Here is a 67313-nt window from a genome sequence, read left to right as displayed (position 1 = left end):
ATGATCCCAATCTCTTAGTACCATCTGAGATATGATTTGTGACCCAGGATGTGGTCTATTCTGGAGAATGTTCCATGTGCACTAGAGAAGAATGTGTTTTCTGTTGCTTTGGGATGAAATGTTCTAAATAGATCTGTGATGTCCGTCAGGTCCAGTGTGTCATATAAAGCCTTTATTTCCTTATTGATCTTTTGCTTAGATGATCTGTCCATTTCAGTGAGGGGAGTGTTAAAGTCCGCTACTATTATTGTATTATTGTTGATGTGTTTCTTTGATTTTGTTATTAATTAGTTTATATAGTTTTCTGTCATTTGCTGACTTTCCTCGTGTGTTTTCTAGATCCCAGCGCTCTTTTTCTGGGGGATGTAACTGTTCCCTGTGAGTAACTGATTTATAACCCTGAGTTCAAAGGGCTCTAACAGAAGATCTTTGCCTGACCCATTTCAAAACTTTTCCCGAGTAGCACAAGCCAGTCCTTTAAAATCTTCACAGTCCAATAAAACATTCGCACATACAGAGACCTCGTGGTGGCCATGGTGGTGGGGGGACCAGTGGTTTAGTCCAGCAGCCGCTGGGCTGTGTCAAGTCTTCTTCTGTTTTCTTCAAAGTGTGGCCTGAGAAGAAGAGCAGGTCAAATCTACGTGGCCTCCTACCTTGGTCTGTTTCTGCTCCCATCTCCCAAGGCACAGTTTAGACAAGTTCACACACCCTTGTACACTCACACGCACTCACCCACATGCTTATTCATGTACATGTGCCTTCCAAAAAAAACAACCCGTACCTTTCAAAGACTGCCAAATGCACATTTAGAAAACAAGTTCTAACCATCGTCCTCTCTCCACTCATACGCTACTTCACATTAATTATAATATTATAATGACCACTGGTTTATGTTGATTCCTCCTTACTACAACTGTGAAATTCCTGAGAAATTGAAGTCCTAGAATAAGGTGAAAAGATGTGCATAGTTTACCCAAAACGCATAGCTAATGTATTCCCAATTAAGATCTCTGTTGGAAACATCTTCATTTGGGTTACTTTGCAGTTGCAAAGCTTCCCCAAGAACAAACTGCAGTTTCCCCAGGCAGAGCTATTTTAAGTGTTACATTACATGGAAAAAACAGAGTTCCTAATCTCAGGAGCTTCATTCATGGTTTATGAGCAGAGTGGACAAAGGAGTGCAAACTTATGGCCATCAGTATAATATCACAGTTAGCACTCTAGCGGTGCTATGATGAGCATTTGTAGAAACAAGGAGGGTTTCATTCTGCCTGAGCAAGGCACAGTTCACAGGGAAATTGTCTTTTAAGCTGTGTTGTGAAGAGTGAGTCGGACTTTACCAGGCAAGGGAGGCAGAGGCGGTGGACGTCGTCAGGAATGGTAGGAGTTAGGATCAGGCATCAGGAGGGTATTGCTTCCAGAAAGAGCCCTAAAGAACCCAGAGGCCTAGAGTGCAGTGAGCTTCATAGCCACAGCTGCTCATTTGCCAGAAGGATTTTGGTTTCTTTCCCAGGGTACGTGTCACCAGATTTTTAAAAGTTTAATTTAATTTTTTTTCAGTGTTCTAAGATTCATTGTTTATGCATCATACTCAGTGCTCCACACAATACATGTCCTCCTTAATACCCACCAGCAGGCTCACCCAACCTGCCATACCCCTCCCCTCCAAAACCTTCAGTTTGTTCCTCAGAGTCCACAGTCTCTCATGGTTTGTCTGCCCCTCCAATTTCCCCCAAGTCCCTTCTCCTCTCCTCCTAATGTCAGTGTTATTCCTTATGCTCCACAAGTAAGTGAAACCATATGATGATTGACTCTCTCTGCTTGACTTATTTCACTCAGCATCATCTCTTCCAGTCCCGTCCATGTTGATACAAAAGTTGGGTATTCATCCTTTCTGATGGAGGCGTAATATTCCATAGTGTATATGGACCACACCTTCCTTACCATTCGTCTGTTGAAGGGCATCTTGGCTCTTTCAATAGTTTGGTGACTGTGGCTATTGCTTTTATCAACATTGGGGTACTGATGGCCCTTCTGTTCCTTATGTCTGTATCTTTGTGGTAAATACCCAGTCGTGCAATTGCAGGGTCATAGGGTAGCACTATTCTTAATTTCTTGAGGAATCTCCACACTGTTTCCACAGTGGCTGCACCAACTTGCATTCCCACCAACAGTGTAAGAGGGCTCCCCTTTCTCCACAAGCTCTCCAACATTTATTGTTTCTTGTCTTATTCTAACCATTCTAACTGGTATAAGGTGGTATCTCAGTGTGGTTTTGATTTGAGTCTCCCTGATGGCTAGTGATGATGAACATTTTTTCATGTGTCTGTTAGCCATTTGTACGTCTTCTTTGGAGAAGTGTCTATTCATGTCTTCTGCCCATTTTTTTTGACGTGATTATCTGTTTTTTGGGTGTTGAGTTTGAGGAGTTCTTTATAGAACTTGGATATCAGCCCCTTGTCTGTAGTGTCATTTGCAAATATCTTCTCCCATTCCATGGGTTGCTTCTTCATTTTGTTGACTGTTTCCTTTGCTGGGTCACTAGATTTTTGTATCTCCTCTTGGCTTTCTCTTGTCATATGATGATGCCATGACTAATCACCATCATAAGCTTTCTGCTCTTGGAGGTTAATTAGTAGGTGTGGGGCTTCCAAAGTATCATTCTAGCCCTTGTTGTGACTGTAGACTTATGTTTGAGAGGATGGTTGACCGGGATGAGGGAAGGAGACCTGGGCTGTGATTGTGGATCCCTGTGGGTCCTTATTGGTTCTCTTCTGGGCAAATCAATGAATTAACTTGTCTTTCTAAAATTTTTGAGCACTGTAGGAATTTTAAATCCTTTTTAGGCAAGGGATGGAGGAAAGTGAGTAATTTCTCATTTTCCTCATTGCCTTTCTCCATAGAGCACAGAAAAAAAATTCCAAAGTAAATATAAGAGAAAAACTTAGTTTTTAAATAGTGATCAGCATGTGAGAAACTAAGGGCACAAATGACCAAGGAGTTTGAGTTCAGAAGTCTGGGTCAAGGACAGCCTCAATCCCGATAAGGTAAATTTGTCTCGGGGAAATTTCCATCTTCTATAATGTCTCTCCTTTATAGAAAAAAGATTTCACATAGAAGAGCTAAACCACCTGAAGGAATTATTTTCCTTGAATAATGCTAGACTGAGGACACAGGTGGGATCTATTTCTTGTTATTCAAAATGTTTTCAGTTGGTGGTGCTGGGTGTGTGTCTCAGGGTGGGAAGGAGTGTGGTGCAGAACTTGAACCTCGCTGCCCAAAGATTGGAGGGACCTCCCAGGGCCCAGCCTTTGAGAATCACTGGTCAGGATGGAAGTTCCTAATCTGGGCCTGGCAGAGGGTATCTGAGAAATGTGAAAAAAGCCTGAGAGTGTATGCAAAATGCTGGGTTTGTTCTTCTCTGTCTAGGTGTCTTTGACTTTTGTCATTTCACAGAAGGCTCTGGGATTCCCAAAACCTTGAGTGTGATACAGTGTGTTTGAAGTCCTTCCATCTTAGGGGGCAAGCGGGGTTGGGGGAGGGGAAGAGAGGGGTGAAGCCTTCCTTTGATGCTCTGTCATGTCTCTGTCAAGAGGGATCCGAAGGACACATCAGAACCCTTTCCTTCTGACGATTTAAAAAATTCTGGCACTAAATCACAGAATACTTGTGAGGAAGAAATGGGAAGGCAACATCTGCAGAGATCCATCCTGCCCCACCGGCTCAGATACGAAGAGAGCCTGTGAGGCAGGAAGCTCTGCGCAGGGACAGAGAAGAATGGCACCGACAAGGATGCTGATTAAAAGCAAGACCAACAGGGGCGCCTGGGTGGCTCAGTGGGTTAAAGCCTCTGCCTTCAGCTCGGGTCATGATCCCAGGGTTCTGGGATCAAGCCCCGCATCCGGCTCTCTGCTCAGCGGGGAGCCTGCTTCCTCCTCTCTCTCTGCCTGCCTCTCTGCGTACGTGAGATCCCTGTCTGTCAAATAAATAAGTAAAATTAAAAAAAAAAAAAAAGCGAGACCAACAGAAAGAGGAAACCATGAGGCTGAGCTTGTAAAATTGCAACCCGGAATTACAAGGACCTCTTTTTCCCCCTAAAGGAAGACAAATAAAAGATAAGGACGTCAGCCACCTCGTTGACTGATGCAAGGGAGCAGGCAGGATAATCCCCCCTTGTCTCAGTCTGGGGGCAGGGAGGGAGTAAGAAAAGACATCCCGCTACAAGGGGGGGAGTTCTTGCTCCCAAACTGGTTCAACAGGCATAGCACCTGGATGGTTTTATCAGCAGGACAGGTGACAATCTAGGTCACCATTTCTGATTCAAGTCCTGGGGGCCGAATATGCTTCAAAATTCTTATATGTTTCCATTTCACAAAGATAACACAGTACATGTCTTGCTATGATGTGATACGCCAATCGGGATCAGCTTTCCATGGTCAAACTAATGTGAAAGGTGAAACGAAACGGGGTCACTTATGTCAAGGGGTTTTACAACAGAGCCTTCTACACATCCTTACAGGGTGGAACCATGAACTTTTGAACTGGGCCAAACCTCAAAAATTACCAGGACTCAACCCAGGTGCTTGCAACTTGCTACAATAAGAGACTTTGCTTACCGATAGCCTTAGCAACCAATTATATTCAAAGTTAGCTTTCTGCTGCCAACACCAATCAAAAATTCCTTGTAAATAATGTATGCAAGCATTCCCTTTTTGCTTTAAAAAGCCTTGACTTTGACTCCCTTATGGGACACTATTGGGGTGCTTCCCAAATCTGTGTACCCCAAATTACAATGTTTTGATGCAAAATAAATACTTTTGCTTAATTATTGCTTCCCGACAATTTTAGGCTGACATGATCAAAATTCACATTTTGACAGTTCTATGAATATTCACACTAGTAGAGGAAAAAAAAAAACTCTCTGTAAAGACTCTTAAATAGCCTCATGTCCCTTTAGGTCAAATATTGTCACCAAATGAATTCAATTTAGGGCTCACTGCCAAATGAGTTTTGAAAAATTTCCAGTTTGGAAGAAGGACTACAGGTCTGTATTATATATACATATACAAATCTGCACAAATCACCGAATGAAATATTTCATAGAAACCATGAACACACATTTGGGCACCTGGGTGGTTCAGTCCGTTAAGCATCTGCCTTTGGCTCAGGTCATGATTCCAGAGTCCTGGGATTGAGCCTTGCATCGGGTTCCCTGCTCAGCAGGAAGACTGCTTCTCCCTCTCCCTCTGCCTGCCACCCTGCCTACTTGTGATCTCTGTCAAATAAATAAATAAAATCTTAAAAAAAAAAAGAGAGAGAAAGAAAGAAACCGTGCGCACACTGTGGAGGTCACTCTTAGGCAACAGGCTTGAGCCGTGGAATCCCAAGCAAGGCAAAAGGCCCCCCAGTAGCCATCAAGCTGAATGCAGACAAACTCATTAAGCAGCCGACCTCCAGTAGCCACAGGCCCTCGCTGACCCACAGGCTACTTATGACCAGGCACAGTTACCAAAAAAAGGGAGAATTCTCTGCTGCCATAACCTCCTCAACTTCCCCCTTTAAAAACAGCAGCCACCCGCTGCCTCCCAGCAGATGGCCTCCTTGGCTGTCCTCCTGCAGCCCCTTAAGTGCATTCAGTAAACTCTAATCTCTTTCATTCTGATTCTGCTTTCGGTGAATTCTCCCCCCCACACACACACTTTTTTTTAGCTCTATTGCTGGCTTTTTATTTTTTATTTTTTAAGTTAAATTAAATTAAACTTTTTCGGTAAATTCTTTTACCCTCTGTACCGCTAGAACCCCATCCGACTGGGGCACCCCAAGACACACCACCTATTAAAAAAAATCATTGACGTTTTCCAGGTGTTAATGTCCAATTACTATAATTTCCAGTAAAATCCATTCCACTGAACTTTTTTTTTTAAAAGTTATATTTATTTGAGAGAGAGCATGAGTGGGGGGAGGGGGAGGGAGAAAGCATCTCAAGGAGACTCTGCATTGAGCACAGAGCCCAATGAGGGACTTGATCTCACGACCCTGAGATCAGCACCTGAGCCAAAATCGAGAATCGGATGCTTACCTGATTGTAACACCTGATTGCACCCGATAGGGTGCCCCTAAAAATTGAACAATTTTTAAAAATTTGTTTCTCTCAGACATTTCCCACTACTAGTATTCATTTCTGGAAAGTTATAAATTGTCTCCACATTCAAAGCAGCAAGTTTGGGATATTTTGGAATGAAATTATTCTAAGCATGGTGAATGTAGCATGATTAAAAAAAATACAGATCTTTCTCAAATTTTTTTAAGTTTTTATTTATTTATTAGACACAGAGAGAGAGGCAGGCAGAGAGAGGGAGAAGCAGGCTCCCCGCTGAGTAGAGAGCCCCATGTGGGGCTCGATCCCAGGACCCTGACCCATGAACTGAGCCGAAGGCAGAGGCTTAACCCCCTGAGCCATCCAGGCACCCCAGATCTTTCTCAGTTTATAAAGAGGTCACAGCCTGGTCAACCCATTGTAAATTGAAAATAATTGGAAAATGCGTTTCATTCACTAACCTACCGAACTCATAGCTTAGCTTAGCCTACTTTAAACATGCTCAGAACACTCAGATTAGCCTACGTTGGGCAAATCATCTAACACAAAGCGTCTTGCATAATAAAGTGTTGAATATCTCATGTAATTGATTGCTCACTGTTCTGGAAGTGGTAAATGGCACAGTTGTACGGGTACAGAATGGCTATGAGGATATCCATGGTTATCCCTGTGACCTTTTGGCTTACTGGGAGCTGGTCTTGCTACCACCCCACGTCTTGAGCGAGGATTTTACTGCATATCAATAGGCTGGGAAAAGGTCAAAATTCAAAATTCCAAGTACACTTTCTACTAAATGCATGTCACTTTTATACCATTGTAAAGTCAAAAAATAGCAAGTTGAACCATCACAAGTTGGGGATGGATGGTCTGTAAATGTCTGGCCCCATCCCGGGCTCCTGGCGTGTAGCTTTTTTTTTTTTTTTTTTTTTTTTTTAAATTTATTTGACAGAGAGAGACACAGTGAGAAGGGAACAGAAGTTGGGGAAGTGGGAGAGGGAGAAGCAGGCTTCCCGCCGAGCAGGGAGCCCGATGCAGGGCTCGATGCCAGGACCCTGAGACCATGACCAGAGCTGAAGGCAGAGGCCCAACCCACTGAGCCACCCAGGCGCCCCTGGCTTGTAGCTTTTAACCCTTTGGAATCTCCAGAGTGATAAGAATATCTCCTGTATGCTCATGAGGTGACTAATTAGAGGGCTGAACTTTTGGCCCCCACCCCAATCTCCCTCCTGTGGGAGGAGAAGGGCTGGGAGATTGAGTCACCACTGGCCCAGTGATTTATTTCATCATATCATAAAATGTTCATAAAACCCCTAAACCACAGAGTTGTGGGAGGCTCCCGGTGGTAAACACTTGAGAGTGTTAGGCGGGTGACGTGCCTCAACAAGTCACGGGAGCTTGAACCCCTGCCCGACAGCCAGTCCGGAGAACGGGAATCCCAGGCTTTGCGCCGGCTCCTGAAGTGGGGGCAGGGCTGTGCGCACCAGCTCCGGAGACTTGGTGTCCGGCCTGAACTCACTTGCGCAGCTGTGTCTGGAGAACTCGAGAATTGGTTGTTGGTTTTGGGAAAATACTCTAGAGTGAGACTTTCATCTTAGTGATTCTCAAACTCTGATCCCACGGAACAGTAGTGTTCGCTGAGCTGACAGATCCTTTGTGGTGATAGCCGAATAACAATAGCTTTTAAAATTTGCTGGAAAAAGAGCGGAGGTTCTCAAATTGTGCTTCATGGAAACCAAATTCAGAGAGAAACTCAACCCCAGGCAGAAAGGCACAGTCACTTGCTCACACCTGACAGGATATCAGAGAACTCTGTTCAGTGCCGTAGACTCCGAGCAGCCTCCCTGGGACCGGTGTGAAATTCAAACGAATCTGGGTTCTGATCTTGACTTGGCTATTTCCAGAGCTGCTTGACCTTAGGCAAATCGCTGAGCATTTCTGACTCAGTTTCCTTTTATTTACTTTATCTCTCTCTTTCTCTATGATTTATCATTGCTATTATCTAACATTTCTATCTGTTCACGTATCCATCTATGATAGATATTAAAGTATTCATTCATATCTATTTCCTTGTACTTCTAATCATTTAGGATACACGCACGTGTGCGCACACACACACACACACACACACAGCTACACAGGACCTGCTCTGGTCAATGAAATAGGAGAGTAGTGACTTGTGTCTCCCAGCATTTAAGAGCGGGTGTTAATTTTCCACCTTCCCTCCTCCCTGCTGCAGTGATTGGCAACGTGGCCGCTGTGCCTCGGTGGGGAGGGTGAGGGTTCCTGAATGAAGGCCTTGTGCAGTCCAGCCGCTAAGGGCTTTCATGACCGAGAAATAGACTATTATTGTGTTAAGCTAATGTGATTTGGGGATTGTTACTTAACCTAACTTAACCTGACTAATACATCATCCTCCCCTGTTCCAAAAAGAAGTTAAGGTAGCTTAAAGAGACATACAGCTCGGGGCGCCGGTGTGGCTCAGATGGTTAAGTGTCTGCCTTTGGCTCAGGTCATGATCTCTGGGTCTTGGGATCGAGTCCTGTGTTGGGCTCCCTGCTCAGCAGGAGCCTGCTTCCCCCTTCCCTCTGCCTCTCCCCCTGCTTGTGCTCTCTTGCTCTCTCTGTCTCTGTACTTCTCTCAAATGAATAAATAAGATCTTTAAAAAAGATAGGTACAGTGCAATGGCATAAAAAAGTGACTGATTCAGGATGACACTTACCGTACGGAATCGTTGCGAGGAAAGTCGTATATCTGTCAGTGTGACTGATGAACAATATGAGCCTCTAACTTTTTAATTTTTTTAACCTTTGGGTCCTTCTGTGTGACAGTCCTTCCCCATCCCAGCGTTGTCTCTCACCTTCCATGCTCAGCGAGGCCGACTTCGACTTTCTTACATGCTACTACAACCCAGTTTCCTCCAGGCCACACTCGTTATCACTCTTACCTATTTTTTCCTTTGTGTTTAACACCAGTCACCATACTACACAGTATGCTTCTTGTTGGTTTGGTACTTGTTCCTCGACACTAGAGTGGAAGTTCCCTGAGGACAGGGGTCTTTACCTGCTCCCCCAGATCACCTGGAGCAGTGCCTGACATAAAGTCAGTGCTCAGTCAGCATTTCTGAGAGGGTTTTGAATCAATCCATTGTGATTTGATAGGAGTTCCCAGAATCCTTAGTATAGACGCAAAAATGAAGTAAATAGCCAACTGCCTGGTGTTTCGGAATTTGGGATGTCAAGATACATGCCCCACGCTGTCTTCGGCAAGGGCACTGTCCTTGCCCCGGTCTGTCCCTTAGCACCCTCCCTGCCCCTGCTCCCTCTGGGGCAGGCTGGTTTTGAGAGATAACGACCCATGCAGACACTTCAACAACAACAATAAAGACAACTACAGCACAATAATGGTCAGCATTTCTCAAGCTGAGGCGTGCCAGCTTTAAAGTGGATGCGTTCTACTCATGATCTAATTTGAATTTCGAAACCTCTGATGTCAGTATTATTATCACCATTATTTTTTTTTAAGATTTTATTTATTTAACACACAGACAGAGATCACAAGCAGGCAGAGAGGCAGGCAGAGAGAGAGAAAGAAGCAGGCTCCCCGCTGAGCAGAGAGCCCGATGCGGGGCTTGATCCCAGGACCCTGGGATCATGACCTGAGCCGAAGGTAGAGACTTTAACCCTCTGAGCCACCCAGGCACCTCATCACCATTATTTTAAAGGTGAAGAAATTGGGGACGCCTGCGTGGCTCAGTCCGTGAAGTGTCTGCCTTCGGCTCAGGTCAGGATCCCAAGGTCCTGGGATGGAGCCCCGCATCGGGCTCTCTGCTGCGTGGAGAGTCTGCTTCTCTCTCTGCCTCTGCCTGCCTCTCTGCCTGCTTGTGCTCTCTTTCTCTCTCTCCCTTTCTGACAAATAAACAAATAAAATCTTAAAAAAAAACTTGAAGAAATTGAGGCTCAATGGTGCTAAGTAACGTGCACATTCCACATTCCAAAGAAGGGCTCATGTGGGTGTTTGGCTGTCTGTTGCTGTGTAACAAGCCATCCCATACACGGTGGCTTTAAATGACCCGTTATTGTTCATCATGATCCTGTGGCTTCAATGGGCTCCGCTGGATGGCTCTCTTGGAGTCTCTCATGCGGCTGTCGATGGTTGCAGGGGGGTGGTGGCTGGCCTGGGCGTCCCAGATGGCTTTCACAGGTCTGGCATCTCAGCAGGGAGGGGCTTCTTTTTTAAACTTGGCGATGGTCCCGCCATCTCTCGGTCTATACGGCCTCTCCACATCCTTAGTGTAGGGTTCCTCACAGCGTGGAGGCCTCGGGGTGGTCAGACGTCTTATGTGGTGACTGGCTTCTTGTGAAGTGGCCTTGGAGGTCACCCTTGTCATGGCCCTTACACTGGCTACACATGACCGGCTCAGATTCACCGTGGAGGGCGTAAATACGCGAATAAGGTTGGGGGGTTCTTTTGGAGACTGGCTGTCACGGTGGGATTTTTAACCAGACGTCCTGAACCTGGGCTAGTAGTTGCAAACCCACATACGTAAACGGAGCCGGCCGGTGACGTGTGGGGGAGGAAGGCCTGATGCCAGACACGAGCCACTGGAGGAGACTGAGGGCAGCTGGAGAGCACGGGCTTGACTTTTGATTTTTATTTTCATTTTTTGAAAATTAGTTTCATAGGTGGGATTTAGTCGTTCATCAGTTGCACAGAACACCCAGGGCTCATGACATCACGTGCCCTCCTTAATGCCCGTCACCATTACCCTGTCCCCCTTCTCCCCTCCCCTCCAGAAACCCTCAGTTTGTTTCCTGTAGTTAAGAGTCCCTTCTGGTTTGCCGCCCTCTCTGTTTGCATCTTATTTTTTTTCCCTTCCCTTCCCCTACATTCATCTGTTTTGTTTCTTACATTCCACATAAGAGTGAAATCATATGATAATTGTCTTTCTCTGATTGACTTATTTTGCTTAACATAACGCCTTCTAGTTCCATCCATGACATTGCAAATGGCAAGATTTCATTCTTTTTTTTTTTTGACAGACAGAATTTTTTTTATTTGTTTATTTACAGCATAACAGTGTTCATTGTTTTGGCATCACACCCAGTGCTCCATGCAGTACGTGCCCTCCCTATTATCCACCACCTGGTTCCTCAACCTCCCACCCCCCTGCCCCTTCAAAACCCTCTGGTTGTTTTTCAGAGTCCATAGTCTCTCATGGTTCATCTCCCCTTCCAGTTTCCCTCAACTCCCTCTCCTCTCCATCTCCCCATGTCCTCCCTGTTATTCGTTATGCTCCACAAATAAGTGAGACCATATGATACTTGACTCTCTCTGCTTGACTGATTTCACTCAGCATAATCTCCTCCAGTCCTGTCCATGTTGCTACAAAAGTTGGGTATTCATCCTTTCTGATGGAGGCATAATACTCCATCGTGTATATGGACCACATCTTCCTTATCCATTCGTCCATTCTTTTTGATGACTGAGTAATATCCCATTGTATATATGGACCAAATCTTCTTTATCTTTCCATCTCTTGTTGGACACCTGGACTCTTTCCATAATTTGGCTATTGTGGATATTGTTGCTACAACACTCGGGTCAGGTGCCTCTTCGAATCATGTTTGTGTCCTTTGGAGCATAAGCCCTGCTATCAGCAGCAGCAACTTTGTCTCGTAAGACTTCAGGCCCCAAATTATTGCATTTTAAGGGAAGCCATATATATATTGTTTATATATATATATGTAATATATATATTATCTTAATTTTAAAAACACACTATAGGTCAAGCAAAAAGCTCATGAGTTTGGCCTGTGGAGTTCCAGGTTGATCCCATGCTGGATCTGCAGGGTAAGTTTCATACTCACAAGCACAACACACAAGGCCCTTGTGATTGTGGGGGCAACCCCACCTGACTTCCCAGCTCCGTTTCTCACTTCTCTCTGGCATCCGTGCATCAGCCAAGATCTATCAATTCCTACTAAATACTAAGCAAGTTCTAGATACAGCAGAGGATGAAACGAAGTCCCCACCCTCAGGGGACTGATAGCCCAGTTGGCAGAGAAAGCCAATCCACGTGTAAAGGTATGAAATGTCAGACAGCGTGTTAGTGAGTGTCAGCAAGAAAAATAGAGCCGCTGAGCCTAGCCTGGCAGGTTACTGGACGCGCCGCCTCCCTCGTGCTCTTCGGTCTGCCTCGAGTGACTCTCCCTCCCTTGCAGCCCAGCTGCTTCCTGCCTGCCTACCCCTGGAGGCCTAGCTTGAGCATCACAATTTTTCAATATTTTCTCTGGCCCCACGTTCTGCCCCATAAGGTTGGGGACCCTCCCCCTGGCTCCCCCTGGACCCTCCCCCTATTATATATATTATATATAAACAATATATATATGGCTTCCCTTAAAATGCAATAATTTGTGCCTACCCTTGCTGTGAGGTTGTAACTGTTTGTTAAGCTTGCATTTACTTTTTGGTATCTCCCACCAGATAGTAATAAATTGAGGGCTTCTGCATTTCCTTAAATTTTCTATAAATCTTTGTCGGTTCGATGGAGGATCCTCTTTGTGAAGGTCTTTAGGGAGGAAGCTGCTGGGTGGGAGAGAAGTGCTCCCCACCGGTTTTCTGCTTTCCCTTTCCAGGAAGAACAGTGCTTCCCTCTGCTGCCCAAGCACAGAACTGTGCCTGTGGTTACTTGGGAAATGAAGGTAAAGGTCATCATTTATGTCCTTTGGTTTAGGGAAAGGTTATTAATGAGTGAGCAATGTGGTCTTATGTTATCAGTGAGTCATGGAGCCGAAGCTAACATTACTGGGTCGTGAGGATGCCGATGTACTCATTCTATTTGCATACTCAGAGATTTATAGCTGCAATTAGTGTTTGCATAGTCATGCACACGCTCGTACACGTACGATGAAAAACACATCCCCTGTGTGTGCAGACAGGACCGTAGGTGCTCACTGAGGCAAACAGGATGCAGGTTTACGACTGGCAAGCTTCAGCCCCAGAAGCTGCTCCTGGCACAGCCCGTCTCACACCGCATCTGCCTTGATGCTCGCAGTGCTTCCTCCATCTGGCTCCTGCTGCCTGAGTTTCCGGGGGTAAAAGCCTCCTTTGGCTCTGATTCTGAGGATGGCAGCGAGTGTGCCTTGACGCGGGCTCGATTTTCTGAAAGACAACAGGGGCCGGGGCTCCCTCCGCACCCCCGTGGCCGCCCCGCGGAACAAGGTGAGGCTGGCTGGCTTTCGCCGGCGGGCGCAGCACACATGTTCCACGGCGCTCGGAACCCGCGAGCTCTCGGCCCAGCCCGCGCAGGGCCGTGGGCACGGCAGCCTCTGATGTGTCTCATCTCTGGAAATCCTGACTTTCAGGCTGTGTCAGAGCCGCCCCAAACGAAAGGGCCCGGGCTTGGAGCCAGGTAGGCAGAGGAAGGCCCGGGGAACCAGGCAGCTGCCGGGGAGCGTGTGTCCCGAGGGGCGGCTATGGGGAAGGGCTCCCAGGAGCAGCCCCGTGTTGACCTGGAGGAGGAGGACCACGGGGCTGTGGCTCAGGGACGGTTCCCGGGGCCCGAGCACACTGAGCAGTGGAGATGCAGCCACAGACCCGCTGACGACTTCTCACGAGTTGTGTGTTTTTTAAACAAAGCTAAGATGAACAAGGGGAGCTGGTTCTTCAAGCCCCTCTGTCCCTCCCCCACACTCACTCCAAATAGACTTTCCCCCCAGAGCGCTTGTCACCCTTGGTCTTGCAATGCAGTGCCTGTCACATGGAGAGCCTTCCCCTTGAGGGCCGTCTTTCTGACCGGGCCACCTGCATAAGGACTGGTCTGCTCTCTGCTCCCCTGATGAGGGCAGCGCCGAGCTTGGTGCCAGGAGTTCAAGGATGGAGCGTACAACCAAGGACACCTAGGTGGCCTCTGTGCCTTGCCCGCTCCCGGTGACCGACAGCCCGCGTTGGTCACACTATGGGAAGGGGATGGTCAGACGCTGTGCCTGAGAAGATCAGGTCAGGTTGGCGGAGCACACAGCACAATGTGGGCTTTAGAAATGAGTTGTCTTGAGGCTGCGCATGATTTTACAGCCATTTTGTCATCTAGGAGCCGCAAATAAGACCCCCTACGGATGGAGTACCAATCCTCAAGGATTGGGGGGCATCTAGTGCTCCAGGGTCTCCTCACAGTGGCTCGCACGGCTTGATGCTCAGGGGAAATTGGGAGAATGCCTGGTAACACCCGGCTTGGCCGTGGCCCACACGTCTGTAACTTGCCCCCTCTCTCCAGCTTCAGACGGGAAGGGCGGACTGAGGGTTAGCCGGAAATGAACCGGGGAAGGCAGCGAGAAATCAAAGCATGCACCCAAAAAGTAGGACCTGCGGTAAGTCATGGAGCTCTAATCCCGTGCGTTTGTTAGAGAACGGACGTCCTCCCTGTGCGGGCCGGGGCAGCACAGGGAGGCACAGCCCTCGTGGAGAAAGAAGGGCTTTAGGTCAGGTGTCTACTGTAGAGGGAGGAAGCTGGGGTTTCAGCAACAGAAAAAATGTGGCTGGTGGTGAACCCTAATTCGGGTGTCTTTGGGTGCCTTTAAAAATGTTCTGAGGGCCTGGAGAGCACTGTGGGAGTCAGAGAGGGCCAAACCTCATCAAAAGCAGCTTCATATTCTCACCCTGAGTCTCACTGGAAAGTTGGGTGGGCGGAAGACTTGATGTCGGCTCAGGGTGAGTTCTGTGGTCTTGACGAGCTCTTCTCTGGCACCAGCGCACCTCCTGAGGGCCTGCACCCCCGTCTGGGTGGGGCTGACCTTTCTTCTTCTCAGGAGCTGCAGGACGCAGGCCAGGCGCCCCAAATATCGCCACTGCCTTTTACTGAGGCTCTCATTCTCCTTGAGCACCGACTCAGTGTCCTTACAGTGGGTTCATTAGTCTCTTTGGTTTGAAAGTGACAGAAATCCAACTCAGATAGGCTTATACTCAAGAGAAGGAAAGAAAGAAAGAGAGAGAGAGAGAAAGAAAAACAAAGAAAAGGGAAGGAAGGTAGAAAGGAAGAAAGGAATAGAGAAAAGAGACAAAAGGAAAAGAAGACAAGGAAAAGGAAGGAAGGAAAAGAAAAGGTTATGGCTTCCACAACTTGTAAAACGTGGGGTAGAGCTCCATGATCAAGGTCCTGCTGGGCTCAGAGGATGCACCAATATCTGTGTCTGCCCATCACTCAGCTCCAACCCTTGGGCCAGCAGGCCTCGTGGTTTTCATGACTGAGCAGGAGGGGATCCAGGTGGGATTGGCTGTGACCGAACCACAGAGGCAGAGAAAGAGGGCAGGTGATCCATCGGAGAAAGTCGGACTGTTGTTACCCTGTACAGGGCAGGGGTGATAGGGCACATTTCCACTTCAGGGGACAAGTGGTCACTGAGGGGGATTTCGGCGCCCTCCCCGCGTATAAGTGTCATACACAAACACTCATGTCTCCCTCAGCTGTAAGTGCTGGGCTCCTAAATTGCGTCCCCGTCCCCACTCCCCTCCAGTTCCGTATAGGAGCTGGGTTTTGGGTGGGGGGGGTTGTTTTTTTAGAAAGTTGGCTATTTTCTTGTGAGGGCAAACACCACTTCACTATTTCTAGTCCAGTGAAGCCATCAAGAAGCACCATTTCTGCTCTTCCATGGGGACAAATGTTTGCTGAAACCAATGATCTCGGGGACAGAAGAGCATTATAGACTTGTCTGAACGGAACTAAAATGTCATGTGGTTTGTGCCCCCACTCCAGGGAGGTCAGGGTGTTCCCCACCGGCTGCGGGGCACAGCTGGCCTTGACTGATGCCGGGAGAATGGGGGTTGGGGCCCTGGTTCTGCCCCTTGCAACCTGAGGGAGCCTGACTCATTCGTTTTTTTCCCTGGGTCTGGGTTTTCTCATCTTTAGTGTTAGGTTTTGGGCACGACACTTTCTCTCTATCAGTCCATCTCCTCTGTAGCTGCTGGTTGTTAGCCGATACTTCAAGTCCGTAATTATGGGGGCGAGACCTTCCCCGTGTTTGGTGGTGGCAGGACTCGGGCACTGTAAGGACTGAATGACAGAAAGAGTCTTTGCGTCTGATTCAGGAAGAGGAGTGTGAGTGACAAGAGCGTCTCTCAGGATGAGAGATGTCACCCAGGACACGGATGTTTTCAGTGTGGACCAGACTTCGTTTCTTGGGAGGCGGCCATCCAGCTGTCAGGTGTGCGCGGACCTCGCACCACAAGCCGACGCCCCGTGCGCGCCTGACGCCTGAACCGAGGCAGGGCAGGAGACATCCACGCCCGAGAAACCTCTGCATGTAACACTTTTAATGTTTAACTGCTCCGAGAGCGTTTCTTTTCTTTTTGGAACCGCTATGCCGCCAGCCAAGACGCTCCAGGCACCTGGGAAGGTCTGTCCCCTCAGAGGTCTGGCTGGACAGACGGACGACGGGGAGCGTATACTGGATGGCCACGCTGGGTGGAGGCCAAGGGTGGGATCCCTGCTGGGCGACAGGTGCAGCGTGAGCGCGTGAACAGACACGCAGCCGAGGGCCAGGAGGCGTCCCAGCTCCCAGTGCCCCGACCGTGAGCGCAGGGACCCCCGGCAGGATGGCAGCCCGCACGCCGTGGGCTTTGAGAATGTGAAAAAATCAGGGACACCAACAATGGGCCCGTAAACTAGAGAAAAGGGATGCGGGGAGGAGAGATGTTTGGAAGGAGACGTGATGACGCTTTGCGCCGGGCCCTGAGGTCCGGAGTGAAAGGAAGTGCTTTCTGCCACGCTCTGGCCACTTCGCCAGCGGCCCCGGCGCTCCGGAGCTGCAGCTGGCAGAGAGCCAGCCCCGGGAGCGCCGGGGGGACACAGCTGCCTCGGCGACCACAGTCGTCTCTGGGCCTGTCCTCCACGCCTGTCCTCGCCAGCCTCCCCCGCCCCCCGCCCTGCATGGTGGGGGGGATAACAGGGCACAGGGAGAGGAGCAGATCTGTGCAAGGCGGTCACACACACGCGTGTGCACATGTCGGGATGCTGGTGCGAGGAGCACTCGGCCTGCAGCAACGAGGAGGGCGCGGAGCCTCGCGGCAGGTGAACCCAGGGCTGCGAGGTGAAGGACCTTTGCTCCCTTGGCTGGATCCACCCTCCCAAGCCCCCCACTCTGCTTAGAGGATCAGAGCCCAGGGAGCGCAAGGCCAGGGCTGACATCTCCCTTTCTTTGCTGTCAAGTAACCTTGATAGGTGCACAGTGAGACGTGCAAGGATAAGGGCAGCGTAGGATGAAGGTTACCCGCGGGTTGGATTGCAGCGAAGCCGCCGATTCCGCCGTTCTCAGTCGCCGTGCGGAGATGCTTCAGGTCCCGGTGTGTGTGCAAACTGGTTCTCTCAGTCGCCGTGCGGAGATGCTTCAGGTCCCGGTGTGTGTGCAAACTGGTTCTCTCAGTCGCCGTGCAGAGATGCTTCAGGTCCCGGTGTGTGTGCAAACTGTTCTGTTGGGGAAGGACACACTAGATGTGGACAGCAAGACACAAAGTTCAGCCTCTGTAGTGGTGATGGGGGCGGGTTTCTGAGGCTGGTGATAAAAGGGCAGGCAGGTTGGCCCCGAGCAGTGAGGCGTGGGACAGGAGGTGGCTGGGAGGCACCCGGGTAGGCTGGCAGGACACCTGTCATGGGCTGCCTCGATGGGGCCGTGGGCTCAAGTACGCAGGCCAGGGGCACGGCGCAGGGAGGAGAGCCTGGGGCAGGGCAGCAGGCCTCGGGAGACAGCAGGGTGCAAAGCGGGGCCCGAGTATTCGAGGAAAGGACATGTGGGCAGGGACTCTGGGATCGGGGAACGAGGCTCCGTTCCTGGATGACCCTGTGTCGTGAGCCCTGGAACTGGTTTAAATCCAGGCTCTGTCCCTTAGTAGTTGTGTGTGTGATTATGGAAAACCTTTTCTGAGCTTTAGTCTCCTGACCTGCCAAGGAGACTGTTTACCCTTTTGACTTATCTGGGGGACTCGACATGAGAATGCACACAGAGGATCCGATTCGGTGTCTGAGCGCAGTGGGAACCCCATAAACGTGAGCACTCGCGGCACTTTGCAGACAGCCCTGGAGGCAGCAGGAGGCTGGTGGGAGCCGGAACCGGGCCACGAAGTCAGCGCCGGAGGCTGGTGGGAGCCGGAACCGGGCCACGAAGTCAGCGCCGGACCTGCAGCAAAAGCAACGCGTGTGCAGGTCTCCTGTTCTCGCCCCGGAAACTGGACAGTCCCAGAGCTCGGGGCGGTAACGTGCAGTATGTTTTGGAAAAAGGGGATGGATGGGGTCCGGAGCCAGTGGGTGACCAGAGCTGGAGGTGGGCTGGCCTCTGTGAGTTCCGTGGCTTGAGGACCGAGGCTCAGGCGTGTTGGCTCGGGGCTGGCCAGGCTGCCACACAGCAGGAAGGGCCAGATGGCACGGGCAGTCAGCGAGTTTCCGTGTTCCTGTGGGGCTTGGGTTCTGTTCACTGCGGCTGATTTTCTAGGATCTAGGTTCCTGCCCAGGTGGAATGGGCATTGAGTCCATTGCTGGCTGGTTTCCAGGAGCAGCGGCTTTCAGCACGTCAGCTTTAATATTCTCTACACCTCTGGCCTCCGCGCTAGCAGGGTCTCGGGATTTGGCCGCGCCGGTGCGTGAGCACTTCCCTGCAGTCAAGGAGCCCCGCTCTCCCGCACTCTTCTTCTTGCCAGTCCTTCCGATCTCCCTTTCTCCGGTGTTCAGCCTCCCTTTCCTCACTGACCCTTTATTTGCCACCTTGTGCCTCTTACATCCATTCTTCTGTCCCCCACTTTTCCCGTTCGTCTTCTGAGCTGTTAACCCACCTCTTGCTCACCACAGAACCACGCTCTTTGGAGCTACAAGGGAGCTCAGGGTGGTCTAGGGCAGCCCCTGCCCCTAATCTCCGCCAAGGCATCATCCATCCGCCGGTTAGATATTTCCTGGAACCGGGAACTGACGGTAGCCCGGGGTGGCTCCTTCTGTGTTTGTAGCCCGTCGTTGGCACAGCAGGAATCACCGAGGGAAGAAGGTTCCCCCCCACCTCTGCAGGACTCAGAGTCTAGTGGAGCAGAACCTTCCACAGTTTGGTTCTAGTTTTAACCCAGAGGGTCTCTCCAGGCAAGCAATACTCGGAAATATTTACTGGGCAGTTCCCAGGTGCCAGCCTCCAGGCTAGAGAATGCGACTGCAAAAGGGACACAAAAGTGTCCCTGTGGTGATGTTTGGCTCTAGGAAAGAAGAGAGACTTCCAGTGACTTGGTGGGTGAATGCTGCAGCCAAGGCCCAGGAACCTTGAGGAAGGAGGCTTTCACTGTACCTGCGGAAGGTTTCCACAAACGGGTGTTGTCTGAACTGACTTTGGAAGGAAGAGTTCGTCAGGAAGACCCAAAGACACTGTGGGCAGAGGCTATTCCCAAGTGTAATTTGGGGATATTGGGCTAAGCTAATCGGTAGAATAAGATAAAGAGGATTAACCATGAGTGAAGGGCACAAACCAAGCAATGGGAGGGAATGATGGCGAGATCCCCAGGAAAAGGGACTGAAAATCACATGTAACATGACCAGGGGACACCACACACACACATCGTGAGGCGCCATGAGGTCTAAGAGCAGGACCTCTGAGGGGCAGAGGTGTGGGCTGGGCTGGGCTGGGGATTCCCGGTGGAAGGAAGCCCTGCTGGGCTCTCGGGTCCTCTTCTGGCAAGAGGAGGTGGCAAGGCCTGGGCTGCCTGTCCTGAGGTGAGGGTGAGGAGGGGGAGGGCTGGGGCTGGAAAGCCTCAGTGCCTGGAACGCAGCGCCTTTAGAGAGGTGCGGAGAGTTCGTGGTTGAGAGGGTGGCTGGCAGGTGTTGTACAAACAGCAGGGGCATGGAGGGGTGAGGGGGGCAGGGTGGGGATTGGAAAGTCGAATGAAGACCTTCGACTAGAGCTCAGGTTCCCTAAAATGACAAGAAGGATTTTGATGTCATTTGTTGGGGGAAGGGAACTTACTTGTCAAAGGTTCTCAAGGTGCCTGAGCCTCGGCAGGACAAGAGGGTGGCTGTGGGAAGAAGAGAGAGCTGGAGCGTGACGGTGTGGTCTGGTGCAAAGACCTGAGTTCACATCCGAGCTCGGCTACCTCGTGAGGTCTTCAACTTTTCTGAATCATTTCAAAATGCAGATAATACTGACCTTAGAAGACTGAGAGTCAAGTAAGAGAATGTATGGCGCGCCTGGCATATAGCGGTCATGAAGTAAGTGTTTCTGCCCCTCTCCTCCCCACTCGTCCCAATGGAACGCTGAGTCAGCATTTTGACTACGAGGGACGGGAAAGGCTGGTGGATTTGAGGGATGTGAAGACAGCAGGGACATCGCATCCAACTGGGAGCTCCTTAAGGACTCGGGCATGGCCAAGGGCATGTCTTTGCGCCCTCTGTGGTGCTTTGCACGGGTTGGCACTCGAGAACGTAGAGACGGAATTGGATAGAAATAAGTGGTGTGTTTTCCTGTCCAGAGGTTTATGAAAGCACTGGGAGACCAGACAGGTCTTCTTCCCAACTCTTTAACACTCTGGCTGCGGCCTTGGGGGCGTCTTCTCAGCTGTCTGGGGCTCAGGTCCACATCTGTGAAACCAGGGGCATGGCAGGATGATCTCCAGATTCTTCTAGTGTTGAGGTTCGAGAGCCCGGAAGGTTTGGGGTTGGTACGACAATATTGCAGCTGGTTTGCAAACAAGCCTCAGAGGTGAGAAACTCCTTTGTAGACTGACAAACGGGTACAGAACTCAGGACTCTTCACTCCCGGGGTTGAGGCTATCCTTTTCCTGTTGCCCCACAGCTCTGACAGCAAACCATATCCCAGACTCAGAGGCTGTGCACCCAAAAGGTGATTCTTGTGAGACCCCGAGGATGGAAGGCTCTCGAGGCATCCAGATCCTCAGCCCTCACCAACATCTGCTAGACGCTCAAAGGAAACAGTGGGAGACAAAAACAACGACTTTGACATTTGAGTCAGTCTTTGGTGCTTCTGATTTTCCCACAAACCCACCATGACATGTGTTTTTGCGATGAAACATTTCAAACATCAATAAGGGGCTCATAAAAGAGCCCACAAGACTCAGGCATTTCCACTCTTAAAAGATGCTGTTTACGGGTGTGGCCTACACCCTGTTGCATCTCCTCACCACCCTGGAGGCAGGGAGCTCCCCGTCTTGTGCCCCTGGGGGTGCTGCTCTCGGGGTAGTCTGAAGCACTCTTGTTTCCTAATCATTTTCACATCGTACCCTTTTGGGTTAGAATTTTGGCTCAAACACCAACAGACTTTGTGACCGTGGGCGAGTCATTTCACTTACTTGAGTGTTCGCTGCCTCACTTATGTTCATCTCATCGATAGATATTTATGGTGTCTCTAATAGCAGGAGCCATTCTAGATTTGGAATTCACAGTCAGTTATTTCTCTAACGGGCAGAAATCCAGAAGACGTTCATACAACTGAGTAACCAGTGTATGGCCTCAGCACTTCTAATGTATGATTATGCTCGCATACGAGGGCTCAGAAAAAAAGATGACCGAAGCTGCTTATGCCACGAAGCTGTGGTAATCAAAACGCCAGGGCACGAGCACAAAATAGACACGTAGATCAATGAAACAGAACAGGGAGTCCAGAAATAAACTCATACTTGTACAGTCAATCTCCAACAAAGAAGGTGAGAATATAAGTAGGGAAAAGACAGCCTCTTGCATAAATGGGGAAACTGGACAGCTATACGCAACAGAATGAAACCAGTCACCACTCTCTCATGCCATACACAAAGGTCGCTCAAGATGTCAGACACCTAGCTGTGACACTGGAAAGTAAATAACCCAATTAAAAATGGGCAGAGGACCTGAACAGACACTTTCCAAAGAAGACCTACAGATGGCCAACAGTCAGATGAAAAGGTGTTCAATATCACGAGTCATCATGGAAATGCAAATCCGAGCCACAGTGGGACATCTCCTCACACATCCGAACGGCTAGACTCAAAAAGACAAGAAGTAATCGGTGTTGCTGAGGGGATGGAGAAAAAGGAACCCTCGTGCACTGTTGATGGTGATGCAAACTGGTGCAGCCTCTGTGGAAAACAGTCCTGGACGTCCCTCAAAAAATTAAAAATAGAAATACCATAGGATCCAGTAATTCCACTACTGGGTATTTACCCAAAGAAAATAAAAACACTAATTTGAAAAGATATATGCACCCCTGTGTGTGTGTGTATGTGTGTACATACATACATAGACACATACATGTATAAATGGAGTATTACTCAGGCATGAAAAGGATGAGATCTTCCATTTAAAACATGGATGAACCTAGGGGATGTGATCCTAAGTAAATTAGAGAAAAGCAAATACTATATGATTTCCCTTCCATGGGAAATTTAAAATACAAAACAAAGAGCAGGAAAAGACCCTTAAACACAGGGACCCAACCAGTGCTGGTCCCAGAGGAGAGGGGATGGGTGGTGGGCACAGTGGACGAAGGAAAGTGGGAAGCACAGGTGAGGGAATGAAGAGGTCACGGGAATGAAAGGTCGGCAGCCCAGGAAGCATCGTCAAGGGTATTGTGATAGTGTTCACGGTGACAGACGGTAGCTACAACTGCGAGCACACCACGACACAGAGAGGTGAAATCACTCTGTTGCACCCCTGAGAACGCCGCAACCCCAGGCTGTACTTCAATAAAAACATCAAAACGTGGGGGTGCCTGGGTGGCTCAGTCGGGTAAGCATCCAGCTCTTGATGTTGGCTCAGGCCTTGATCTCAGGGTTGTGAGTTCAAGCCCCACACTGGGCTCCACACTGGCCGTGGAGCCACTTAAAAAAGAATCAGATAAAAAATGCTTATTCTGCTGAGCCGCCGCCTAACTGTATCACGTCAGAGCCGGCCACCAGGGTTCTGACTGCAAGAAAAGTTGGTAAGCCTCTTGAGAGAAACAGTGACTGCACATGAATGGTACCAAAACTTTTGAGCTGGGAGGACAGTCTCTCCCTGGCCCCTTGGGACGTGCTTTGGGTGGCAAGGAGGTCATCTGGAGGCAAGAAAGACCGACCTGGCACCCGACTGGATTATTAATGGGGCGGACGCCTTTGGCTGTAAGCCTGTGCCGTTCCTCCCAGATGTCTTCTGACTTGTCTGAGGGTTTAAGAGCTAAAATCTGAGGAGAAACTGAGAAAGGGATGGAGTGACTTGAGGGTGCTGTAAAACTACCGTACGGGGAGGGGAGTCTGGTAAGAATCGTTTCAGGATTTATGGTCAGGCACCATGCTAGGCTGTGTGCACGAGGGAGCGCGGAAGACAGACGTGATTCTGTATCTGTCTGTATCTGTCCGTATCTCGTTTTGAAAATGTGGTAAGAACCAGAAAAGGAAAAAACACAACAGTCTGACGAGAGACTAACTGGGATGATCTCATCTGGGGGGAGTGCCCTGTGAAAACCTCTTTGAGGACGTGATGTTTGGTTTAGAACTGAAGGATTCTGGGAGCTGGCCATGTAAAGGGAGGGCTGCGGCAAAGTGGGGCAAAGAACATTCCGGCCAATGGCAGCATCTCGGGCAAAGGCCCTGAGGTGGGCGAGAACTTGCCACATTTGGTGAGTGGAGAGGCCCGTGTGGCGGCAGCGTGGCGCGAGAGGAAGAGCAGAGAGTTGCCGAGTGAGGAAGAGCCCAGATAATGAGGGGCGTGGAGGTCACGCCGAAGATTCCAGATCTTATTCTCAGTGGCCTGGAAACGCATCGGTGGTGACTGAAGGAGCGCCAGGGCAGGGCTCAGAGAAAGGCGGGAAGGAGGGCGCCGTCCTGCGGCTTCTCCCCCCTCAGCACCTGCAGCGTCGTCCGCCGGTGGCCCCTCAGCGCCATCAGTGAGGTTGCGGGGGGACCTTCATCCCCCCCGGGGCCCTGTTTCTGACCTCAGACTCTTCTGTGTTTGGCAGTTCAGCCAACATGGGTTTGTTGAGTTTTCACCGAGTGGTAGTGAGCGAGATAGACATGCTGTGGCACGTGTAATTCCTTAGTACTCAGCCTTATCCCTGCCTTTTTATCCTCTTCCCGTCCCCAGGGAAGAGTTAGCTTCGGGTCCCCTCAGGCGCTACTCCGGGCCAGGGTCCACCCAGGCCGCTCCTGTGCTAAAACACGGGAGGGACGGAAAGAAAGAGAAGCCCCTTCTCCTGCCTCTTCTGTTCTTTTAACCTCCATATGGCTAACATGCTAAGATGGGGAAGGTCACCGGAATTCTTTTACGAAAGGGACCGGACAGTTTCTGAAGGGAATTACAATGGCAGAGGGACCCGCATTAAAGATAATTTGAATTTCATCTAATGAGGCCAGATCTCTAAAAAAAACTCTAACAGCTTGTACGAGGAGTGTTCTCTGATTTGGTCCTGCACTTAAATTTGCTCCTAAGCCTCACCCACATCCTGTTAAGTCTCTGGGACCGGCAATCCCACCCCTTATCTGAAAGAAATCACCAGTTCCGAATCATTCTCCCCATCCATCCTCAAGGAACGCTGGTTCGGGAATCAGAGATGCCGCCAGCACAAGTAGGGGGATGAGGGGAGGAAGAGAGACATTCCCCATTTGGAGTTTTCACACGTGGGAGCTACCAGCCTGCTGGCCTTTTGATTTATTTATTCAGCGGATTTTTAAAGGTTTATTTATTTGTAGTAATCTCTACACACAACGTGTGGCTCAAACTCATGACCCCGAGATCAAGAGTCGCACGCTCTAATGACTGAGCCAGGCAGGTGGCCCTTCAGGGCATCTTTCGAAGGCAAATACCTGGGTTTCCCCACCCCCAGCCATCACAGAGCTAAGATCTTATTGAAAAAGTTTATTCCTGCAGATGAACAAGGTTCTGGTAATACCCCAAACTGTGACAAGTCCCTGTTATTGTCTCTTACGGTATTTATTTCTCCAGGACTTAGCCAATATATGACATTCGGTGACATTATCGAAGAGGAATTACCGCTGTTTAAAGACTGCTCTCTGTCTCCGTTTCTGTTCAGAGTCTCCCCAGGATCTGAGGACACTGGATGGGTTGGGGGAGATATTTATGATTCTGATTCCTCCTATGGGATTACATCAAGAAACGGGGCAGGGGAGATGTGAAAGTATAGCATCATTCTTACTGAAGAATGCTCGAAGCTTCTGTGAGAGTCTGAGAGAGAAAAGCGGGGAGGATCTTAGCCGGAAACAGATGGGTCCATCAGTCCACTGGTGAAACCTCTGAGTGCCTAGCTGTTGGGCAAACCCTTGTCCTGCTTCCTGCCACCTACCTCCCTTCTGCACCTTGATTTACCCTCCGTGGAAGGCCGACCCGTGTGTCACGTCTACAGATGGTTTGCATGCGGGGAGATTTCTATACTTATACAACAGTGAGGGCCGCGTTTGCTGAGGACTTACTTTGAATCTAAGGACTATTTCAAGTGTATCAGGTGCTTTGACCAGTGCTCACAGCGCCTGTGGAATCCGTTCTGTTCTGATTGGGCCCATTTTTATAGACGAGAAGACTGTGGCTCCGAGGAGGGGCCGTGGCCTGTCCAGCTCACACAGCTCGTAAGTGGAAAAACTGGGATCTGCCCCGGGCAGTTTACCCCCGGATCCGCAAACCCCTAAGCATCGTGCAACACTCTCTCTCCACCTGTCCCCGATGTGGTGAATCTGACTCTGCCACTGTCAGTAAGATTTTTCTAGTATAAAAAAGATGATTCTATACAAATTTGGTCAGAGTTCTCTCAGGGTACTTTCAAGGGGTTTTGGGGGTTTTTTTTGGTCCTTTTTTTTTTGGTTGTATGGTAGAATTCTTAAATTATACATTCTGATGATTACTTCTGGACTTGGAACTTGCCATTTTTCACAACTATGAGTAAATCCATGTGTGACTTCAAAAGCACATGAGCTCTGCCCACCTTGAAAAGAGAGTGAGACGCTCGCGCAGTGGTTCTGCTCCCAACCGTCACGCTGTCTCGGGAGCGCAGAGTGGGACGTGGGCAGCGGTGTCAGGAGAGGAGGCAGTGCCGGCTGCTGCACTCGAACGGGAAGGAGGCCCGTGTGTCCCGCTAGGAATTTGGTTTCAAACCTTCCAACACAAGGCTAGTTAGGCGAGCAGGCGAGATCTCTGAGTGTGTTTTCACCGGCGTGGTTCTTGCGTCATTCCGCAGGGTGATTTGTGCTCGGGAAGGCTGGTGGGGGGAGCAGTTGGGGTGTCACTGAACTACGGCAGGTGACAGCTAGTCGACGTCGGACCTAAGACAATAACGGGAAAACTAGAAATGGTGAGAGTGTGCTGATGTGAGAAACAGGCTGGGGGAAAATCAGCCAGCCTGGGTTCAGATGTTGCAAGAGGGAAAGACAGAGGACTGGAAGTCGTCACCAGAAAGACTGACGTCAAGTGAAACAGGTAGTACGGGAGGGGGTAGGTGGAAAGAGTGTGGCAGGGAACTAAATCTGGTGTTGCCTTGGCGGGGATGGAGAGCCAGAATGGTAGGTGCAGAAATGCCCCAGCATGACGGGAAGGCTAATGAGATCTGAACAGTGGAGTTCTCCGGTGAAATGGAAAAGCGGGTTTTATGAGCCGTTGTGGGTTTGTTTGGGAGCGTGTTTAGGACTGCAGCCAAGCATCTGGGAGTCACTGGCACGTAAGTAGTACTCAAAGCCAGAGAAAAGGGCGAGGGCCGTCAGATAGGGTTCGCATCTTTAGTAAAAGACAGAGAGGACAATCAGTTAAATGTGAACGGCGGAAAAACGAGAAATAACTTTTTAGTGTATCCCATATAACGTTTAGGATATACTTATCCTAAAAAGAAGTCATTATTTTTTTTATCCTAAAAAGGATTCACATTTCTTTATGTGAAATTCAAATTTGGGCACCATGTATTACACACGACAACTGTATCACAGGCTGCAAACGAAGGCCTGCGGGGACTGATGGCCATTGCCCGGCGGGGGGCCAGGGGGTCCGTGATGCGCAGGGAGCGCGGGCGGGCATCCCGGAGACCTGCCGCAGCCCCGGGGGACTGGGTTCACCTGGCTCCTGGGGTGTCCAGTACGCCAATGCTTCAAAACACACTAATATATATATATTAATGCAGACTCTCCCAATTTTAAAAGGGGACCACAGTGAAGAGAAAAAACAGTGAGGTCTATGGCTTGCACAAGGCGTTTCAGCCACTGGTTTGCAGCCTCTGACCCAATCCCCAGAGAGCGGGTGGGGCAGATTTTACCCCATGCATTATAGTGCTTTGCCCTGTGAGGGTAACTAGTACTAAGGTGGGAAAGGATGGCAGCAAGGGGTGGATTCCCTGAGCCAAAGGTCAGATGTGGGCAGGCCTCCGCTGGCTTCCACCCCACAGTCTCACCCGGGGCCTGGACACCCCCTCCCGGCCGCGGGCAGGGGACAGAGCCCGCAGGCCGCGCCCAGGCCACCAGCCCTGGCAGGGCCTGGGAAGGACCAGGCTGTCCTGCGGCGGGCGGCGGGGACGCTGTGTGGGGCCCCGCAGGCCTCACCAGAGAACTGTGGGCGGAAACTTCCCGGGGTTTGCGCTGCCTCGGGTTGAGGCCTCTCAGTCAGCTGCAAAGTCAGTGGGTGTCTCTGAGAGCGACAGAGGAGGAGAGAGAGCGACAGAGGTGTTCCCCGGGCTCTGGAAACTATAAAGCGCGAGGCGGCCCTCCTGCGGCCGCAGTCCGCCAGCCTGCACACCCGCGCTGGGGCCGGCCGACCCGCCGCCATGCAGCAGCCCCTGAACTACCCCCCGTACCCCCACATCTACTGGGTGGGCCGCAGCGCCAGCTCCCCCTGGGCGCCTCCGGGCTCCGTCCTCCCGTGTCCGTCCTCTGTGCCCGGGAGGCCCGGGCCGAGGAGGCCGCCGCCGCCCCCGCCGCCGCCGCCCCTGCCTCCGGTGCCCCTGCCGCCTCTGAAGACGCCGAGGGACCACAACACAGGCCTGTGTCTCCTTGTGATGTTTTTCATGGTGCTGGTGGCCCTGGTGGGCCTGGGGCTGGGGCTGTTTCAGCTCTTCCACCTGCAGAAGGAGCTGGCCGAGCTCAGAGAGGTGAGCCGGTGTGCGGGTTGCTGTGCGCCTCGCTGTGCGCTGGAGACGCGGGTGTAGACGGCTCTGCGGCGGCGGAGGGGTGGGGGCGTGTCGTGGGGGAGGGGGACACCGAGGCCCAGAGGGACCGTGGCCTTGCTTGCAAGGTCTTTTCTAGTCCTTTCTCTTCCTGTCTTCGAGATGGGTCATTCTGGTCGCCCTATCTCAGAGGCAGAGGCTCAAGTGAGTGAAAGGGATATTTGCTCTCTTGGAAAGGATCAGGGCCGAAACAGGCCTGGCGGGGACCGTCCCTCCTCTCCCAGCTGGCAAGGCCGCCGGCTGAACCTCTACCTAGAGGTTCGTGATTCAGGAAAGAAAAAGAATTTGGAGTCTTGCTCGGAAGTGAATTTGTTTAAATGACCTAACTAAACTTCCTTGGAAATACTTAAAAATGTTAGAACTACTCCAAATTGCAAGACCCGGGCGTGGTGAGACACGATGGCAGGGCCAGAGTCCGAGTTAGGAGAGGCCCTGAGGTATGGAGATGCCCTTCTCAGGTTTATTCTGTTTCCTTGACGGCTTTGCCTCCGCTAGCTTCAAGAACTTCGTACTTAGGACGCATCTTTTCCTTCTCTCTTGCCAGTCCACCAGCAAAAGTCATACGGCATCGTCTTTGGAGAAGCAAATAGGTGAGTCATTTTACGGATGTATATTGAGTCTCTAAAGACAGTCCTCATTGCTGAACCACGTGGGGCAAATGCCTTGCCTTCCGTCCCACTCTCGGACACATTATACTACAAAAGGAATCCTGGCTAATTCAGAATCGTTGCTCATTTTGGTTCCTTGTAACATATGAAGTACATGTAATCATTCAAAATCAGTAAAACTGAGTACTGCCCACAATTCAAGTATTTCCTTTCGGCTTTGGAAGGAGACAACACAGACACAGTTGGTTCCACTCCTGTCGCCTCCACAGGCCATGGAGGCCTCCACAGGGCAGCGGCCGTAGCTCCCAGGGAGATGTAGAGAGGAGCAGGCAGAGAGATGTTTCTGGGAAAAGTCGTCTCCTCTTCAAACTCTCTAAGAGATAGCTCAAGAGTCTAGCTTTATTTAAAGAAAAAAAATTCTAGGATGTATTTAAGCTTTTATTTATTTATTTATTTATTTAGGGGGGAGGGGCGGAGGGAGAAGGAGAGAGAGACTCTGCAGAGAACTGACGCAGGGCTCCATCTCACGACCCTGAGTGAGATCATGACTGGAGCTGAAATCAAGGACCGGATGCTCAACTGACTGAGCCACCCAGGCACCCCTTTAAGTTTTTAAAAAGTATGCAATTAATCATCCACATTAAAGTTGTTCTTTTGCATTCACTGGCAGTCTTGAGGGGGAAACCTTAGCCATTTTTCAAGGGCTAGTCCAGCTTCCCCCACAAAGGCAATCATGAGCTACCTTCAATAAAAGAAAGGCCTCTGTTGAGATTCAGGACAAGGGAAGAGATGAAAATGTTGAAAACTGACCTTGTGTGAAGTTTCAGGACATCCTTTGGAAGCATGTGCAGGTAGATTTAGCATGCTCTGGTTTATTCAACTAAGATCGACCGGACTTTGGATTCGTTAAGAGTTGGAAGGGAGCTTGGAGCAAATCTGGTCCAGTCATCTCACTTTTCAAAAGAGAATTAGGGGATATGCCCCAAATTGCTGGTGTGGAACTGGGGCTAGAAGGAACACAGGCTCTTGGTGCTTTGTCACTGGCAGGGCTTTCCAGCACACAGACTGGTGCTCTGTGAAACAGAGAAACTTCTGACTATGATTGCCATGGAATGAGAAATAAAGATGAGAAGCAAGACGCCTCTGCAAAGACAATAGGTAAATCTTGGGAAGAAAATGGAAGGCAGCACTGGCCATCCAAGGAGGGGAGCCTGTTCCCGTTTCTCTTATGTGCCTATTGTAGACGACCCAAGTCACCCTACTGCTCCACAGTGTGGGCTCTGGAGGCCCCATCCTGTGGACGCTGTGGTCTCTGGTTCTAGGTCTAAGTCCTTAAGTGTTAGAAAGTCCTGATGTATTCAAGCAGAGTAGAAATCTTTGTTAGAAAAATAAAACCTTTGGAGGATTTCTAAAATAAAACAGCTTTGAAAATCAGTGGAATGTGGCTGGTGAAACAGGTCCCTAATTACTCATCTCTCCGCCACTCTCTGCGATCATTTTAGTGATTAAAAGTCAAGTGCACAGATGACCCAGGTCTGTCTCTTCCAGTAAAAAGCGTCTTGTCATCCACGCAGATGGACCAGAGGTTGTGAATTTCCCCATGGAGAACAAAGTAGCCACTTTATTAATAGGAAAAGAGATGCAAATCAAACAAGGGTATATCCATTTTTATTCATCCCATTAGTAAAGATTAAAAAAAACCAGATTGGCAAAAATGTGAGAAAAAATTTTGCTTAAGCATTAGTTGACAGCCAGGGAACATGTAAATTGCTATACCTGTTCTGAAGACCCGTTGGAAAAATGTACCAAAGGATTAAAAATGTTAATTAACTGGGCACCTGAGTGGCTCAGTCAGTTAAGCTTCTGCTTTCGGCTCATGTCATTATCCCAGGGTTCTGGGATCGAGCCCCGAATCAGGCTCCCTGCTCAGCCAGGAGCCTGGTTCTCCCTCTCCCTCTGCCTGCCGCTCCCCCTGCTTGTGCTCACATGCGCGCGCTCTCTCTCTCTGTCAAATAAATAAACAAAATCTTCTTTTTTAAAAAGTGTTAATTTATCATGTAATCTCATCACTAAGAATTTATCTTAATAAGATAATCAGAGATATACCCCAAAACTCATAGATAAGTATGATCATTATTACCTTATAAGCCTATTTGTAATAAATAAGTCAGAAGAAACTTAAATGCCTCTTAACAGGAAATTAAATACATCACGGTATATTCAGAAGGCCTCATACGCAGCAACTGAAATCCATATAATTACGTTTAAGGCCATGGAGATTGTGCATTCTATGTTGTGAAATAAAAAAGACAAGTTATAAAACTATGCTTGGTTTAAATCAACTATATAAGTGCATGTGTATATTTTTATATTCTTAGTAAAAAATTAGAAGTACTTGTACTTCAACAAATTAACAGTGATTTTCTCTGGGATGGACTATCCAAGATTATTTAAACATACTTATTTGCTCCTTTTTCATTTTCTATTTTTCCACAGTTCACTCATTTAAGTCTTTTATTCATTCACAAATGTTCTTGGAGAGCTTCTTAGGTCCCAGGCGGGGTGCTGGGTGTAGGTGATGACTAAGAACAAGAGAGACAAGGGTCCTACCCCGAGGGAGCTTTCAGAGCGCAGTAAAGGGTAAACACAAGCAAGCAAGCAGACTATAATTTCGAATTGTACTAAGTGCGATGTAACATAGAGTGGTCTGGAAAGTCCCCTCTAAGTAGGTGTTGTGTGTGTGTGCATGTGTGTGGGGTGGTGTGGGAGGATAGGGGAGAACATTCCAGCAGTGAGAATGGCATGTGCGAAGGCCCCAGGGGTAGGAAACATTCATCACCTACGTGTAGGATCTATTTCCAGTTTATTTCAGCATTTCTCCAGCAAGTATTCTTACTAAGGACTCTATGAGACTCACACTGTGCAAGGCTCTGCGAGGGATAGAAAGATACGCAACCTGTGGTTCTCTGTTCCATTTCCTGTCAGTACATGGCTGAATGCCAGATGAGTTGCACAGATGGTTTGTGGTATAGGAATGTAGAGGAGACTCAGTTTTGCCTTTCCTGTTCGCTAACACCTCCTTCATGGTGGGTGGTCTTGGGTGGCTAGAGAGAACGTGATTACTCAGGTCATGTTCTCAGCTGATTGTGGCAATCTCACGCCACAGGTGAGTTTTACAGGCTAATTGTAATGAACTTGATGTGGATGAGGGCCCTTCTGTGAATCTTTCTTAAATATCTTAGCTGAATTCATTAGCTAAGTGGTGGCTCTCTTTGGTTAAAATATTCGAAGTCAGAGAAATAATGACGACTTTGGAAGCTATTGTCTATTCTGCCTCCTCCAATTTAATTCAGCAAATATTTGCTGGTTGCATGCCCACTCTGGTGGATTAAACATATAGTAGGAAGTTGGCCATTTATTTGGTGGGAGTAAGACAAGTCATACAGTTATCACAGAAATGGAAAGTCAGAACTGACAAAAGAGGTAAAGACAAAGTGACTCTAGGCTTCCAAGGAGGGGAAGACCATATTCGATTAAAAAGGCCTGGGAGGGTTTCCCCCAAGAAATAGGTACTGCAGGCGGTATTTATGGGGTTGATAGGAATTTGCCACGAAGATCTCTTTGGAGGGTGCTCTCAGCAGATGAATGGCATGAGCAAAGGCACGAGGCCCGGAAGCGGGGTGTGTTCAGGTCACATCAGCCCCTGTGTTGTGCCGCCTTGGCTGATCTGAGCAAGCGGAGGAGGAGAGGCTAGACGGACAGGCGGAGACCATGTGGCTGGGGATGTGTTGCGCATATGTGCAATGGGGCGTTAGTCAAGGCATCTGAGATCTGAGGTGATCCATACGGGCAGGTGCTTGAATGCCACTGGGGGGGAGACCTAGTGGCCAGGCGGTAAAATCATAGTCTTCTTTGGCCTCTGTCCTGCAGAGTCCTAGAGGCAGCAGAACTGGAAAAAATCCCAATTTGGAGCCAGGAGGCTTGAGTGTCCATCCTGTTCTGACCTTGTGTAGCTGGGTCCTCTTGGACAGATCATCCAACTTCTAAGCTCATTTAGCCGTCTGTAAGGTCAGACAATAATCCCTACCTCAAAGGATTGTGGCAAGTTCAAATGCAGTAACTGATATGATAGCTCTTTTTCAATCAACCTTTTTATTGTTTTTCGTGATAGAGTCTGTGCATACGTCTCTCTCAATTTGGTTTACCTTTTACCTCTTCTGTTTCTGAAGTACCGATTGCTGCACGTTCTACAGTTTGCGCTTGGATGATTAGTATATGTTAGACTGTTGACATTTATGTTTTTAAAAATTCGCTTTTATTTAAATGACCAGTTTGGAGTCCCAACAAAAGAATAACTGGTATCTCATTTTTATATATATCTTTCATCTCTCTATGATGCAGGTCAACCCAATCTGCCCTCTGAAAAACGGGAGCTGAGAAAAGTGGCCCATCTAACAGGTCTGTATCTGGGAGGTACATGGGTCTTGTGAAAGCCTTTGACAGGTTGGGTACTGTGCTCGGAGGGCATTGCTGCTTTCTGGTGACAGTATTTGACACCCAAGAATAGTCCCATCTTCATAGTCAAGTCAACCTCACACCCATACGGCACCCCTACGCTAGTCTAGGCCATGTTCTGAACTGGCCAAATGGAGCTGATTGTGAGAGGACCCCTGCCCATGAGGAGCTCACTCTTTTCAGTCATTCCAAAGACCCCGAGGGGATTTGGGACACGGGTTCAAGAGGTGAGATCTGGGAAGGTGGGGAGTGATCAATTATTTCAGTCAGTGCTTTTCTGGTTTTCTGGAAGAGCTTCACTGTGCTTTGTGCAAGAGTAGAAGTAGGAGTGAGAGGAAGGGCTCAGTCCTGGCCCTGGTGGACTTCCTGCATGTGGCCAGGTAGTGAAGTGAAGTGATTTGAGAACAGTGTGGTGTGGGCATTCCCAGGGCACAGTCCATGAATATCTGAGAAACGGACAAGTATCATAGAAAGGGTATGCCCTGCCCCTGGAGTTATTTAGGCAGAAGCTGTAGAATGATCCCCTCAGGATCACCAGATATTTATTGAACACGTGTGTGCCGAGTTCTGGGGACATGTAGATTAATAATGTGATTCCTGCCTTCAAGGAACTTAAAATCTAATAGGGAAATACAGGTACATAAGTGATCATTTTGGTACTGGAGAGTGGTCTCTGCTTAAGGTATGATTATACTGCTGTGGGGACATAAAAGAAAGGGGATTTTAGCCCAAAGTGGAGGTACTGAAGACTTCTTAGTATAGGTGAGGAGTTGGACCAGGTGATCCCTAAGGGTTCTTCCCAACTTTAGAATTTCCTTGGGTTTGGCTTTTTTCCTCCTGGAGAGACCTCAAAACCTAGAAATTTTGGTGTTAGTTCTGAAGATCATAGAGTCTGTGTTCCAGAGAACTAAACTAATTTCATTAATGTCTCCTTGTAATTGATTAGGCTATGTATTATTGTCCCAGTTGTGTAGATGACAAAATTAGGGCAAGCAATTCGATAGCGGTGTCTCAGGAATTCAGTGATGGATCGAGTCTGACCCATTAGCCAGTTCCATACTGGCTGTGCCATTTTGGTCCTTTGCTCAAGAAACGGCCCACAGTTTCACCTTGGAAGCTTCGTTTGTTGGGTGCATGAGCAGTCCTGGCTGAAAGCTCCTCTCTGATTTGATTTCAGGCAAGCCCAACTCGAGATCCATCCCTCTGGAATGGGAAGACACGTATGGAATTGCCCTTGTCTCTGGGGTGAAGTATAAGAAGGGTGGCCTTGTGATCAATGATACTGGGCTCTACTTTGTATATTCCAAAGTGTACTTCAGGGGTCAGTCCTGCAACAACCGGCCCCTGAATCACAAGGTCTATTTGAGGAACTCTAAGTATCCCCAGGATCTTGTGCTGATGGAGGGGAAGTTAATGAACTACTGCACTACTGGCCAGATGTGGGCCCGCAGCAGCTACCTGGGGGCAGTATTCAATCTCACCAGTACTGACCGTTTATATGTCAACGTGTCTGAACTGTCTCTGGTCAGTTTTGAGGAATCTAAGACCTTTTTTGGCTTATATAAGCTCTAAGAAAAGCACTTTGGGATTCTCTCCATATGGTTCCTTGCTACAGGCCCTGAAAATAGGGTCTTGAATGAGAGTCTTCTTAAGCCCACTTGAGATCAAGTGAGAAGACATGAGCCAAGAGTATCTAGAGACCGCAGGGTCGAGCACATCTGCGTTCCTCATCTCATGAGCCAGACGGGGGGGGGGGGGGGGGGGGGAATACGGCTGAAGAACATGACACTCGGGGCTGCCGTGTGAAGATGCAGAGGCAGGACGGAACAGCCACCAGGGTGTTCTACACTCATTTTAAGTGTCCACGGCATTTTGGCGCATTGAAAAGGACACCTGTTAACTCAGATCTTGGAGTGGGTCTACTATCTACCTCGGGGTGGCTGTCTTTCAGATATGGATGTGACATGAGTGTACAAGGGACGGAAAAAGAGGACTAGGCTTGTGTGATAAGCTAAAGAGACCAAAAGGCCGGTGTCCCCTTGGAAGCATGTTAACTTCTGAAGGCAGAGCCCGAGCCACCAGGTGACGCTAATGGAGAAGCAAGGGGGATCTTTGGGGAAGTTGCTCCATTCCTCATGCAGCATGTATATTTCCAGTGCAATTTTAGGGGTGTGTGTGTGTGTGTGTGTGTGTGTGTGTGTGTGTGCACTCACATGTATGTGACTAGAAGAGTTACATAAGAAGAGACAATGTGGAACTTGTGAGCGATATGTTAGGAAAGCATGGGTTGCATTTAATGGTAGATTTTGAATACCTCTTGGCAACCAACTCAGTTGTCCTTAAAATAGTCCTCAAGACTCTTCTTTGATTGTCAACTGTTGATGCTGTTTTCCTATAAAATAACCAGTATTTATACCTTTTGTGTATTTTAATAAAAAGAATAAGTGTAATAAAAATTATATTTTAGAATACAGGCCAACATTATGAATGTACTTGTTGGAAATCACTAAAATTTGTGTTTTTTTCCCCCTTATAATTTCTTTCCTCCATGGCTTCTTCACTCCTTTTGCCTTAAGGCCGCGTTAAGAAGAACTCACTGGAATGAGAACCATGACGCAAATCTATCATTGCCAGACACCCCTCTCCCCCAGTCTGTTTCCATTATGCAGAGTTTTTATTGTCTATATTATTGCCAATGTTAAGCTCACCCAACTTTCAACAGATTGGATGACAACTTCCCCCAGGCTTCCCCGGGAGCAGAGCCATAGCATAGTGGAAAGGGCACAGACTTTGGGCTGAAAAACCTGAACTTGAATCTTTGTCTACTTTCTAAATGCAATCATGGGGTGAGTCTCTTGACTTCTCTTGGACAAAAATGACTGATCTGTATATTAAGTATCTGGTCATAGCATCTATCAGCTTCATCGGCCACTCGGGGAGAGGCACTTCTAGCTCCAGAAGAAGCCACTGACCGGAGGCATCCATCCAAGCACCTGGTTTCTCAGGTTCTCCCGTTCTTCCCTCACAATGACCTTTTCCCAATTTTTTCAACCACTCTCTAACACCCCCCCCCCAGACTTTGTCTTTGTTAAAAATTATGGTATTTCCTTTACAATTTGATTTCAGACATCTTATTTTCATATCATCTCCTATTGTTCCAGCTTAATTGCTCCAACATTTGTCTCCAAAAATATGTCTATTTTTACCACATGAGACCTCTGATAAACTTGATCATCTCCTTACATATCCATCAGCGCCTTCTTTATCTTCATTCCTCTCTCTGACAAGCTTCACGTCTACCCTCTGTCCTCATAATCAGTATCTTGGAAAATTTCTCAATTCCAGAATATTCTGCATCTTTCCCTGTATTCCCCTTGCAAAAATCCCATTTCCTTTGAGCTGGCATCCTACAAGCTGGGTGTTGCTAGAGAAAAATTACCCAGACAGGCAGGCTGGTATCAGTTTACTTTTAGCTGTCATCTACTTAAATCTATTACTCTTAATCCCTGACTTATTTCTATCTTTTGATTGACTTGAGTAAGTAATACTGGTACACAGTACAAATTTTAAAAGGCCTAAAAAGATACAGGATGACAATAAGTCCTGTTTTCACTCTGTCCCGTGGTGCTATTCCTGTCCACAGACATGATCGCGGTCTCCTTATGTAGCTTTCCAGAGATGGTCTGTGTGTATGACATCAGTTTAGATCTGGGTTTCCCAACCGCGGTTCCACTGACGTTCTGAGCTGGGTAATTCTCTGTGGTGGGGTCTGTGCCCTGCGCTGTTGTATGCTCAGCAGTATCTCTGCCTTCTGTCCCCTGGATGCCAACGGCACTGTCCCTGCTCCGTGTGTGATGACCAGGAATATCTCGAGGCATTGGCAGATGTGCCCAGGCTGGGGATGGAAGACAAAATCAGCCCTGCTTGAGAAACACTGCTTTACATTAGTGATCACAGATCTCAAATGGACATTCAACACTGCCTACCACGTTTTCTTCAGTTCCCTGCCAACCAGGTTTTTCCACTGTTTGAGACAATTATGTCATATCTTTTCCTCTTGCAAACCCACCATATCCCCTCCTCCCACTATGGAACCTCCCTTAACACTATCAAAACACAAATCTACCCACATCTGCATGATCTCTTTCTTTTATCCTTACAGCGGAGGAGGACCATCTCTTCATTTGTGCATTAGACCCATTTCTAATCCCTACGTGCCCTCGTTAAAATTGTCTCTTCCGGGGGTGCCTGAGTGGCTCAGTGGGTTAAAGCCTCTGCCTTTGGCTCAGGTCATGATCTTGGGCTCTCTGCTCAGTGGGGAGCCTGCTTCCCCCCTCTCTCTCTGCCTGCCTCTCTGCCTACTTGTGATTTCTCTCTCTCTCAAATAAATAAATAAAATCTTAAAAAATTTTTTTCTCTTCCCGGATCCTCAAACAATCTCTATGAAATGATTTCCACCAGCAGGTACATATGTTCAAATATCCTTTTTCAATAAAAGACAACCCAGCCCAAACCAAAAAAATCCCAAACCTTTCTTTAAGTTTCTTTTTCTCCAGTGATGGCTGCATTTCTGGTCGAGACGAACGTCTGAGAAGATTGTCTCCACACACACGGGCTCCACTTCCTCAGCCACGAATGTCTTCTTCAGGCTCCTCACGTGGCTGGCTGCTTCTTATCTTTCAGGACGTAGCTCAAAGTCACCACCTCAGACCGTTCTTAGAGTCTCCTCTCTTTGTCATTATTTTATTTCCCTTTAGTTCCTTCTTAGTAACCAGCATAGTGTGTGGTTATATTATTTATTTGACCACTTAAAAACATCTGTTTTTCTACTAAAAGAAAACAAGACTTTTCTACTTTGTCTACCACTGTATCTCCTTCACCAAATCCAGTGGTTGGCATATATTAGGAGCTCAAAAGTATCTGTTTACTGGATAACCTTAATTATAAAACAGATGTTTCTCAGTTTGGAGTATGTGTGTATGTTTCTTGGAATGGTGCATATATTCACTTCTAGTTGTAGGGTGGCCTCATGAATGTATGTGAGTGGTTTCTTTTTAGCTTTGAGTAATTATTTAATGGGAATTTGAGGCTCCAGATAGAAGAAAGAAACAGTGCATCCTAATTCTTAGCACAGGAAAACAAAAATTTATTTGGTGTCTGGCATTACCAGGAGTTATTCAGGATACTGTTGAGGGAAACTACTGGGTAACTACTAGAGCTGAACATGTCACTCAGAAGAGACCCAGTAAATATTTGCTGAATAAATTAATTAACAAAACCAAAGGCCCAGGCTGGAGAGTATCACCTGCTGTCCTTAAAACGCTTCTGTGGATTCAGCTGTTTCCTGACCGGGTATCTCATGGAGAAAGCCAGGGATGTATCACTCTTCTTCTGGCTGCTTCTCTGTATTCCTAGCCGTCACAGTGATACTCCTCTTCATCCCTTTTCTCCTCTTTTGGCTCCAACGATCAGGTATACCCATTCTAAGGGTAATGTGAAGTTTTCCAGACTTTTTTTTTTTTAAGATTTTATTTATTTATTTGACAGAGAGAGAGATCACAAGCAGGCAGAGAGGCAGGCAGAGAGAGAGGAGGAAGCAGGCTCCCCGCTGAACAGAAAGCCCGATGTGGGACTCGATCCCAGGACCTGAGATCATGACCTGAGCTGAAGGCAGAGGCTTAACCCACTGAGCCACCCAGGTGCCCAAGTTTTCCAGACTTTTTAAATCAATGGATCCGTCAAGATAATGACATCAAAGCAAAAAGAAAGTAAGAAAGGCACTGGGGCTTCCCGAGATAAGGCAATCAGCTAGCAGCGGCATTACTGACATTTTTATCTTTCTAAGATGGAGCTCTACTAGGATGCCTTTGGGATTTTCTGAAAATAGGACCATAACTTACTTACTGCAGGAAAGTGACGTTAACCGTTCCTTCAGGAACCTTGAGTTATTTTTCTTTACCTCAGTAGAAACATGAAGTATGCCAAAAATTTAAAACTTTTTATTATGTTCAGATAACCACTGTATAGTGCACAATGGGTCCTGATGCACTGTGCTGTGATTCACTGGTTACCTACAACACCCAGTGCTCGTCACAGCACGTGCTGTCCTCAATACCCATCTTTTTTGATGAGCTCATCAAAATGGGATCTGCCATTGTTACTTTTGAAATGTTAAACCCAAAGTAGAACACTTAAAAAAAGAAGGAGGAGAGGATTACTTCTAGTTCAGTAGTTTGAGGTTTTCTTGCTTTTCAAACAACCAAAAACACACAAAACCCATGTTTTTCTTTAGCACCCCCAAGGTGGTGACCTTGTATTCTCTGAAGTCGGTTTGACTTACCACAGCTTACTAGGAAATGAGCTCTACAGGGGACCATCATTCTGAGTGTGACTCATTTCAACCAACAGATCACTGGAAGATGGGAATTGGAGAGAGAAGCCTAACTTAGAGCTCTGAGACAAACTGTAAGATTTCCTTAGGGTTAAGCCATAAATAGTCCCTTGTCTTTATCTAAAAAGCATGCCGTCTCTGTGTTAAATTATATTTTTCAAAGGGGCCTGCTTAAGTTCTGGTATTAGTAGAGACAGATTTTTACTTTCTGTAAAAATTTCTGTATTTTCTTGTTTGTTTTTTTGCTTTGGATCATCCAGAGGTGGAATGAGGTGGTCCTGGGACATTAGAATCAGAACCCCATTTCTTGGGGTCTTCAGACTCAGAAACAAACCTTATTCAGAAATATCATAACTGTAGATGGTAACCAGGAAACTTTGGGGTTCACCGAAAAGCCAACACCCTTAGAAATACAGAAAGCTCAGTGGCTATTCTGCTCCTCACAGCTCACCTGGAACAGGGGAAACCATTGCCTCAGTGATGACTTTCTCACTATTGCCAAACCTTCATCCTTATTGGGAGACATTTCTCCATAGTTTGAGCTGTACATCTTCAGGGAGAAGCACAAGGCAGATACCCCTTTTATGCCACTTGGAAGCTCCTTTGGCTCCACGGAGTCACCTTTTCTTCTGCTTCTCAGTTGGATAACACAAACCCAGTCACATTCTGTGGGAAGTCAAGTCTTCTCTCCGGTTTCCTGAAAATTTCAGGAAGTCCCTTCATTCTCTTGGGCAGCCCACATTAGAACAGGCCTCTTGGAAATAATACAAAGCAACGTCTCTTTTAAGACAGAAGTTTTCATTACCACATTTCCAACAAGTGGAACTCCATTTCCAACACATCCTTGGTCTGAAAGCTTCCTGGATAGGGACTCAATGAACTGCGATGAAGCCCATATCAACCCTGCACTGTGTTACATCTTAGAAAATTCTTTCTCAGATTTGATTGAAATCCTCCACACTGTAACTTCCACACGCGGAATATAGTTCTTTTCTGCTTAATATTGCTGCAGTATTTTATAGGTTGTAAATCCTTCTCATACACCTTATCTTGTTTAATTTCCATTATACCTTCGGAAGATAGATTGTTGTCTTCATAACATAAAAACAACTGAGACACTGAAAACTTGTGAGTCTTGCTTAAAGTGACGTGGCTAATAAGCGGCAGAGCTGGGACTAAACCCTAGTCTGCTAACCAGGCATCTTCTGTTCTGTCCATGTGCAGAGAATTCTTAGCATTGCCCCTTGTATGATGGCACTCACCATGAGCCTCACCCCCTTAATTTGCAGTGATTTCTCATTTCTTTGCATTTTAGTTTAAATCTCACTTTGATTAATGCCCATATTCTGTATAATAGAATATAATAATCTACATATCTGATATCTCAACTCTATGGAGGTCATGGAGTTTCACAGAGCTTGACAGTCACTCTTACATTCTTTTATTTCATCACACTACTGTGTTTAACTGAATTGCCCTTATTCTCCATCCTTAGGCTTACAAAGTGAGAGGGAAAGAGAATGAACTTGGGGGTCAGAGGGCTTGGGTTTGGGTCCTCCTTCTGCTACTCAACTAGCTATGTGTGTGACCTTGAGTAAGTGACAGAGAATATCCTGAGATTCAGTTGTGTCCTCTGTAAAATGAGGACATGGTTTCCTATTATGGTTTTATAGGAATATTGTTCATGCTAAATGGAATGAAGCCACTTTGCCAGGAATGGCACTCCTGAAGGTCAGTCAGTGGAGTTACATGCCTCAGCAAATTTCCTGAAAAAGTCACTGTCAAAAAAAGTCTTACTTGCTGTTCAGTTTCTACAAAATTGATCTTCCATAATCCTACCATATTATGTATGAATCCCATCGAATGTAAAAACAGTGATTAGGAACAACAGGTAGGTAAATATTCTGAGGTATAAAAATAGTATCTTACATTTTCATAGTCTTTAAAACTTTTTTCACATGTTTTTTGTTTTAATTGTTTTTTTTTAACCCTCTGATGTAATACACATAAAAGCATTTGGCTTGGGGTCAGCTTCTCCATAAATGTTAACGGACTCTATTGAACATTTTTTGTGCTAGTTGTACTTGCAGCCTAGTGTGATGCCATTTTGGTGCCCGTTTTTAAAATCAGGAAGCATAATTAAAGAGGGTGCTGTTTAACCATCTGACTGGGGAGACAGAACACTTTACAGTCTTTGTTGTCCTTATATAGAACTTCTTGGTTCTCATGTCATAGCCCTGGCTTTCTGTGGGTAAACCACTTCAAAGAAAATGTGAGTTAGTAAGAGGCACCCCTGATATTTTCGAACTCTGAAAGTGCCCACACGTGTAAGGCACCATATACAAGATAAGCTCCTTCACAAAGGAGACTGGAGAGTTGGAGGGGCCTCTGTAGGTGTCTCTGGGCATGGATCTTTTAGTTTCACTTGGTTTAGGTCTTAGTTTTCTCACACACACCGCCCTAACACCACGTGCACCACTTCCAGTCTACAGAGGGAACTTGGTGCACATTTTCTGGAAGAGAAGTTTCTAGAATTTGTTCCTGATTGGAAGGGAAGGCAGGTGGAAGATTCAGAAAGCTACAAAGGTCTCTGGCCTTCCATACATGAACTCAGATTCTAGACCTTCATAACCGGGACTAAAGACTGTAGCTTGAGGAAGCTGGAGGATCCAGTAACGCGAACGGTCTTCTGTTCTCCTCAGCCGGTGTCTTCATTGAGAAGAAAAAACAGCTTTGACTCAGTGATGAGAAAGAGACACAAAGGCGTTAAACAGAACTCTAAGGTGTGAGCTGCAAGAGAAGACACCTCAGACCTCAGCATCCTCTTTGCATCATTTGGGTGGGTTCTGTCCTGGCTTCTAAGAAAGCCTAGAGGCTCCTACAAAGGTCTGGGAGGGTGGCAAAGAGAAAGTCGTAATGCAGGGAACTTTAGCCTTCTGTTGTTTGGTTACTCAGTGGGGCTGGCTAGGACAGCTGATTGGCTCTTCCTAACTTTCCCAAAGAGTGTGAGAAGACGTCTCTGCCCTGGGAAGGGAGTCGAAGTGCTGGCCAGGAAGCTGGATCTACTTTTGAAAAGAAGGTGAATTTGGGGTGTGTTTTGTTCTACCCTACAACAGAGCCCATATTGTCATATTTTATGACTTGCAAACTGGGTAAGAATATCAACGTCTTTTTTAAAAATAATGGGACATTTATTACAGGACTTTTTCTTTCCCTAAGCCAAGCTATGAAGTAGGTAATTAAAAGTAATAGTTGTAATTTACTGACTCCCTTTTCGTAAAGTTAATGCAAAGCACCTTACATTTCTGTTTACTCGTCCTCACAACTCCGTAAGTCGTGTTACTAACTCCATTTTGTAAGTGAAAAAAAATGATTTAGGTTTAGAGAGGGTTAAGTAACATTCCCGAGGTCATAGGGCAGTGGAGATAAGATTCAAGACCAGGCTTTTCTGATCCGAGGAATCTTATATGAAACAGATTCACACTCCCCCATTATAATGACAATATTCTTTTTTTTTTAAGACTCTGGAATTGAATCAATACGTTTTCATTTCATGATAAAAATAGCGACTGTTTTTCATGAATAGATACCAAGATCATGAATTCAGTAATTTTTTTTTAATTTAAAGATTTTATTTATTTATTTATTTGAGAGAGAGAGAGAGCATGAGTGGAGGAGAGGGGCAATGGGGGACAGAGAAACAGGGAGCTGAGCAGGTATCCCTGTGTGAATCTCAATCCCAAGGTCCCAGGATCATGACCTGAGCTGAAGGCAAACACCTAACTGATTGAGCCACATAGGTGCCCCTTCAGTACTGCTATTCTCCCCCCCCAACATCTTCTTTGTTTTAGAGATTTGGCTCTTTTTTTCCTGATAGAAGCCTGACATGAATATTAGACACTTCAAAATTTATAATGGGTACTTCTATAACAATTACTTGATAGTACTTCCATTTATGTTTTAAATTTTCTATAAATATATATGCTAATATGTCAATATTTAAACAGGTAGTAGGCAAGTATCACAAGGTGTGTGCCCTTTTTTTCAGCAGGTGGAGAATTATGTTCTGACAGAACTGATCATGTCGGTATTATTCATTCATTCTACAAACATATATTAAACGCCCACTGGATGTCAAGCGTTTTTAGGGGATACAGTGGTGAACAAGACAGATAAGTTCCTTGTTCCTTTAAATGTATATCCTAGTTAAGGGCAGGAATGGTGGTGGTAGTGGAGAAAATTTGATAAGAAACCAAGCAAATCAAATACATAAATTATCAGACAATCATAAACACTAGATAGAGAGGGGCGCCTGGGTGGCTCAGTGGGTTAAAGCCTCTGCCTCCAGCTCAGGTCATGATCCCAGGGTCTTGGGATCGGGCCCCGCATTGGGCTGTCTGCTCAGTGGGGAGCCTGCTTCCTCCTCTCTCCCTCTCTGCCTGTCTCTCTCCTCCTTGTGATCTCTGTCTGTCAAATGAATAAATAAATAAATAAAAATCTTGTTTAAAAAAACCATTAGATGGAGAATTAAAATAAGGTATTAAGATAAAGACTAGAAGACGACGTCAGAGGGAAGGCCTCTCTGAAGGGATGCCATTTAAAGTAACAAGAGCCACAGTCAGTAGAACATCTGACACTGTCTCAGGGTCGTGAGTTTGAGCCCCACCTTGGGCATAGAGTTTTTTTTTAATGTATGTGTATATATTATCTATATATGACAAGAGCCAGGGATACAAAGATTAAGCTAAGGAGGTTCCAGGCAGAGACACTGCCCGTTCATGTTACTTCGGATGAAACAATGCATTGTTGTGTGGGACCGTAATTCACAGGGCGATGTGCATAGCCTTTTAACTGCTGAAGGGACGGTATGTTCCCTCGTTACTGGGACAACTGTCACTTAAATTAAAAGGTAAACTGAGGCAAACCTGAGTTAGCAGAAATTCAGTTGATTTCCGAGTAGCAGGACATTGCAACTGGCAGACGCACGCTGCACCAGGCTCCCAACAGTCCCCGGAGGGGGTTGGTCGCGCTTTATTTTCGGGCAGGGACTGCGAAGAGCGGGGAGTCCCACCGGGGTCCGTAAATTCACTGGATAAGGAGAGGAAGAGATTCTGGGCAAATGTTCACTGGTGAGGAGAGAAGTGCCATTGTCCCATAAATCAGGCGTTTGTGGGGCTGGATCTCCCGGGGCTCGGGCTCCGGATGCGGTGCGCGAGATTCCCCCTTCCTATACCCTTCGGCTCGGTTCGAGGTTGGCGTGTTCTCGGGCTGCCAGATGTGTCCCACCTACATTTCCAAACTAGCCCCTGGGGGTGGCTCTTTCCCCGTCCGTGTTGAAAGTCACCTGGGCAGGTGCCTGCGTCTACACCCGCAGGAGCTTGGCTCCCAGCAGGGAAGGGGTGAGGGCAGGTGTGCGGAGGGCGGCGGAGGGCGCCGGAGAGGACTGAGCCCGGGTCAGGCAGGACTCTCTGGGCTGGGCTGGGGGCATTAGGGTTTCTTGTTAGGCCTAAGAGAAGCCTCTGAAAAGCATCGTCGCAGGGGGATGGAGGGACCTGGAAAGATCTGATCTCGCGGTGGCAGTGAGAGTTTTCAGGTGGATGGGGTGCTGGGCGCGTGGAAAAGAGATGAGTCAGGGATGACGCCCACTGTTTTCTACTGTTTCCTTTACAGCACCTGCTGCAATTATTTCCTAGTCTTTTCTTTTCCTGTTTGTGTATTTTTCTTTTCATTTGTTTAAAGATTTTATTTATTTATTCGACAGACAGAGATCACAAGCAGGGAGAGAGGCAGGCAGAGAGAGAGGAGGAAGCAGGCTCCCCGCAGAGCAGAGAGCCGGATGGGGGGTTGTCCCAGGGCCCTGAGATCATGACCCGAGCTGAAGGCAGAGGCTTAACTCATTGAGCCACCCAGGCACCCCTGGAAGTTTGTATCTTTTAATACCCTTCCCCTATTTCCCCCTTCTATCCACCCACCTCTGGCAATACCAGATCATTCTCTGCATCTTTGAATCTCTCTCTCTTTTGTCTTGTTTTGTTTTTTGGATTCCATATATAAGTGAAATCATACAGTGTTTGTCTTTCTCTGACTTATGTCCCTTAGCGTCATAACTTCTAGGTCCATCTGCGTTGCCACAAATGACAAGATTTCATTCTTTTTTCATGGCTGAGTCATATTCCATTGTCTATGTGCACCACATCTTCTTTATCTGTTGCTCCAACAGCAGACACTTCATTTGATTGCGTCCATGTCTTGGCAATTGTGAATAATGGTGCAGTGAGCATAAGGGTGCATATAGCTTTTCGACTTAGTGTTTTCATTTTCCTTGGGTCATTACGCAGTGGTGGGATTACTGGATTGTGTAATAGTTCTACTCGTGATTTTTCTGAGGAACCCGCATACTGTTTTCCCCAGTGGCTGCATTGTTTTGGTCTCCTACCAATAGGGCACCAGGGTTCCCTTTTTTCCTCATCCTCTCCGACACTTGTGATTTCTTGTCTTTTTGATAATAGCCACTCTGACAGATGTGACGTGATGTCTCATTGTGGTTTTGATTTCTATTTCCCTGGTGATGACCGATACTGAGTGCCTCCTCTTGTGTCTGTTGGATATCTGTGTGCCTTCCCTGGAAAATGTCTGGTGAGGTCCTCTGCCTATTTTTTAATTGGATTGTTTATTTGTTTTTGATATTGAGTTGTGTAAGGATCCCGTTATGTCATATAATATGATTGCTGCAGTTTCTCGTTTTGTTTTTTAAAGATTTTATTTATTTATTTGACAGACAGAGATCACAAGTAGGCAGAAAGGGAGAGGAGAAGCAGGCTCCCTGCTGAGCAGAGAGCCCGATGCGGGGCTCGATCCCAGGACCCTGGGATCATGACCTGAGCCGAAGGCAGAGGCTCAACCCACCGAGCCACCCAGGCGCCCCTGCTGCAGTTCTTTATACAGGTTTTGTGCATTTCTTAACTTTTTTTTTCTATATATTTCAGAGTATTATATCCAGCCACTTTACTGAAACCTTAGTTCTCAAAGGGCTAGGCTTAAAACAATTAGCTTTCCAGACACATAGATCAAAGGAACAGAATAATGGACCCAGAACAAATCTTCAACAAAGCAGGAAAGAATGTCCAACAGAAAAAAGACAGTCTCAAAAAAAAAAAGAAAAGAAAAAAAAGAAAAAAGACAGTCTCTTCAACAAATGATGCTGGGAAAACTGGACAGCCACATGCAGAAGAATGAAACTGGACCACTTTCTTACACCACACACAAAAATAAATTCAAAATGGATGAAAGACCTTAATGTGAGACACAAAACCATTAAAATCCTACAAGAGAACACAGGCAGCAACCTCTTTGATTTTGGCCGTAGCAACGTCTTCCTAGACACATCACCATAAGCAAGGGAAAATGAACTATTGGGACCTCATGAAGATAAAAAGCTTCTGTACAGCAAAGAGAACAATCAAAGCTAAAAGGCAGCCTAGGGAATGGGAGAAGATACCTCAAACAACAGAGTTGATAAGGGCTAGTATCCAGTATTTGCAAAGAACTTATCAAACTCAACATCCAAAACCCAAATAACCCAGTTAAGAAATAGGCAGAGGATATAATAGACAGTTTTCCAAAAAAGACATCCAGATGGCTAACAGACACACAAAAAGATGTAGAACATCACTCATTGTCAGGGAAATACAACTCAAAACCACGGTGAGATGCCATCTCCCATCCATCAGGATGGCTAAAATTAACAACACAAGAAACAGCAGGTGTTGGCAGGGATGAGAGAAAGGGGAAGCTCTTGCACTGTTGGTGGGGTTGCAAACTGGTGCAGTCACTCTGGACAACAGTATGGAGGTTCCTCAAAATGTTAAAAATAGAGCTACCCTACAACCCAGCAATTGTACTACTAGGTATTTACCCAGAGGATACAAAAACACAGATTCGAAGGGATACATGCACTGTGATGTTTATAGCAGCATCATCAACTATAGCCAAAGTATGGAGAGAACCCAAATGTCCATCAACTGATGAGTGAATAAGGAAGATGTGGTGTGTAGACAGACAGACAGAGAGACAGATAGATGGGACTATTTATTACTCAGTCACCAAAAGGAATGAAATCTTGCCATTTACCATGACACGGACGGAGCTAGAATGTGTATGAATGAAATCAATCAGTCAGAGAAAAACAAATACTGTATGATTTCACTCTTATGTGGAATTTAAGAAAGAAAACAGATGAACATATGGGAAGGGGGGAAAGAAAAAAAGGAAAGAGAGAAACAAGCCATAAGAGACTCTTTTTTTTAAAAGATTTTATTTATTTATTTGACAGAGAGAGATCACAAGTAGGCAGAGAGGCAGGCAGAGAGGGAAACAGGCTCCCTGCTGAGCAGAGAGCCCGATGGGGGCTCTATCCCAGGACCCTGAGATCATGATCTGAGCCGAAGGCAGAGGCTTTAACCCACTGAGCCACCCAGGCACCCAAGAGACTCTTAATGATAGAGAAGCATCTGCGAGTTGATGGAAGGAGGTAGGTGGGGGATGGGCTCGATGGGCGATGGGTGCTAAGAAGGCACTTGTTAAGATGAGACCTGGGTGTTACGTGTAAGTGACGAATCACCGAATTCTACTCCGGAAACAATATTGCTCTGTATCTTAACTACCTAACATTTAAGTTTAAAAAATTTAGGTTTTTTTTTTTTTTTTTCTCTTACTCTTTGGTGCCTTTTTTTCTCTTTTACCCCCAACCACCCCATACTGCTTTCTCAAAGGGTCTTTCTCTCGGATTATCCAGAAACACATATTGAAACATTAGCCATTAACCCAGGTGTTGGCTGACAACTGGGAAGTTGGTTAATGGCATTCATTTCTCACCCTATTTGCTTACACTGAGTTCTACCTTTTCCTCTGCTCTGCCTTGACCCTGCAGGCTTCATTGCCAGGTTTCTGGGGGCAGGGGTGAGAGACTGGAGGGCTGAGGAAGGCAGATGTTATTACGGGTTTACTTGTGATAAGTCTGCAGGCCCAGAGAGCCTTCATCTGTGAATCTGACATAGTTTCACTTTAACAGACACCTTCCCTTTCCTACCTCTATGTAGCCATTTCCTGAACCATTGCAATTATTTTCTTCTTAATTTCAATCTATGCTAAATTTTTATATGGAACATATATTCATTTTAAAAGCTACTTATCATTCAGTATTCTTTGAGCACCTACAGTATGTTGGGTGTGAAGATACAGACATAAAAGAAACTGTCCTTGTTCTCAAGGAGTTCACAGGTTAACAACGAGGTGCTAAAATCCAGCACCTAGAAAACTCCTTGGGACAAACACAGTGGATGGAGGAAACACAAATACTATAGCAACACTGATATGGGGCCCCTAAGTTCATGGGCAGGGAATGCTTAATAGGGAGGTGCAACTGAAGCTACTTAAAAAGCTGCTTGGGAAAGAAAGGGTAAACCAGGAGTGGGTAAGAGAGCATGACCCATTGTGGCTACTGGTGCTCTGTGTCCAGCTGCAGTGTAGAATATTTGTGGGGAGACAGAAGGTAGTCTAGAGAGGGGGCTTCTCATGAAGGGCTGTGCACGCTGAGGCGAGATCGCACTGAGTTACGAATTAACCCGTGTGCTCCCTTCCCCTTTCTGCAGCTTGGGAACCAGCCGGCCATACTATGGTCAGCTGGGATTGTCTGTGTTTACCGCTTTAGGCAAAAGCTGTTTTGAACACACTTAGGGAAGTAAGATTTCACCAGACTCTAATCTCATTCAGGAAAGGACTTATCTCCAGGTGTCCCTAGAACCTGCAACAGTCCCTATTTGTTCCTAATAAATAATTGTTGCATTAATGAAGAAAAGAATCAGATTCTTGGTGGTTGCATTTCCAAAGGCTTTTTTGAGTTATAAGGACCCATGTTCTTGAGTTTCAACACCCTAAGTCCCAAAGACACGGGTCTTCAAGTTAAAGAGAAGTGTGATAGGTGTGGAGGAGCAGGTCAGTCAGAGCTAACTTTTCTTGCACAGACTAGATAGCTCTTCTGTCTCTGAGGAAGTGATGTGTGCTGACGGACAGCAGCGACGTGACCTGGACTGCCAAATGCTGATATGTGTTCCTTTTCCGCACCCTCCTTCAGGCGCGGTCTGGAGATGGGAGGAACATATGTAAGCTTCGTACATGAACTTGGGGGGTCAGAGAGCGGAGCTCAACTAGCTTACAATCTCAGTGGAGCCAGGAGTGGTGACAGTCTTGACGAAGCTTCCCTTTCCCCTGCGTCGTAGGGGAGTCGTGGGACCACGTGTGATCGTTAAGCAGAAACAGTTTGCAGAATTTCCTTTCACCACATAAAGCATGTGAAACAACTGCATATGTTCTGGATGTCCCAGAACGGGATGGAAGTAGCTGGGAGAGACACACACACACACACACACCAACCTGGGGAGACATAATGGATGGGGCAAGGAGAGCGTAGCTGGGTCCTGTGTAACCCAATGGGAATGATGCTGAGCTGATGCTAAAAGGCCCAAGTGAAGTCAAAGGTCAGGTGTTTCCCTTCCCTTTCCCTTTCCCCATGCCTCGGGACATTTTACAACCTGAGATACTTAAGACGTATGGGGGGAAGGGTGGAAAAGGAAGTGCCTATTTAACTGAGAAAACTCTGAATTAAATTAAGATTAAGTTTCTTGCAGCACTGGAATGAGAACACAAAATAAATATCCAGATGACTGGTAACAAAATAAAGAAAGTTGTATCTTGGGGCTGAGATTTCCATAATTATCATATTATTAAATATGGATTTAATTATGCACAAGATGGTGGCCATCATTCCTTCGTTCAGCTTTTACTAGGTACCAGGTGTGGAGTGTGGAGTGGGGTACAAATATGAATCATACAGAATCCCTGACCTCCAGGGTGGCATAGAAAAGTGGGGGAGAAGGGCACGCATATAGTCACGGGGGCTACCTCGGGATCTTGCAAGAGTGGAGCAGATTATAAAACTCATGGGAGCTTCAGATAATGGTTAAATCCTAGAGGGATTCAGTGGTGGCTTCTCGGAGCCAAAACATAAGGGATGAGTAGGAGCCGGGGAGGTGAGCATTCAGATGGAGGGCTAGCATGCACAAAGGCACTGAGGCATGAGAGAGTGTTGGTTGTTGAGGGATGTGCAGAAGTATTTGTGTTGTCTGAGTGAAGAACCTCAGGGTGGCGGCCCCAGGTGGGGACAGTGTAAAGACAACACAGGGCAGGTCACAATGGAACTTGTCACTGCTACAAAGGACTTTCATTTCATAGGCTAGAAATCAATGAAAAATTTCAGGCAACGGAGCAACACAGCCCCATAACCAGACCTACCTGTTGACCTAACCACATAGGCAAGATAAACCAGAGACTTGAACTTAAAGGCAGTGAGATCTGCAGGGAAGGCTCATGTACTATGACCACTGCTAACAATGATGCCGATTGCTCTCATTTATGAACTACCTCTGTGTCAGGCACCTGACATATTTGTTTCATTTTATCCTTATACCAACCTAATGGGGTGGCTATTTGTTATCTCATTTTGCAGATGAAGAAGCAGAGGCTTAGAGACATTATACTTGTCCAAGTAAATATAGGTAGAGAATGGGTGCAATGGAAATGAAACCCAAATCAGGATACCACAAAGCTTCCAAAACTGTCATTCTTTCAACTCACAGGTATTTGTCTCCATTGCCAGACCTGGAAAGGGATGCGAAAGGCCTGCATTAGAGGAGTAGTAGAGAGGAACATGAGAAACGTGACATGGGAGATGTTTAGGATTCAGTGATTACCCGTATGTGGGGACAAAAGGAGAAATAAAGCCTGGGCGTATGCCCAGGTTTCCTGTTAGGGCGGTTGGCTGGGTGGTAGACACATTCAAAAAGAGATACAGAACAGGAGAGGAGCAGAGTCTCTGGGAGGGTTAAGAGTTCAGTTTTCGAGAATGTGCTTTTTGGTGTCATTCATGAAATACAGAAGGGGATGATGGGACGTCTGCCTGAATTGTGGGGGAAGGATAAGAGTGCAAGAGGAGGGGCACCTGAGTGGCTCAGCGGGTTAAGCCACTGCCTTTGGCTCAGGTCATGATCTCAGGGTCCTGGGATTGAGTCCCGCATCGGGCTCTCTGCTCAGCAGCGAGCCTGCTTCCCTCTCTCTCTCTCTGCCTGCCTCTCTATCTACTTGTGATCTCTCTCTGTCAAATAAATAAATAAAATCTTTAAAAAAAAAAAGAGTGCAAGAGGAGATGGAGATCCTGGTAAAGGAATTGTTTAGGTCATGCCCCAACCACTAGACCCCTCCAGTCTTTACTGATGAGATCGGAGTCTCCACTGATGCTTCTCCCATGCTCTGCAGTGCACGTGTCTTACCAAGGCTTCCAAAATGCTTGCCATTTCTTGGCTGGTTAACTCGGAGCCATCCACAGAAGAGACTAGAGTGATGTTCGGTGGCATGCCCAGATGGTGCAAATCTTTTCAGACTATGACAGAGGGAGAGAGTAGGGCGAGGCCGTAAATGAAGACTGTTGTCCCTTCCGTGTGAATGTGAACTGTTTCTGACCTGTTGTCTTGAGAAGATGGAAAAGATCCCATTGACCAGAGCCATGGCCTGTACTTTGTAGCCGAGACAGCACTACTGTGCTCTACGAAGGCCATGTGACATCACATTTGTTACCACAGTTACACTTCGAGGTGGTATCTGATAGAGTTTACAGCAGTCCACCGTCATTGTCCAGGAGCCACATGCTTTCTTCAAGAGTCAGACTGGCGAATTAAGTGGAAATAAGATGAAGACTATCACCCTGCCATTCCTCCAAGCATGCACGATTCATTTTTATTTATTGTCTTGACTGAAGGAGTTTGGTCTTCCCACTATAATGTGTTATGTTGCAAATGACCCTAATTATTGGTCAGGTGGCTAGGAAGGGAGGTGAAAATAAATTTTGAAATTTGAAAGTATTTTCTTGCAAGGCAGAGGCCTCAATAACATCTTCAAGCAAGGGGAATGTTAACCTTTAGCAGGGAGGAGTAAGCTCTTCTGCAGGCCTAGAAAGGCCATGTGAATCTGGTGTTTTAAGACTTTTTTAATGCATTGACCCAAATGTCCCATTTCCCAGTGTCAGGGTCCCATTCTTTTCCAACCTGGGTCCTTACTCTGACATAGTGGACTTGCCAGAGTTGAGGTCTTAGATTTCTCTGGAACCTATTAATTCAAACTTGGACCTGATGCTCAGACTTTTATGTCCTCCAGCTTTAGGGGCTAGGGTCTCTTTGATACTGCCAACGAGGCCTTCTGACTTTCTCACTCTTCAGTGCTATTAACATTTCGGGCACCATCAGTCTTTGTTGGGGATAGTGTTGCCTTGCACACTGCTGGAGGGCTAAAAGCGTCACTGACTACCAGAGGCTAGTAGCGCTCCACCTTCTCGCCAGTTACAGCCACCCCAAAGATCTCCAGATGTTGCCATATGTCCCCTGTTGAGGGGAAAATTGACCCTGTGGAGAAACACTGCATTAGATAAAATGTTCTTAGGGTGGGCCAAGGTATGATAAACTTCAATCATACTTCATATGATGTCGTGTGCCCTCCACTCCCCTCCCTCAATACAAAAACAACGTTGCACCTGAATCTGTTCAAAACGGAGATCATCCTTACCAGGCATAGTGAATGATGCAGTGCTTTGCCCACATCTCCCTTCAGAACTGAGAAGCAGCTGAAAATGTTGGTCACTGAGGATTCATAGCTGAAGAAAATTGCCCTCAGCAGAAGGCAGCTGCTTTGTGAAAGGTTTCACACCTTCGTAGGCATCTGCATCCCATGACTGGTTAAAGTGATGGTACATTGTTCCTTTGCCACAACAACTTTCTTTTTTAATTTTTTAAAAAATTATGTTCAATTAGCCAACATATAGTACATCATTAGTTTTTTAAATTATTAAGTGTTTTTATTAACATATAATGTATAATTTGCCCCAGGGGTACAGGTTTGTGAATCATCAGGCTTACATACTTCACAGCAGTTACCATAGCACATACCCTCCCTGATGTCCATAACCCACCCTCTTCACACCCTCCCTCCCCACAGCAACCCTCAGTTTGTTTTGTGGGATTAAGAGTCTCTTATGGTTTGTTTCCCTCCCGATCCCATCTTGTTTCATTTTTTCCTTCCTTACACTCCAAACCCCCACCCTGCCTCTCAAATTCATCATATCAGAGAGCTCAAATGATCATTGTCTTTCTCTGAATGACTTATTTCGCTCAGCATAAAAACTCTATAGTTCCAACCATGTCATTGCAAATGGCAAGACTGCATTTCTTTTGATGGCTGCATAGTATTCCATTGTATATATATACCACATCTTCTTTATCCATTCATCTGTTGATGGACATCCAGGTTCTCTCCATAGTTTGGCTATTGTGGACATTGCTGCTATAGATTTGAATGCACGTGCCCCTTTGGATCACTACATTTGTATCTTTAGGGTAAATACACAGTAGTGCAATAGCTGGGTTGTAGGGTAGCTCTATTTTCAACTTTTTGAGGAACCTCCGTGCTGTTTTCCAGAGTGGCTGCACCAGCTTCCATTCCCACCAACAGTGTAGGAGGGTTCCCCTTTCTCCACATCCTCTCCAACATCTGTTGTTTCCTAGCTTGTTATTTTTAGCCATTCTGACTGGTGTGAAGTGGTATCTCATTGTGGTTTTATTTGTATTTCCCTGATGCTGAATGATGTTGAGCAGTTTTTCATGTGTCTGTTGGCCATCTGGATATCTTCTTTGCAGAAATGTCGGTTCATGTCTTCTGCCCATTTCTTTTCTTTTTTTTCTTTTTTTTTTAAGATTTTATTTATTTATTTGACAGAGAGAGAGATCACAAGTAGGCAGAGAGGCAGGCAGAGAGAGAGGAGGAAGCAGGCTCCCCGCGGAGCAGAGAGCCCGATGCGGGGCTCGATCCCAGGACCCTGAGATCATGACCTGAGCCGAAGGCAGCGGCTTAATCCACTGAGCCACCCAGGCGCCCCTTCTGCCCATTTCTTGATTGGATTATTTGTTCTGTGGGTGTTGAGTCTGATAACTTCTTTATAGATTTTGGATACAAGCCCTTTATCTGATATATCATTTGTGAATATCTTCTCCCATTATGTCAATTGTCTTTTGGTTTTGTTGACTGTTTGCTGTGCAAAAGCTTTTGATCTTGATGAAGTCCCAATAGTTCATTTTTGCCCTTGCTTTCCTTGCCTTTGGCAATGTTTCTAGGAAGAAGTTGCTGTGGCTGAGGTCGAAGAGGTTGCTGCCTGTGTTCTCCTCAAGGATTTTGATGGTTTCCTATCTTACATTGAGGTCTTTCATCCATTTTGAGTCTATTTTTGTGTATGGTGTAAGGAAATGGTCCAGTTTCATTTTTCTGCATGTGGCTGTCCAATTTTCCCAACACCATTTGTTGAAGAGACTGTCTTTTTTCCATTGGACATTCTTTCCTGCTTTGTCGAAGATTAGTTGACTGTAGGGTTGAGGTTCCATTTCCAGGTTCTCTATTCCATGCAATTGATCTATGTGTCTCTTTTTGTGTCAGTACCATACTGTCTTGATGATTACAGCTTTGTAATAGAGCTTGAAGTCTGGAATTGTGATGCCACCAATTTTGGTTTTCTATTTCAACATTCCTCTTGCTGTTTGGGGTCTTTCCTGGTTCCATATAAATTTTAGGATTATTTGTTCCATTTCTTTGAGAAAAATTGATAGTATTTTGATAGGGGATTGCATTAAATGTGTAGATTGCATTAGGTAGCATAGACATTTTCACAATATTTGTTCTTCCAATCCATGAGCATGGCATACTCTTCCATTTCGTGTCTTCCTCAGTTTCTTTCATGAGTACTTTGTAATTTTCTGAGTACAGATTCTTTTCCTCTTTGGTTAGGTTTATTCCTAGGTATCTTATGGTTTTGGGTGCAATTGTAAATGGGAACGACTCCTTAAGTTCTCTTTCTTTGATCTTGCTGTTGGTGTATAGAAATGCAACCGATTTCTGTGCACTGATTTTATATCTTGACACTTTACCAAATTCCTTTATGAGCTCTAGCAGTTTTGGAGTGGAATCTTTTGGGTTTTCCACATAAGGTATCATATCATCTGCAGAGAGAGAGAGTTTGACTTCTTTGCAGATTTGGATGCCTTTCATTTATTTTTGTTATCTGATTGCTGAGGCTAGGACTTCTACTACTATGTTGGATAGCAGTGGTGATAGTGGACAACCCCACTGTGTTCCTGAAAAGCTCTGTTTTTCTCAATTGAAAATGATATTCACTGTGAGTTTTTCATAGGTGGCTTTGATGATATTGAGGTATGTACCCTCTATCCCTACACTGTGAAGGTTTTGATCAAGAAAGAATGCTGTACTTTGTCAAATGCTTTTCTAGCATCTATTGAGAGTATCAGAGTATCCTATGATTCTTGTTCTTTCTGTTATTAATGTATTATACCACATTGATTGATTTGCAGATGCTGAACCAAACTTGCAGCCCAGGAATAAATCTCGCTTGGTCATGGTGAATTATCCTTTTAACGTACTGTTTGATCCTGTTGGCTAGTATTTTGGTGAGAATTTTTGCATCTGTGTTCATCAAGGATATTGGTCTATAATTCTCCTTTTTGGTGGGGTCTTTGTCTGGTTTTGGGATCAAGGTGATGCTGGCCTCATAAAATGAGTTTGGAAGTTTTCCTTCCATTTCTACTTTTTGGAACAGTTTCAGGAGACTAGGTATTAATTCTACTTTAAATGTTTGGTAGGATTCCTCTGGGAAGCCATCTGGCCCTGGGCTCTTGTTTCCTAGGATTTTGATGACTGCTTCAATGTCCTTACTGGTTATGAGTCTGTTCAGGTTTTATATTTATTCCTGGTTCAGTTTTGGTAGTTTATATGTTTCTAGGAATGCATCCATTTCTTCAAAATTGTCAAATTTGCTGGTGTATAGTTGCTCATGATATGTTCTTATAATTGTTTGTATTTCTTTGGTGTCAGTTGTGATCTCTCTTCTTTCATTCATGATTTTATTTATTTGGGTCCTTTCTCTTTTCTTTTTGATAAATCAGGCCAGGGGTTTATCAATGTTATTAATTATTTCAAAGAACCAGCTTTTAGTTTTGTTGATCCTTCCCAGTGTTCTATTGGTTTCTAATTCATTGATTTCTGCTCTGATCTTTATTATTTCTCATCTGCTGCTGGGCTTAGGCTTTCTTTGCCATTCTTTCTCCAGCTCCTTTAGGTGTAGGGTTAGGTTGTGTTCTTGAGACGTTTCTTGTTTATTGAGAAAGGTTTGTATCGCTATATACTTTCCTCTCAGGACCACCTTTGCTGTGTCCCACAGATTTTGAGCAGTGTGTTTTCGTTTTCATTTGTTTCCATGAATTTTTAAAAATTGTTCTTTAATTTCCTGGTTAACCCATTTATTCTTTAGTAGGGTGCTCTTTAGCCTCTGTGTATCTGAGTTCTTTCCAACTTTCCTCTTGTGATTGAGTTCTATCTTCAGAGCATCAAGGTATGAAAATATGCAGGAAATGATCCCAATTTTTTGGTACCAGTTGAGGCTTGATTTGTGACCCAGGATGTGATCTGTTCTGGAGAATGTTCCATGTGCACTAGAGAAGAATGTGTATTCTGTTGCTTTGGGATGGAATGTTCTGAATAGATCTATGATGTCCATCTGGTCCAGTGTGTCATTTAAGGCCTTTATTTCCTTGTTGATCTTTTGCTTGGATGATCTGTCCATTTCAGTGAAGGGTGGTTTAAGTCCTCTATTATTATTGTATTATTGTCGATGTGTTTCTTTGATTTTGTTACTAATTGGTTTATATAGTTGGCTGCTCTCATGTTAGGGGTATAGATATTTAAAATTGTTAGATCTTCTTGTTGAACAGACCCTTTGAGTATGATATAGTGTCCTTCCTCATCTCCTATTGTAGTCTTTGGCTTAAAATCTAATTTATCTGATATAAGGATTTCCACTCCAGCTTTCTTTTGATGTCCATTAGCATGGTAAGTTGTTTTCCATCCCCTCACTTTAAATATGGAGGTGCCTTTGGGTCTGAAATGAGTTTCTTGCAGGCAGCATATTGATGGGTTTTGGTTTTTTATCCAATATGTTAACCTGTGTCTTTTGATTGGGGAATTTAGCCCATTTACATTCAGGGTAACTACTGAAAGATATGAATTTAGTGCCATTGTATTGACTGTAAGGTGATTGTTACTGTATATTGTCTCTGTTACTTTCTGGTCTACTACTTTTAAGCTCTCTCTTTGCTTAGAGGGCCCCTTTCAATATTTTCTGTAGGGCTAGTTTGGTGTTTGCAAATTCTTTTAATTTTTGTTTGTCCTGGAATGTTTCTATCTTTCCTTCTATTTTCAATGATAGCCTACGTGGATATAGTGTTCCTGGCTGCATATTTTTCTCATTTAGTGCTGTGAATATATCATGCCAGTTATTTCTGGCCTGCCAGGTCTCTGTGCGAGGTCTGCTGCCAATCTAATATTTCTACCATTGTATGTTACAGATTTATTGTTCCAAGCTGCTTTCAGGATTTTCTCTTTGTCACTGAGACTTGTAAGTTTTACTATTAGATGACAGGGTGTGGACCTATTTTTGTCAATTTTGAGGTGAATTCTCTGTGCCTCCTGGATTTTGATGCTTGTTCACTTTGCCACCTTAGGGACGTTCTCTACTGTAATTCACTCCAATATACCTTCTGCCCCCCTCTCTCTTTCTTCTTCTGGGATCCTAATTATTCTAATATTGTTTCATCTTATGGTATCACTTATCTCTCAAATTCTTCTCTCGTGGTCCAGCAGTTGTTTGTCTCTCTTTTGCTCAGCTTCTTTATTCTCCGTCATTTGGTCTTCTATATCACTAATTCTCTCTTCTGCCCCATATATCCAGCAGTAAGAGCCTCCATTTTTTATTACACCTAATTAATAACTTTTATGATTTCAACTTGGTTAGAGTTTAGTTCTTTTATTTCTCCAGAAAGGGATTTTATTTCTCCAGAAAGGGTTTCTCTAATATCTTCTATGCCCCTTTCAAGCCCAGCTAGTACCTTGAGAATTGTCGTTCTGAACTCTACTTCTGACATATAACCAGTCTTCACGGATTAGGTCCCTAGCCATCAGTACAGCCTCTTGTTTTTTTTTTTGTTTTTTTTTTGTGGTGAGTTTTCCTGCCTTATCATTTTATCCAGATAAGAATATATGAATGAGAGAATAAAATACTAAAAGGGGCAAAGACTCCAGAAAAATGTATGCAAACCAAATCAGAAGAGATCCAAAACTGGGGGGACATGAAAGGGGGAAAAAGAAATAAAAATAAAAAAATAAAAAATCATATATACATATGACTGTTGAATAGAACTGAGCCACCCACTTGATTTTGGGTATATTTTGGTCTCTTAGAAGAAACTACCTCCCAAAATTTTAAAGAAAAGAAAAACTTATATATATACCAAAAAAAAAAAAAGGGTAAACATGATGAAGGGATGGAATATGACTGTAAAGATGAGAATTTTTAAAAAATTCTAAAAAAGGGATTGATAAGATAAGGTGGTTGGAAAGGGAAAAAAAAAAAGAGGAGGGAATGTGTTCAGGCTGGAGACTAGAATAAAGCCATGTGCCAAATTAGGGTATATTTTGATTTATTAGAAGAAATTGTGTTGCAAAATTTTTCAGGAAAAAAACCCTTTATGTATACAAAAAATATGATTAAATACAATGAAGGGATAAAGTATGACTATAGCAATGAAGGGTTAAAAAGACTTTTTTTACAAAGGTATTGTTAAGATAAACTAGTTAAAAAACGTTAAAAGAGGAAAAGTTAAAAAATAGAATAAGAAAAAAATAAAATTAAAAAAATTTAACTTTGGAAGACTAAAGAATCATTGTAAAAAAGCCTTAAATTCTACATGCTGTAATCCACTAGCTCTTGTGTTTTGCAGTTCTCATTAATCAGTGAACTTGGTCTTGGCTGGACGTTCTTGCTGATCTTCTGCAGGAGGGGCCTGTTGCCCTGATTCTCAAATGTCTTTGCCCCAGGCGAACCATACTGCCCTTGCCAGGGGCGGGGCTAAGCAATCTGCTCGGGTTCGCGCTCGGAGCTTTTGTTCCCTGAGCGCTTTCCGTACCTCTTGGGAGGATGGGAATGAAGATGGCGGCCGCCCAGTTTCCGGCCTGGAGCCTCACTCCTCAGTGCGACCTCAGAGGAAAGCCACCAGTCCCTCCCGTCTCCCTGATCTCCGTCCATGCTCAGAGCTCTCCTGGCTTGTGACTGAGCGTTTCTGTCTCTGGTGCGCGGTCCCGTTTGGAGTCTCCAAGCGCAGCCGATTCCTGCTGCGCTCCCACGCCGCTCTTCCAGAAAAGGAAGGTGAGTCTCACCACCTCTGCCACTTACGGGGTCCCTACTCGAGGAGCAGTGGCCCTACCATGCCTCAGGTCACAGTTGAAGGTAACCCCGAGCTGAGAACCTACTCTTTCTCTGCTCTAATACCTGGAACACCCAGGGACCCCAGTCTCTCTGTGACCCCGAGGGTCCTGAGACCACACTGTCCCCGCAAGGGCTCCACTGCCGTTTAGCCTCTGGAGCGACGTCCCTCCGCGGAGCAGATTCTGAACATTCGGATGTCATACGCTGCCGCTCTCTCACTTGCTGGTAAGTGGCTGATGGAGGCTCCATCCCCCCATGGTCTATCTTCCCTATCACCTTGGATTCACTTCTCTGCACGTCCTGCCTTCCAGAAAGTGGTCGCTTTTCTGATCCTAGAATTGCTGCTCTTCTTCTCTTCTACCTCCTGTTGAGTTTGCAGGTGTTCAGAATGGTTTGAGAACAGGCTGAACTCTTGGGATCTGATGTCATTTCAGTCTGCCACTCTTCCGCCATCTTGCTGAGCCCCCATCATTAGTTTTTGGTGCAGTGTTCTACGACCCATTGGCTGCGTATAATACCCAGTGCTCATCACAAAACAACTTTAAAGGGCCACCCCACCTCCAGAGATCCCCATGGGGTAGGCAGTGACCTTTGCTGACACTTCTTTGTAGTTCACTTTCTCCCTCCGTATAGTCCGGCTTCTTTCACTCCCACAAAGGGGTCTTGAAAGCTAACCTCAAATGTCTCTCTTGACATCTATTCCCAGAGAACTTACCCAAAGAGAGGTGGTCTGAGGGTTGTCTAAAATAGACTTTTAGAGTGCAATAGCCAGCTGGTAATAAGGATCCCATGACTAGTGGTAGGGGAGTTCCGATGGACCCTGGCATGTGGTACTAGTGTAGTTGTTAAATCTTTTGTGGTGGGGAACCGGGATGGGAGACAGGTGAAGGGAATGTGTTGACAGGTGCAGTCCCTCAAGCATTTGAGAAGTCTAAGGTATGTGAACTCACTAGCAAGGCGGCCTTAGATGGATGAATGCTGTCTTCACATTTAAGAAGGGCAGTACGTCAGATGACGAGAAACGTTAATAATGCTGAGGTCGAGAACCCTTGATCTAATGGTTTCAAGTATTGATGAATCCACTACTCATTAGGGTTCACATATTCCATAATTGATTCCACATTTATTAGCTGGAATTATGTGTTTAATAAAAAAGCGTCATTTTATCACCATCTTGGTTTCCTTGATTATTCTAACATTTTCATTTTAGTGTAATAGAGTAACTATGGAAAGGGTCAGTAGGAAATCATTACAGTTTTCTCTGCAGGCCTAAATTAAATATGCATAATTGAATAATTTGGGAATGAGAACCAATAAGATCTGGCCGTAGTTACTGAGGGCATGCAGAAGTTAGAATGACTCTTGGTTTTCTGACTGGGTAGATGATGATGCCAGTTGTTAAGTAAGAGAGAACAATGAGGCGGATGAGAGATTTGGAGACACTGAGTTTGAGAAGTGTCATAGGTGAAATGATCATTCAGCAGATAGACACTTCCTCTTTCTTTGCCTCTATGAGAAGAGCAGCTGTACCTCTGAGTCTTTGATGTTGTGCTTGGCTGCATGACTGGCTCTCACCAACAGAATATAGATTAAAATGATAGGGTGCCCTTTCAAAGACTAAGCCGTAAGAGGCACTCTGTGTTTCTACTCAGGGAAGAAGCTTCCAGTACCTACTACGAAAATGAAAGGTCTCCAGTCTGGAACTCAGAACAAACACATACGGGGTGGGTTGGAGCCAAACCTGCAGCTTAGAGCAGAGCTGCCGGTCAAGGTTGGCTGAATTTCAGTCAACCCGTAGATACATGAGCACGAGAATCAGTTTTTTCCCATTGAATGTGTTATGTGTTACACGGGAGTAGGACGGAAACAAAAAAACCTGAGGGTCACACAAATGAAAATACGCGGTAGGGAGTTGTATGTACAGGTCTCCAAATTAAGTGAAGATCACAAAGAGAAAATGAATAGAATAAGGGCCAAAGACAGAACCTTGGGGAATATTCACATACTGACCGTTTGTCATTCGAACACGCTCAGTTCTGAGTATTACAGGTATTTCTTTTTTCTGTGATATTATGCACTTTGGAATAGAAATTATGTTGTATTATAGAATTATTTAGAATATTACTATAAAACTTCTCTGCATGTTCTACCCACTTAGAACTGTAATATGCACATGGACTCCAGACTTCCTGGAGAAGAAAAAAATATCAATCTGCATTTTTCTTCCTGAATAAAACACTTTCCCTCCCAGGGTAGGTCTCGACATTTTGATTTTGAAGAGAAGTGGCTCTTCCCTCTCTTGGTTTTCCATTCCAGCTTCTTTGCTTTGCTGGGTCCTGCCTCCACAATGGAGTATCTCTCCAGACCTGTAAGTCAGTTTCCACCAGAAACCTTTCTGTATGTCAATCTGAGAGACTGGCTGGTCAATTCCTATCCATCTTTCCTCAATATTCAGTTGGGGAATTTTTATTTTCTTTCCTTTAGGGCACTGGGAAGTCAATTGCATTCTTACTGGGCTAGTTTCCAGTTTTGTGCTAGCTCTCTCCTCTTCCTCTGCCTCCTCCCCACTCCCTCTTCTCTCCTTGTCTTCTTCCTCTGTTCTCCTCAAGCCCTTCCCCCCAACTCTGGCATTCTGCTCCCTTTTATAGTGACATTTTCTAATTTCTCCAGATACCAAGAAGAGATCAACCATGTTTTTACTATTGTGTCCCAACTCTATGAGTATATGGATTTTGTTTGTTGTTATTATTTGCTTAGTAGTATAGCCTTCCCCTTCCTGTGAAATGCCACAGTTCCTGTTAGCAGCTAGAACCACAGCAGCATCACTGACCACAAGAAATGCTTTTATTCTGATGAGGCCTGGAGCCTCTGCTCCATGTCTGGATGGAGACAGACACAGAATTATATTTAAACCGACCTCATGAAGTGGGTTGCAGATGCTCTTTCTCCCAGACAACCCTTTAGAGCTACTTCCTGTTCTCATGAGGAACAAACCAGAATGAATTACTTCATGCAGAAAAGATAGAAAAAAGAGAGTGTCATTTCCTCTGCCGAGATTATGACTTGACACGCATCCATTTAGGTCAGACTTTTAATAGAAAGGGGGAAGTTCTGAAAGACAGCTAGTTATGGGGAGATGAGGCATTTAATTCTAGAAACACTGAATTTCAGTATCTACTGAGGTTGACTAGTTTTGGGATGCATGGAATTAGTTTGGTTTTGAGCATGCTAAGTTGGAGGTTTGGGGACATTTATGTGGAGGTGTCCAGCTGGCCAGATTAATACACAGGGGAGACATCAGGGTCAAATTTACAGATTTGGATGTGAACTCATGTGTTTAAAGCTCTGAGAGGTGATGAAGAAACACATGAACTGACAAAAGCAAGGGCTGAGGATTAAGCCTTGGGTTGTGCCCAATTTGACAGATGGAAGGAGGAAGTAAAACCAGTGAAAGAGAAAGATGAGTATGTACCGTAGGGAAATTGTGACAATACAGCCTCTTGCATGCCAAGGCGGATAGATTTCTGAGAAGGGAGGCGTGGTTGCGAGTGTCTATGGCTAACAAGACCTGGAGCATGAAGGCTGAGCAAAAGCCATCTGACTGGGTGAGCAGGAGCCACGGGGGACATTTGAGAAGATCGTTTCAGTGTAGTGGTGTGGACTGGAAGTGAGTGCCTGTGATTAGGGAGTGATTTAGTAGTGAGGGGATGGGGGAGGGAGAGACAGACAACCTTTAAAAAAAAGTGTAGGCAGGAAGTGAAGAAGAAAAAGAACTCCACGATTAAAGTCATTATTACCATACGCTGGTGAAACAAACTTAGGGTTCTTCACTGCTCTGGCCCTGAATTGCCTTGGCTTTTGTGATACTTGTGATAGTTATCAGCTTTTTAAAAATGTGCAGTTTGTCATGATTTCTCATTCTCAAGAGTGGTTCGCTTTAGTACCTGATTTCATGTTTGTGAATTTGTCTTCTCTGTCCTAAAAGATGCTACTCAAATCGTCTAAGCTTCTCATTGTCCAAAGGCTTCAGACCCCTCCCACCTTCAGTTCCTCCCCAGCAAGGATCTGTGTTCGTGGAACAGATTCACCACTTAGGGGATTTCTTTTCACCTGTCTTCTTGGGTCAGAGAATAGTTTTTGTAGAGATGACTTCTAACTCATGTGGGAACATGTTAGTGTGGTGGGCGCGACCAAGCAGATCCAGCAGTTAAGTTGGCCTGAATGTTGAGAGGGAACTTAATTTTGGCCCCTCTCAGTGTTGACCTTTCTTCCCTTCCTTTAACCTTCTGGTAGCACAGACTGGTTGATCTAATACTTCGGAAGGTACTTAATGGGTGGGGTTGAATGAGACTTTGGGTTCTTTGTCTTCTTGAGGCTCTATATTTGTTTCAAAGAGCAGGACTTCAAGAACCAGGGAGGCAGGACTGGAAGGATCAACCAGTATCTGGGACCAGGTAGGAGAAGGGGTAGCAGGAGAGAATGGCCATAGGGATGAGGTGGTAGCTCTGAGGAAGAATAAGGGTGACTATGAGAATACGGTGTAACTATCAAAACATAGAGGTTTTGTCCAAATAAGGGATCTGGGGGTGCGGGTGGCTGGATTTTCTGGATTTGGCCAAGGGCGCAAGCCCAGACTCACAGGACAAGGAAAGTTGTTATTATAGTTATACCCGAGAGGTATATATAGTTATAGTTGAAGTTATACCCGAGAGGATATGAAAGAGAGAGAGAGAGAGAGAGAGAGAGAGAAGTGCAGAAAGGTGAGGCGATGTCAGGGGTGAGGCGAGTGTGGCTGCCTCAGAGACACCTACAGAGCACCCCACTCACAGGAAGAGCTTGTTTGATCACTGACTCATCGTGGGCCTGCTTTTCCTGTGCTTCAGTTTCCCCTTCTCTAAGACGAGAATCACCACAACAAGCTACAGGGAGGAAAAACTAAGAAAAATAGACCCAAAACACGAGTGGTAGATAACCTTCTTCTGTGGTTTCTATGGTAATAATCTTGGACTGAAGTTAAAAAAAAAACCTATATAAACTGCATAAAGTACTTGTCTACTTGTTAGTAAAATGCATTTCAAATTGAGATTTTTCTCTTGCAGGGGGTTGTCACTAAAAGAGATAATTTTCCTTAAGAACCTCCCCCCGCAACCCGACCCCAGTCTCTGGGTCTCTAGTTTGTCCTTGAAATACAGAAGCTGACTCTGTCACACATTTTTTGCAGTAATGAATTAGATGGTAAACAATGTTTAATTGGTTCTTCATGCCAAATAACCTTTATTGAGTGCCCACCGTGTGCCAACAGGCCAGCTTATGATTCCGTCTCTAGTGAGACTGCAGAGGTAAAAAGCGTGGGTTTAACCCTGAGTGTAGCGAGGGGTCCCACTACTTATAGTCCCTGAGATAGAGGCTCTGGATATCCCACAGCCATGCCCTGACAGGCTAGACAAGGAGCCAGGAAGACAGGGGACACATATCAGCCCACGTTCCACAAAGGACCTGATGGGCGAGCTGAGCTGAGGAAGCGTGCAGTGAGGAGGGCCCTAGCAGCAACACGAAGGGCAGGAAGACACGGGAGGAGCATGGTTCCCTTGGGCATTACGTCTCAAGTCAGATTATTAGAAGGACAGTTTCTCAGAAGCTGACACCATGTTTGACTGATCTTTGCGTGTCCCAGCAAATTTCCTAGAGCTCTACCCCTGGTGGAGCCCGACAGATGTTTGTGTTTCATTCGCCGTCTTGTCTAACAAGGATTCGGTAGCTTTCCAGTGATCATGGGTAAAACTCAATGCCTCTTTCTGGACTACGAAGCCCTGCCTGAAATGTACCAACTTTGAACGGCTCTTTCCTTCCCGCCGTGTCACTCTAACACTTGTTACGCGGTTGGCCGTTCTCCTTCTTCAGGGTTCCGTGTTTCCTCAGAGAGGTCTTGTAAGACCCGCTTATTTAGGTAAGGTCCTCACACTCCAACCTGGTTTTCACTATTACTGCATCCTACTACTAAAATACTTATTGAATAAATTAATGTGGGTTGAAATAATAGTAGTGATACTAGTAAAAGTTAACATTTGTTGAGTGCTTATTAAATGCTGGATATTATGCTTTCTTTTTTAATTTTAATTTTTTTAACTTCTTTGTGGTGAGGACACTTTAGATCTCTTAGCAAATACCGAGTATATAGTTCATTACTAAGTATAGTCATCGTGTGGCACATTAGAGCTCTAGAAGTTTCTCATCTTATAACTGAAAGTTTGTATGGATGTTGTATGCTTATTTCATTTTAGACATTATCTCATTTAGTCCCCAGAATAAACTCAAGAGTAGTGTTATTTTTTCTGTTTTATAGAAGAGGAAACTGAAGCTTGAGAGGTCAGGAAGATTTGGCCCAGGAAACACAACTACTGATATAGTGACAGCTCAGAAATCAGGAAGTCTGTCCTCAAAACCTATGCTCTTAAACATATTTACTTATAATGTTTTTAAATGTTACCTTTTTTTTATTTGTTTATTTTCAGCGTAACAGTGTTCATTGTTTTTGCACCACACCCAGTGCTCCATGCAGTACGTGCCCTCCCTATTACCCACCACCTGGTTACCTCTTTTTTAAAAAATTTTTTATTTTAAAATTTTATTTATTTAATTTATTTTTTAAATGCCACCTCTTGAATGTGTATAACAGCATAAAGCACTAGCAAATGATTATCATATTTACTTCAGGTCAGTTTTGTGTTCCGTGACTTTTTAAATGGTCAGGGAGATCAATCTAGAATCTTCTGCTGCAGTTTCTCAAATCATCCGTGGCATCAGATAGGATTCGTTGTTCACTAGCAAAAGGAAAAAGGAAAAAGGAACTGGATTCCCTCGTTTCTAATGCTCACATTTCCCTTGCCTCCAATTGATGTGATACTAACAGGCTTGTATTTGGTGGAGAATTCCCAAGCAATATATCCCAAACATTTCTGTGTGTAAGAATTACCTGGGGATCTTATTAAAATGCAGTTTCCAATTCAGTAGGCCTGGGGTAGGGTCTGAGAGTCTGCGTTTCTAATAATCTCCCGGGTGCGCTGATGCTGCCAGTTGGGGGCCCGTACTTGAGCCG

The 67313-nt window shown here is 46.0% G+C and overlaps 1 protein-coding gene across 1 annotated transcript; it reads left to right on the top strand.

Annotated features, from left to right (window-relative positions):
* The first annotated feature begins 27690 nt into the window (after positions 1-27690).
* On the top strand, positions 27691-35808 carry FASLG (Fas ligand). The gene is made up of 4 exons (XM_045982112.1): positions 27691-28149; positions 28769-28814; positions 33234-33290; positions 34525-35808. Exons 1-4 carry the CDS (start codon positions 27826-27828, stop codon positions 34917-34919), a joined length of 822 nt encoding a protein of 273 aa, XP_045838068.1. The 5' UTR covers positions 27691-27825; the 3' UTR covers positions 34920-35808.
* The last annotated feature ends 31505 nt before the right edge of the window (positions 35809-67313 follow it).

Source organism: Meles meles, chromosome 17 (assembly GCF_922984935.1).
Source record: "Meles meles chromosome 17, mMelMel3.1 paternal haplotype, whole genome shotgun sequence".
Classification (NCBI taxonomy): Eukaryota; Metazoa; Chordata; class Mammalia; order Carnivora; family Mustelidae; genus Meles; species Meles meles.
This window is presented reverse-complemented; position numbering and strand designations above follow the sequence as displayed.

Coding starts and splice junctions, on each gene's coding strand:
- FASLG (XM_045982112.1), top strand. CDS start 27,826: ATGCAGCAGCCCCTGAACTACCCCCCGTACCCCCACATCTACTGGGTG. Junction 28,150..28,768: donor AGCTGGCCGAGCTCAGAGAG/GTGAGCCGGTGT, acceptor CTCTCTTGCCAG/TCCACCAGCAAAAGTCATAC. Junction 28,815..33,233: donor GTCTTTGGAGAAGCAAATAG/GTGAGTCATTTT, acceptor TCTATGATGCAG/GTCAACCCAATCTGCCCTCT.